Genomic DNA, 72,089 nt, shown 5'->3' with positions numbered 1-72,089 from the left:
GTAATCTAATGGACTTAAACATAGCAACCGGTGAAAAAGTTTCCTCATAGTCAACTCCTTGTCTTTGAGTATAATCTTTTGCAACCAGCCTTGCTTTGAAGGTCACTACCTTCCCATTCGCCCCAAGCTTTCTTTTGTAGATCCATTTGCACCCACCCTATAGGAACGATTCCCTCAGGTTGATCCACCAATGTCCAGACTTGGTTTGAATATATAAAGTCCATTTTTGACTGCATGGCTTCAAGCCATTTTGTTGAATCAGTATCAGATATTGCTTCCTTAAAGTTCATTGGATCATATCCAACACAAGACTCATCATGTTCTTGTTCATGAAGAAGCGTATATCTAGCAGGTGGTCTAATAACACTATCAGACCTTCTAGGATCTTGTACTTTAACTACTGGTTGTTGGAGATTAGATTCAACTACTATAGTTGAGGGAATATATTGAATTTCTTCAAGTTCTATCATATTGCCTTTTCTATCTAATAGAAATTCCTTTTCCAAAAAGTGATATTTCTTGAAACAAACACTTTTGCTTCATTGGTACGATAGAAATAATACCTAACAGAATTCTTTGGATATCCTACAAAGTAGCACAAAGTGGATCTACTATCCAATTTGTTTCCCACTGTCTGCTTCACATAAGCAAGACATCTCCATATTCTCTCGTAAGAATATTTGGGAGTTTTTCTCATCCATATCTCATATGGTGTTTTATCCACTGCTTTAGTATAAATATTATTCAACAACATTACCGCAGTTTCAAGCGCAAAGCCCCAAAACGATGTAGGTAATTCAGTGAATCTCATCATTGATCGAACCATGTCCAACAAGGTTCGCTTACAATATTCAGAAACACCATTCAATTGTGGTGTTGCTGGTGGAGTCCACTGTGAGAGAATCACATTCTCTTATAGATAACCCAAAAATTCAGCACTTAAATATTCTCTACCTCGATCAGATCGAAGTGTCTTATTACTTCTTTCTAGCTGATTTTCTATTTCAGATCTGAATTCTTTGAACATTTCAAATACTTCAGATTTGTGTTTCATCAAATAAACACACCCATACCTCAAATGGTCATCAGTAAAGGTAACGAAGTAGGTATTGCCCATATTTTGTGCTAACACTTAGCGGGCCACAAATGTCTGTGTAGATCAAATCCAGTAGACCATGCGCATGTTCCACGTTTCCATCGAATGGAGTCTTGGTCATTTTTTCTTTTAGACAGAACTCACAAGTAAGTAAAGAATTTATGTTTGACAAGTCAAACATGCCTTCTCCCACTAGTTTGTGCATCCTTCTTTGGGAAATGTGACATAGTCTAGCATGCCATATTTGTGTGGGATTTGGATCATCTAACTTTCTTTTGTTTGTTGTTGAAATAATGTTTGCTTTGACATTCCCTTATCATTTTCAGAACATTTCTGGCGCATATAATTTCTTATGTCCGGACTTCTTGCAGTGAAATAAATATGTTCTAACTTATCGGGCTTTGTAGGCCTTTTAAGTGTCTTTCAGAGTTTGCTTCTTATTGGGATTGTTTTTCTTGTGAGGGGCAGAACATTTCTTTCCCTTACCTTGTGGGCTATTTTCGTCTGACGAGAGGGCCATAAAAAAACAATTCCATGTTTTATGGTGATCTCATAAATTATAAGCGTATTGAATAGCTCTTCAAGGCTATCATCTATCTTATTCAATTCACCATAACCCCGTCAAATGAGGAAGAGAAAGACAACAAATTGATGTCATCTAGTAACTCGTTAGGAATCACATATTCCAGGCCCACTACATCCTCAATAAGCCCAGATGGAGAAAAGCCTCATCTTGCATTCGTGTAGTCATGAGCTTTTAAAAGTGGTGTGCATCACTGTACGAGTTTCATGTACCATGCAACTGCATGTGTATTCGAATGTCAGCACCATTCAACATTTCCTCAAATTGTCTCTACAGTTCATTTGACAAAGAAGCGAGCATGTTACACTTTAGCATGTATACTATGCTCCTACCATCTTGCATGCTTTGTCAGTTCAGCAGTACTGACATTAGTGTGTATGCCATTTACTCCGAATTCAGAACAATTTTCCTAACCAGTCTAGAAAATTAGATTCGATTAGCTTGTTAATAACAAAATTGGATTATGTGACGAAATCGAAAATATACTGATATGGAAACAGAATAATGGTTGCTGATTATTTTAAAATAATTTTAAGATATAAAATATGGATTTTATTTTATAAATCTCCCTCCCACTATTTTGACATTTCCACCACCCTCTGATGAAAAAGGGAAATCGTATTTCCTTAGTGGGCACGTAGAGTCCAATTAGTCAATTATAATCCCGAATAATATCAGCCAATTATAATTTTTAAAAGGTAGAATCCAATTGCATCCCTATGCAAACTCCGCGTGTTTTGCCTCACGTTTAATAAAGACCCAATAATATGACGTCATTTATTTTCGCGTGTCAAACCAACCCATCAATATTGAATTGTAGTGGACGGTCGCCATGAGTTCTCCCAATAATATGAGCCGAATTCATGGGAGTTCCACTCAATTCACATCATATGTCCAGTGGAAGTCACAGCTTTCCGGCGTAAAGGTCTCCCCAATAATATGAGCCAGACACTGTCCGCAGGTAGCGATCAACATGCAACCACGGTTGATGGAAGGCAAGGAAAAATTAAACTCCTTTAATTTTTACTTTTTCGGTTTGATATAAATTTTGAATCTTATTCAAAATGAGGGATTTTAATTTTAAAATTGTCTCATCATTTTAATTTAAAAATCGCGTGCCATGAGTTTGTATGTTTGCCGGATTCATGCAACTATATTATATAATAATATACATACATGCATACTACTATATATCATAATATGACATGCAACAATAAATAAGGATGATCGATTGCCAACACTATTAGATCCATGTGAGCCAAACATGGATCCAGGTCCAAAACCTAGGTGAATGCAGGGATGCAAATGCAACTTATTATAAAAGCTTCCAATATTTTACATGTCTTCATCTTGATCATCGGGCCCACCATCTTCAAGTCTTGATCTCCCACTATTTCTAATTATTACATTTAAATAGCCATAGCATATAAGGAGCCATAAACCAGGCCAACTTTAATAATATCAAATATTAAAAACGAATAAAACAGTAAAATATCCTAACATACACCTAACACATTGGTCAAGGCACTCGATCATCTTTCATGCATTTAATATCAAATATTAACATCAATTTAATTAAAAAATTTAATTAATTGATAAATCATATATATAATAATTTTATCACTAACCACCAAAATTATTAAAGGATTTAATAAATTAAATAAACTCTTTTATTTAATTTCCAATTAAATCAAAAATATTTGGTTTCTTGTAAAAACTCATTTTTACCATAAATAATTAAAATCATATTCTAATTATTTATTTCAAAAGAAAATTATTAATTTTCAAAAAATCAATTTTCCAAAATAAAAATTGAACCAATTTGAAAAATATCAATTTTACCCAAAAATTTGAAAAATCAGAAAATCGCACCCTAGGCCCAAACATTCAGCGTGCTTCCCGAGACACTCCCGGGCAGCCGCCCGCCCGCTGCCCGAACGTTTCGGGCAGCGGCAGCAGCCCTGTGCGCGCAGAACGCGCACAGGTGCGCCGACGCCGCGCGCAGGCGTCCGACGCCTGCGCTAGCGCTGTGCGCGTAGGCGCTGCGAGAGGTGCGCACAGGCGTCCGGCGCCTGCGCGCACGGACTGCCCGGAACAGTTCCGGGCTGATTTAATTTTTTTTATTTCGAAAATCTGGAAAAAATAAATTTTCGTGGTGCTAAATTTTCTGAAAAATTTTATTATGTGGTTAGAATAAATTATTCAATATCAAAACCATACGATTTAGAAAAACCTTGGCTCTGATACCACTGTTGGATCACGGTTTTCTACACGCCCAAACGCAGCGGAAGTTTAAAAATTTTTATTTTATTTTGACAATCAAAATAAGATTGCTTTTGGGCGCTCGTATGATTTTAGATAAAAAACATTCATAGGGCGTCAGAGTTTTACCTTTGGTGAATAAATCACATGGCTCCAACTACTCCGGTATTAGCGGACATAGTTCTTGTTATAAATCCTTATGAACGTTCTTCGATCTCCTAATCCGGTCCACGACTAGAATACTTGTTCCTCTTCTAACTTGCACTAGAAAGCATAGAAGATATTTGCGTTGAGATAGAACACAAAAAGAATCGACCCAATACCTATGAAATAGGGTGGCCGAAACGTTTCTTGCAAAACAAGGTGATTTTGAGAGCAGCTTTCTTTTTCCATTGGAAGAGCCGAAAAATACTTTTTCTTTTTCTTAAAGTTTTTCAGATGCCATCCAGTCAAATAAGAATCAAAATTCTTATTTATTATCTCTAATCATTGCAAATCTCGGTTGATGGAATTATGGAGACTTTCTCCATTTACTAAAGATTCGGTCCTTTTGTTGTTGATAACAATCCAATTTTCCATGATTGCATACCATATCTTAAGGATAGGAAAATCCTTATTTTAATACTAATAATTCATTTACTTAATTAATTGAATACCAAATCTTTTCTTTTCCAAATCACCGAAACATTTTTGAAAACTTGTGATCTCTTGGAGGCTAGGGTTTAGCTCATCTACTATCTTTTATAATCAAGTGATGACCTAAATAATACATGGGTCTTTTAATTAACATTAATAGGCTTGATTAATTAATTGGGCTAGTCCAACTAGTTTAATTAATTAATCAAAGTCCATTAAAAATTTTAATTATTTAGTATGTTAGACTTGTACTCCTACAAGCTCATTAAACATATTACCCACTATATTTAAATTTAACATTTAATAAACACAACTTTTGAGTTTAATAAATTAAATCCATAATAAATTCAACATTTGAATTTATTATAAATTCAACTCCTTGAATTTTATCACATCCATATTCAATATTCAATAAACTCAACTTTTGAGTTTAATAAATTAAATTCTCAAATTTCATAAATTCAACTCCTTGAATTTATTCTCTCAACGAGAACAAATAATCAAATACTTGTGTGACCCTCAATGGTTCAGGGATACAGCTAGCCGTGGGTTCACAACTCTTTGTGATTCAGGATTTAATCCTTTATTCGAACTTACCCTAGTTAGCCCCATTATTTTCATCAACACCTTTATCAAGAATGTCAGAACTCATTTCTGATTGCACCCATCGGATCATGGTAAGAGCTTCTAGTAGCATCGCCCCATGATCCCCTAGGTATCACTGATAGTTCCTGCAAGAACCAGTCGATTATGATTAGCGTACAGTACGGTCCCTTCATCTCATATATCTCGATCAAATCTGCAACCATTGGTTCATCAAGGGTTGCATAATAATTCGATAACTATGTGATAACTATAATTGTGGCATCGCGTGTACTATTTGGAGAACTCCTTCTCCAACGTACATCTCGTACTCTGACCAGAGATTCCATGCACTATTATTTCATTAGATCACATAGGATATCCACACCCGTAGGTGAGCGGTGAATCCCCGACTACAATGTACTGGCTCCTGTATGTGTCGCAACCGTACCCAACCTCGCCACCTGATGACTCTCCTGAAGACGGTAAACGAGTCAAAGCACAGCTCTAGCATATAGAGCCTCAGTGTTGTCCCGGGTCGTAAGGACTAATCGTGTACAATCATAACCACGAACTTATCCTCTAGATGAATGATAACCACTTGGAAAGTCCGAGGGAGGGTTGTTCGGTATAATCATCATATGACTACCCATCTGCATGTTTGGACATGTAAGGCCCGAGAAGTTATTAATGTAATCTGAGAGTAATTTGAAATGATTTATTTATTAATTAAGATAATTATAGACGGAACGGATCAGACCGGGAGAACCAAAAGAAGATTTGACATGAAGTACAAGAAGATTCCCCGCGCACATGCGCGACAGGTATCCGCGCACATGCGCGGAAATTACTGATGCATCGACGCACATGCGCGAGATAAGGGGCGCATATGCGTGACCCGTCCAGAACCTTGGGCGCATATGCGCGGTTGGAGGCGTGCATATGCGCGAGAAGATAAATGCGGAAGGTGCCGGGCAGAAAGCCAGGCGCATATGCGCGGCCTTGTGCGCGCATATGCGCGCGGCATGCATTTTGTCAAATTGCCACTTGGTTCAACGTACGCCGTGAGTGTATATATATATATACACATGCGATTCTTTCCTCAGAAAGAGGATAACCGAGGGTCTCCGAGGAATTAGCTTTTGGTGAGTCAAGTTACAATCGTTCAAAATCCATCCGTTAGATTTTGAATCCGACTTCGATACTGAGTTACTAGCGACAACAGCTACAACTGGACGTAAGTTTTGTTACGTTTAGACATGATTATAATTTATGATATTGTCAGAATTGAATACGAATCAGATATGATGTTTCTGCTACAGTAGACATTGTATAATTGAAAGCAGATTAAAGAACAGACTGTTTATGAAATTGTTATGAATTTCAGAGTTGATTTAGTTGAGATTCTATATCAGAGTTGTGTTATTACTCAGATTATGAATTGTACTGATACTGATTATGAAGTCTGATATTATATCTGTGATGTTGAGATTGACAGGGTTATCATGACTGTATTATTATGCCGTCGAAACATCAGTTGATTTAGAGTGATCAGATTCAATAATGATTTTGATTGTATTACGATATTGTGGATATAAATTAGATTGTACCTTGTTCAGATATGAATCAGATTATATACTGATTTGAGTATTGATTAGAACAGGTTTTGAATTGAGTTATATACTGATATTTTAATTATACGATTGTCATTGCCAGACTGGGTATGGACAGATCGGAATACAAGACTTCGTCTTCGTCAGACCGGGAAGACAAAGGTATAAATAAATGTTGATTCGGGATTGTACAACTCGAGTTAGGTTTGACTTGAGTTTCCCAAAATCACATACTTTATTTTATTGCATTGATATTTATATGTTTAGTCTATTGAATGATAGCAGAGCCAGAATTTGAGTCTAGGACAGATCAGCCTAGCTAGGGTAGAACCGCCGAGTCTTTTTCAGAACCGCTGAGACTCTAGACTTACGGTGTATCGATGAGCTTAGATGTAGATCGACGTCTATTGTAGACATTCGATACAGCATACCAAAGTCTAAATTAGATCGGGATCCCTAGATTAGAGAATAGATAAGATTAGATAACGAGTCATTGATTCATGTAGTCATTGAATCTGACTTCGATACTGAGTTACTAGCGACGACAGCTACAACTGGACGTAAGTTTTGTTACGTTTAGACATGATTATAATTTATGATATTGTCAGAATTGAATACGAATCAGATATGATGTTTCTGCTACAGTAGACATTGTATAATTGAAGGCAGATTAAAGAACAGACTGTTTATGAAATTGTTATGAATTTCAGAGTTGATTTAGTTGAGATTCTATATCAGAGTTGTGTTATTACTCAGATTATGAATTGTACTAATACTGATTATGAAGTCTGATATTATATCTGTGATGTTGAGATTGACAGGGTTATCATGACTGTATTATTATGCCGTCGAAACATCAGTTGATTTAGAGTGATCAGATTCAATAATGATTTTGATTGTGTTACGATATTGTGGATATAAATTAGATTGTACCTTGTTCAGATATGAATCAGATTATATACTGATTTGAGTATTGATTAGAACAGGTTTTGAATTGAGTTATATACTGATATTTTAATTATACGATTGTCATTTCCAGACTGGGTATGGACAGATCGGAATACAAGACTTCGTCTTCGTCAGACCGGGAAGACAAAGGTATAAATAAATGTTGATTCGGGATTGTACAACTCGAGTTAGGTTTGACTTGAGTTTCCCAAAATCACATACTTTATTTTATTGCATTGATATTTGCAGATTATCAGATTGATATGTTTAGTCTATTGAATGATAGCAGAGCCAGAATTTGAGTCTAGGACAGATCAGCCTAGCTAGGGCAGAACCGCCGAGACTTTGTCAGAACCGCTGAAACTCTAGACTTACGGTGTATCGATGAGCTTAGATGTAGATCGACGTCTATTGTAGACATTCGATACAGCATACCAAAGTCTAAATTAGATCGGGATCCCTAGATTAGAGATAAGATAAGATTAGATAACGAGTCATTGATTCATGTAGTCATTGAATCTGACTTCGATACTGAGTTACTAGCGACGACAGCTACAAATGGACATAAGTTTTGTTACGTTTAGACATGATTATAATTTATGATATTGTCAGAATTGAATACGAATAAGATATGATGTTTCTGCTACAGTAGACATTGTATAATTGAAGGCAGATTAAAGAACAGACTGTTTATGAAATTGTTATGAATTTCAGAGTTGATTTAGTTGAGATTCTATATCAGAGTTGTGTTATTACTCAGATTATGAATTGTACTGATACTGATTATGAAGTCTGATATTATATCTGTGATGTTGAGATTGACAGGGTTATCATGACTGTATTATTATGCCGTCGAAACATCAGTTGATTTAGAGTGATCAGATTCAATAATGATTTTGATTGTATTACGATATTGTGGATATAAATTAGATTGTACCTTGTTCAGATATGAATCAGATTATATACTGATTTGAGTATTGATTAGAACAGGTTTTGAATTGAGTTATATACTGATATTTTAATTATACGATTGTCATTTCCAGACTGGGTATGGACAGATCGGAATACAAGACTTCGTCTTCGTCAGACCGGGAAGACAAAGGTATAAATAAATGTTGATTCGGGATTGTACAAGTAGAGTTAGGTTTGACTTGAGTTTCCCAAAATCACATACTTTATTTTATTGCATTGATATTTGCAGATTATCAGATTGATATGTTTAGTCTATTGAATGATAGCAGAGCCAGAATTTGAGTCTAGGACAGATCAGCCTAGCTAGGGCAGAACCGCCGAGACTTTGTCAGAACCGCTGAGACTCTAGACTTACGGTGTATCGATGAGCTTAGATGTAGATCGACGTCTATTGTAGACATTCGATACAGCATACCAAAGTCTAAATTAGATCGGGATCCCTAGATTAGAGATAAGATAAAATTAGATAACGAGTCATTGATTCATGTATTCATTGAATCCGACTTCGATACTGAGTTACTAGCGACGACAGCTACAACTGGACGTAAGTTTTGTTACGTTTAGACATGATTATAATTTATGATATTGTCAGAATTGAATACGAATCAGATATGATGTTTCTGCTACAGTAGACATTGTATAATTGAAGGCAGATTAAAGAACAGACTGTTTATGAAATTGTTATGAATTTCAGAGTTGATTTAGTTGAGATTCTATATTAGAGTTGTGTTATTACTCAGATTATGAATTGTACTGATACTGATTATGAATTGTACTGATACTGATTATGAAGTCTGATATTATATCTGTGATGTTGAGATTGACAGGGTTATCATGACTGTATTATTATGCCGTCGAAACATCAGTTGATTTAGAGTGATCAGATTCAATAATGATTTTGATTGTGTTACGATATTGTGGATATAAATTAGATTGTACCTTGTTCAGATATGAATCAGTTTATATACTGATTTGAGTATTGATTAGAACAGGTTTTGAATTGAGTTATATACTGATATTTTAATTATACGATTGTCATTGCCAGACTGGGTATGGACAGATCGGAATACAAGACTACGTCTTTGTCAGACCGGGAAGACAAAGGTATAAATAAATGTTGATTTGAGATTGTACAACTCGAGTTAGGTTTGACTTGAGTTTCCCAAAATCACATACTTTATTTTATTGCATTGATATTTGCAGATTATCAGATTGATATGTTTAGTCTATTGAATGATAGTAGAGCCGGAATTTGAGTCTAGGACAGATCAGCCTAGCTAGGGCAGAACCGCCGAGTCTTTGTCAAAACCGCTGAGACTCTAGACTTACGGTGTATCGATGAGCTTAGATGTAGATCGACGTCTATTGTAGACATTCGATACAGCATACCAAAGTCTAAATTAGATCGGGATCCCTAGATTAGAGATAAGATAAGATTAGATAACGAGTCATTGATTCATGTAGTCAGATTAGATACATGTTTTGATGTTTGTTTATGTTTTTATATATGTTTTATATGATTGCATGTATACATTATTTATACTGAGATATTTATATCTCACCGGAGTATCCGGCTGTTGTCTTGTTTTGCATGTGTGCATGACAACAGGTGGGACAAGATCGGGGTCAAGAAGATGATGAGAGAAAACGAGTTTAGAGTGGTGATTCCGGACTTATTGTAGATTTGGTTTAATAATTGAAAATTAGTAATTGAACCTTAGACTAGTTTGAATAATTGTTGTACATTATTGTACTTGTATACTGAGATGTATAATAGCATGATTCTATTACCTTCCGCATTTTAAAAAAAATTTAGACCCTGTTTATTTTAATTGATAATTAAATCCCAAAGACGATTAAGAAGATGATTAGCATCCGGGTCCCCACAACAGGTGGTATCAGAGCGATATATCCTTTAGACTGAGATAGAAAAAGAATGAGCGGGGTAGATAGATTGAGTTTTCTTTCCTTGCATGTGATTGCTAGCATGAGATTTATTTTAATGTTGACTTACATTGAATATGCTAGCATGAGACTATGTTTTATTGCTTTGAAATACATGATTACGTGATTATCTTATTTGAATTGGTAATATGTATTATTGAGTATGAATCAGATTTGATTCTTGATCAGCAGTAAGATTATCAGAGAAAGATTTGAACAGATTTGTAGTATTTGGGTACTAATGTTTTGGTAATCAGATATACCTCCACGGGGAATTCTAGAAAGAGGTAGTACTTCGACTGAACAGATAGATGTATCAGAAACTCAGATGGCAATAAAGTCGAAAGAGTTTCAGTTATTTCAGCCGTCGATTCTGAGTGGTATTGAGACGTCTGAAGATTGTTAGAACTGGTTTGATGACATAGAAATACTGTTCGATTTACTTGGTTGTACAGATGAACAGAGAATTAAAATGGTGCCTAACCAATTACGAGAAGCTGCCAGGACTTGGTGGATTACAAGTAAAAAAATGTTAGAACACAGAGGTACAATGATTTCGTGGGAAATATTCAGAAATGAATTTTATCGAAGATTTTTCTCAGTTTCGTACCGAGAGGACAAGAAATCAGAGTTTGAGAATTTGAGACAAGGTCAACTGAATACTGAAGAATATGTTGCTAAATTCTCTACTCTACTGCGTTTTGCTCCTCATGTAATTGGGAATGATGAAGCTGTAGCGGATCAGTTCATCAGAGGATTGAATTCGGAGATAGTTGCATTAATGAATATACAGCGACCTTACCATTTTGCTGATGCCTTGAGTAAATCGAAGAGAGCAGAAGCGAGTCTGATTAGACAACTAAAAAGGGTGTGTGCGATGCAACCCCAGACACAGCAATCCTCTCTCCGATTTGATCGCGGCAGCACGAGTGGAAAGCAAGATTGGCTGAAAGCTCGAAAGAAGCCATTCAAGAAGTTAGGGAGTGGTTCATCTAGCTCCAGTGGTTCTAGCCCGAGTTATACTGGAGTGTATTGCAGAACTTGTGGAGGAAGACATTCCACGGAGCAATGCCAGGGAGTTACTGGTAGTTGTCGTATCTGCCGACAACCGGGGCATTTTGCTAGAGTTTGTCCCCAGAGAGGTTCCCGAAGATTTCAGGGAGCAGAATCATCTGGTGGCAGTGACCGAGGAACAGACCCAAGAGGTACTTGATGATATAGTGGCAGGTACTGTCTTTTTATGATTATGTTGCATATGTATTGATATATACTAATGCATTTCCTATGATTATCTTTGACTGAGTTGCATTGATATATATTGTATCTGTTGGGTCTGTTTGTACTGTAGTATTGATTTCCTTACCTTCTAGGGGAAATGTTGATATTAGATATTTCTGTGAAATATTGTATACTACAGTAAGATAAGAATGAGACCGAGTTATATTATGAGATACTTGTTGTTGCGTGTTTTCACTACCGCAAGTGTACGGTGTCAAGTTTTAGTACTGGTTAGAGTACAGATATCGATCCCACGAGGAGTGTGTGTAAAATTGTATATCAATTCTTTTAATTAAAATAGTCCAAACTTTATCTAGAAAATTCGTACGAGAATTGGTTTGTTAAAAACAATTAAATTGCGAATGAATAATAAATCGAATTACCGAATGGAGAAATATCAGTGATAGAAAATATCTAGAGGAATGATTTCACTAAGTTTCTACGATTATTCTTCCTGGTAGCATTTAAATTCTTGAATTCCTATTATTTAATGGCCGAGAACACTTACGTATTTTATTCCCTCTTTCCCAAGTGACGAATAACTGTATCATTCAAACTTCGATTCAGTTATTCCTAATACAAATCTAAGTTTAATTGATAGATGCAATCAATGTTCTTACCTAAGCCTCGCAAAAGTTATACGCCTTCCGAACGATATAAACATCCCACGATGTGCCTCTAGTGATCTATAATCCTAGTTCCTCTCTCGAGTTGCAGAATTAATCACGACATACAATTTATGGCCAGTAAATTGCAATGAAATAAGAGTAGATAACACAATTAATTAAAACGGAATGCAATCATAAAAATATCCACGTCAAATCATCGTATAGACAAAGCTACGTCAACCTCTAGAATGGGAATTTAGTTCATCACGAAATCCAAGAGAAAACAAGACATGTTTGTGATTCTAGACATCGCCACGCAATAAAATAAAGAGACAAAGGGAAAGATAACAAATCTGAAGCGCCGTCTCTGTCCCCAAATCCGTCGTTCTTCGTAGTTTTGGCTGTTCTTCACACTCTGAATCTTCGTCCTGTGTATGCGCTCCGTCTCTCGCTTCTTTTTCTTCCCAAGATGGTGTATTTTCGTGTGATTTCTCCTCATGGCTGCTAACCCTTGTTCTGACCTAGCGGCGCGCATTATATAGTGCCTTCTGGAACGCTGTGGCGCGGGTGCGCGTGTTCTGGTGCTGCTTCGCGGCTGCTTCTGTGCGCTGGCCCATGCGTGTGTGCGCGCGGGTGCGCAAGATGAAGCGCGGCCGCGCGTTCCTCTCGAGTTTCCTGCTGCTTCTGTGCGCGCGGGTGCGCGACATCTCGCGCGGCCGGGCGCAAGCTTCTGTCGATCCTCTTGCTTCCATGCACGCGCCGTAGCGCGAGAAGTCGTGCGCGCCTCTCTGGTCATGCTCCACTGTCCGTGGGTGTGCTCTCGGTTGCTCGGTCCGTCGTTTTCTTAGTCCACTTGGTTTCGTGTCACTAGTTTCTCCATTCCTGGAATGACAACAAAAACAAACCAAAAACGCATAATTCTGTTCGAAACAAGCATAATTCAAAATGGTTTCCAATATAAATTAAGTGCAAATCTTGCACTTATCAAACCCCCCAAACTTGAACTTTTGCTAGTCCCGAGCAAAATAAAATAAAAACAGGAAGTCAATTAACAAGTAAAGAAACTCTTAACAGTCATGGATTCGCAAAAAGTGATATTGGCCTCAGACTTATCTATTTTAATGTAATTCATGATTTCCCAAGAATCACGTGTGTCTGTGATATGTCAATGTTCGTTTACCCCATCGAGTGCTCAAATACAGTCGTAATGCCCATTCGCCTTACAGAATCAAGAAATCTTCAGTTTAGTTCAACTCACACTTTATCAAAATACAAAATACAAATTCACATTCATAGATCACAAAGGACTTTATTGGTGATTAATTGGTTCAATGAATATTCAACGAAGTCATACCAAAGATGTAATCACACAACGAGATGCTTGCAAGCAAGTGATTAAAGTCTATACTTGATGACAATGTTTTTCAGGTATCCATAGGCTTGACTTGAACAACTTTTCTCCAGTATTATATTGGATAAATGTGACAAAGTTAATAGGTCTTGTAGGCTTGTAACGTTAGGCCATGGCTCACGGCTACAATAAAAGGCATGGAATTCAAAATTTGAGAGAAATAATCAAATCTTCATCAATTTCACTCCTTTTCATTCTATTTTCATTCACCATCCACTTATTGTTTTCTTTTCATTCATATCCTTCATCTCCCATATATTTTATTTTTCACCATTTTTGATTCATCCTTTTCTTTGATTGAACTTCTTCTCCTTTTTTTTTGTTGTCTGTTTTTGACTCCTCTTTGCACACTTCAATTTTTCTTTTTCTTTTCAAGGAGCATTTGAATCATTACGATACCAATGAATTTATTGCTCTCAAAATCAGGTAGGAGAATAAGTGTATAAGCTTCATTAGGTAGTTGTTGTGGGATGTAGAATAGATACAAGTGGGGGCTAATTTTATGTCATTGACACACACCACTTGATTTTTAATAGGCTCAAAATGGGACACTAGGGATACTTCATGTTCAATTGGTAGGCTCGAAGGCTCAAAACGGCTCCAAAGATCGCCTAAATCATTCCTATGTCACATATTATCCGTATTTCGCCTCGAAAAGTGTTCAACCAAGTTCTAGACTTCCGTCCATCCATTAGTCAACTCATACAACCTAGTCACATGCACTTTTCAATAAAATGGTAGATGAAATAGGTGCACGAAGAAAATTTAAGCATCTCAATTAACTTGAAGCTCAAAGGGCTACAATTGATAATAAACAAAGAACACTGGCCCAAAGATATTGTGAAAAACTGCCTAGATCATTTCTATGTTTGTGAAAGTGTCAATCAATGTTATGCAAGAATTACCAAGAATCAGATATCTGTCGTCTATTTAGCATCACGAGCATACAACTTGTGTCTAAGCAACAATAGTATCAATAAACACGACAGTGCAAAATATTTGTGACTCCTAGGTTCTCATGAACACATATAAACCTCATGACCACAATTCAATTTTCATCATCGACCGCACGTTTTACTTATCCATGACTTTTCCTAACAAATATAGAATGCAAAAAAGTAAATAGAAACTAAATTAACTACTGAGCAATAATTAAAAAAAATAAATTCAGGAAAATCTAAAAAGCAATTTTTACCCCCCCAAACTTAAAGCATGCATTGTCCTCAATGTAAAGAAATGAAGAACATGACAACACATACCTCCCTCCCAAGTGTCAGAACTCGGGGCTCGAGTCATCGTACGAAGCCTCTTCATCATCATCATCCATGGGCTGCGGTGGTGATAAGACTGGTGGTGGGTACTGTGGTGGCCAGACTGGATGTGGTGGATAGGGAACATCGTCGGGTCCAGTCGGTGGGAAACGCTGGGCGAGCACTGATGTGAAGTCCATCATAAAAGACATGAAGGTACTAGTAGTGTGTCGGTGTTCAGCTTGCTCTTGGCGTTCGACCCACATATCCTGTTCCAGTCGGAACATGCGATCTCCCAAACTTGATCGAGGGATCGAAGGTGGTTGTGGCGGCTGGCGTGCTCTGGCCCTCCTATTATAAGCTGCCCTGGCCTCTTGTCGTTCTATCTCGTCGCTAAAGCGCGAACGGTCTACTTCAAATACTGTGATTGGGCCCTTGGCTTTCAAGACCTGTTCATCGGCGCCCCATTTCACACCGGCATGAAGACATAGGGCAGTGATAATATATGCACAAGGAAGGCTGACGGTCATGAGTCCCGTGCCAGCACGCATGAGATAGCTGTGAATGAGCTTCCCAAGATCGACGGTTATCCCAATCATGATGGCGTAAATCAACGCCACTTTGTCTTTTGTAATTTCATTCTGATGGGAGGAGGGCATGATCCGTGAGAGAATAAAAGATGCCCGCGGCGTGGGTCACGACGTAGATCAGATTTCTTCAGCGTAACCGGGGAGCCCTGATTCAATCGCCACTCTGCACCCTCGATGCACAAGTTCCTGATAATCTGATCGTAGTTTACATCCCCAGTGATCAACTCCGTGTACCCGTCATTTTCAAACGCCGGCAGATTGTAGATTGCATTAATGGTGGCCGAATCAAAATAGACGAGTTTTCCTCGCACCAAAACTCCGTATTCCTCATGCTTGATTCTCAAATTCGCATAAAATTCTCGGACTATAGATATAACGGCGTCTGGCGAAGATTGTGCTATATCCACCCATCTTCGTCGCACAACTTCCTCAATTATATTACAATCAAGGTGGCTCATATCTAGCCCTCTTTCAGGAATGATAGATCGAGACATGGTGCTCTCATATACTCGAAAGGCTTCCTCGTTCCAAAATTTGTTAGCATCGTAGGAACGAGACGAGGAAGCCCCATCCTTTGATCTTTTTCTCGGCGGCATAATGTTCAATTTGTGTTCACACCAATAATTAACAAAAATAGAGCACAAACCCACCAACAATTGCTTGAAATCTGAAAATTATCCAAAACAATAATAATGTAGAAGAAACGGTACCCTTGAAGACAATAGCTTGAGATGACAACCGGCGGCGAGGGGCGGCGGCGGCGGCTGCTTTTGGTTTGGGAGAGATGAGTTATGTGTTTGTGAGAGAAGAAGGTGGATTGAAGGATTTTTGGGAGAAATTTTGGCATGGTTAAGTGTTGGATTTGTGGAAAAGAAGAAATTGGGGAAGATTTGTGTAGGAGATGAAGTTTTTGGAGAGGAGAATTTAGGGAGGCGGCTGTGGTGGTGTAAGGGGTGAGTTGTGTGAGTGAAAAAAATCGGTAGATAGGGTTTTAAAAAAAATCTGGTACGCTGCGCGCGGTCGCGCGAGAAGTGGCGCGGCCGCGCGCAGGCTTCTGTCTTCTGGAAATAATTGAGCTCGCGTGGTCGTGCGAGATGTGGCATGACAGCGCGCGCTCCTCGGGTTTCCTTCAATAATGAGGTGCGCGCGTTCGCGCGAGAACTCGCGCTGGGGCGCGAGGCCTTCTGTTTGTTGATGGTTGATGGAGTGCGCGCGATAGCACGAGAAATGGCGCGATGGCGCGCGAGCTGCTGCGACTGTACTTGGTTCTGGGCGCGCGACTGCGCGGGATGTCACGCATGGGCGCGCTTGCATCTGTATTTTCACTCTTTTTTTTTTAACCTGCAAAAATAAAACGCTTCAAATTAATACGCGAATGAAACTCATTAAAAGCGAGAAATAAAAGATAAAATAAAATAAATATTAATAAATAAAATAGACAAAATAAATGCGAGAATTAATCGTGGGTTGCCTCCCACACAGTGCTTGGTTTAATGTCATCAGCCCGACTACCAGTTTTGCTCAATTGGTTTCACCCAGACTGAAATTGTCAATATTCCTCACTTCAGTTTTATAGTATGCCTTAACTCGCTGTCCATTGACCTTGAAAGTTCGTCCATCATTGCACTTCAACTCGATGGCCCCATGAGGATATACTGTTCCACTACAAATGGGCCTGACCAACGTGATTTCAGCTTACCAGGAAACAACTTCAGACGAGAGTTAAACAGTAGTACTTGTTGTCCTAGCTTGAGTTCCCTTCGGACAATGATTTTGTCAATCCACTTCTTTGTTTGCTCTTTGTAGATTTTGGCATTTTCATAAGCGTCATTTCGGAATTCATCCATCTCACTTAACTGTAGTTTTCTGACATCGCCAGAAGCTTTCAGGTCGAAGTTCAGCTTTTTAACTGCCCAAAATGCTCGGTGCTCCAGTTCGAGTGGCAAGTGGCATGCTTTCCCAAATACTAGCCTATAGGGAGACATCCCAACAGGCGTCTTGAATGTGGTCCGATAAGCCCATATCATATCATCCAGCTTCATAGCCCAATCCCTCCGGTTGGTGTTGACAGTCTTTTCCAGTATTTGCTTGATTTCCCGGTTGGATACTTCAGCTTGTCCATTCGATTGAGGATGGTATGCTAGTGCCACCTTGTGCTTCACATTGTATTTAGCCAAAAGTGAGTTGAAAATTCTATTGCAAAAATGCGTACCTTCGTCACTTATGATGGCTCTCGGCGTCCCAAACCTGGTGAAGATGTTTTTATGCACAAATTTCACTACAACATGAGAGTCATTAGTGTTGGTGGCGATTGCTTCCAACCATTTCGACACATAATCTACAGCTAGAAGAATGTAAGAATTACCAAAAGAAGGGGGAAAAGGTCCCATGAAATCTATACCCCAAACGTCAAAAAGTTTCACTTCCAAAACATTTGTCAGTGGTAATTCGTGACGCCTAGAGGTTCTTCCTAACCTCTGGCATCTATCACATGATTTTACTAAGGTATAACTATCTTTAAACAAACTAGGCCAATAGAAACCAGATTGCAATACCTTAGCTGCTGTTCGTGACGCTACAAAGTGTCCACCATATGGTGAAGCATGACACTTTTCCAAAATTTGCTGGGCTTCGAGACCCTCCACGCACCTCCTAATCACTTGGTCAGCACATCTCTTGTACACAAATAGGTCATCCCAATAATAAAACTTGATATCATGGACAAACTTCTTCTGATGATGATAGCTCAGATCTGGAGGAAGGGTACTACAGGACAAAAAATTTGCAATATCAGCAAACCAAGGAATTACAGTGTTTACCTCAAAGAGTTGCTCATCTGGAAAAGTTTCCTGTATAGCTCCCTCTTCTTTCTTCTCCTCCAACTCAAGCCTCGACAAATGGTCAGCCACCTGATTCTCACTACCTTTTTTATCCTTGACCTCAAAGTCAAATTCTTGTAATAGCAAAATCCACCTTATCAAGCGTGGTTTTGCATCTTTCTTGGCGAAAAGGTAGCGAATGGCTGCATGGTCAGTGAAAACGATTACCTTTGTGCCAATCAAATAAGGCCTGAATTTGTCGAAGGCAAATACTACTGCAAGCATCTCTTTCTCGGTCGTAGTGTAATTCTGCTGAGCAGCATCCATCGTATGGCTTGCGTAGTAAATCGCCCTAAACATCTTTTCCCTTCTTTGGCCTAAGACAGCGCCCACTGCATAATCACTTGCATCACACATTAGCTCAAAGGGCTCCTTCTAATCCGGCACTATCATGATCGGTGCGGTCACCAATGCCATTTTGATCTTCTCAAATGCCTGCAAACAATCATCATCAAATATAAAAGTCGATTCTTTTTCAAGTAAATTACATAGGGGTTTAGTGATCTTAGAAAAATCTTTAATAAATCTACGATAAAACCCCGCATGTCCGAGGAAGCTCCTTATTCCTTTGATGTTCTTTGGTGGGGGAAGTTTTTCGATTGCAACGACTTTAGGTCGGTCCACCTCTAATCCCTTGGACGACACTTTATGCCCAAGACCAATACCCTCTTGGACCATAAAGTGACACTTCTCCCAATTAAGAACTAAGTTCTTATCCTGGCATCTCTGTAAAACAAGGGATAGGTTATGTAAACAATGATCAAACGACGAACCAAATACCGAAAAGTCTTCCATGAAGACTTCCATAATTTCCTCCACCATATCTGCGAAAATGGCCATCATGCACCTCTGGAAAATGGCAGGTGCATTGCATAGCCCAAACGGCATTCTCCGAAAAGCAAACGTGCCATAGGGACACGTGAAAGTAGTCTTCTCCTGATCTTCTGGCGCTATAGCAATTTGGTTATAACCTGAATAACCATCTAAAAAACAATAATGACAATAGCCAGCAAGTCTATCAAGCATTTGATCAATAAAAGGCAATGGAAAATGATCTTTACGTGTGGCATTGTTTAACTTTCGATAATCAATACAAACTCGCCAGCCAGTTACTGTACGAGTAGATATCAGTTCGTCATTTTCGTTTTTCACCACAGTTATTCCACCCTTTTTTGGTACAACTTGTACAGGAGACACCCAATTACTATCAGAAATGGCATAAATCACACCAGCATTTAGTAATTTCAGTACCTCGTTTTTCACAACATCTTTCATTGCTGGGTTCAGCCTCCTCTGGTGATCCACATAAGGAGTATACGACTCCTCCATCAAAATTTTATGCATGCATATAGTGGGGCTAATTCCCCTAATATCAGAAATCGACCATCCTAAAGTAGGTTTAAATTTCCTCAATACTCTCAATAATTTATCTTTTTCAGTACAAGTAAGAGAGGAAGAGATGATTACCGGATATGTCGATTTTTCACCTAAAAATGCATAACAAAGGTGGCTTGGCAGTTCCTTTAAGTCAGGAGAAGGTGCTTTTACCTCAGTTTTCTCATTTACATTCAACTCTTCAGGCAGTGCATCTTTTCTCCTTTTTTTCTTTGATCCATCAAGAGCCACGAGTTGCTCTTTCACTTCCCAGTCGTCTTCATCAGCAGTTCCTGCAGCACCTATCAAACAGCTCTCCAGGGGATCCTTAGTTCCTGCACAATCAATGGACATACATGAGTCTAAAACATCAATGCTTTTACAGGTTCGTACCTCATTTGACTCCTTCATGGCGTAGTAGATATTGAAAATGACAGCTTCTCCGCCAACTCTCAGGTGAGTTCACCCTTATGCACATCTATCAATGCCCTTCCGGTTGCCAGAAACGGTCTCCCGAAAATTAATGGGGCATCATGATCCTCTTCCATATCTAAAATCACGAAGTCAGCAAGAAAAATAAATTTATCCACTTTTACCATTACGTCCTCGACGATCCAACGTGGATACGTGAGACTTCTGTCCGCAAGCTGCAAGGTGATCGTGGTTGGTTTAACCTCTCCAAGCTCCAATTCCCTGTAAATAGAAAATGGCATCAAATTAATACTCGCTCCTAAATCACATAAAGCTTTACTACATTTAGAACCATCAATAAAGCAAGGAATAGTAAAACTCCCTGGATCTTTTAATTTCTGTGGTAGCTTCTTCTGCAGGATGGCACTACACTCTTCGGTAAGGTTCACAGTCTCAAACTCTTGCAGCTTCCTCTTGTTAGACATCACATCTTTGATAAACTTTTCATAATTCGGCATTTGCTCCAAAGCATCAGCAAATGGTATGTTGATGTGTATCTTCTTAAAAATCTCCAAAAATTTTGCGAACTGATCATCCAATTTCTTCTTTTTGAATCTCTGAGGGTATGGAAGGGTCGGTTTATAAACTGGAGGTTGTTCAACTTCCACTTCTGTCTTGGATTCCTCATTTTTGCTTTCTTCAACTGTCTTCTCACTTTCCACTCTCTCTTTAGGAATTTGTACCTCCAATTCCTTTCCACTTCTCAGGGAGACAGCCTTGCACTGCTCCTTCGGTTTAACCTCAGTGTTACTAGGAAATTGACCCCTATTCTGATCTCTCAATGCGGTAGCCAACTGTCCAATTTGAGTTTCCAAAGAATTCATTGTGGCACCCATATTTCCCATGTGAGTCTCCATATTGTCAAGGCGAGACTCAGTCCGTGCCATCCTTTTGCCGGACTCAGCAACAAACGTTCCTACCAAATCCTCAAACGAAGGCTTTCCCTCTCCCTTTGATGTATTGAACCCCGGTGGAGGATTCAACACATTCTTATTATTTGCATAAGAAAAAATTTCATGATTTCTTAATCCTGGATGATAAGTATTAGGGGGAGGGTTACCTCGATATCCTCCAAATACTCCAAAATTTCTGTTGTTGACGTACTGAGCTTCTTCAGGAATAGATTGTTCTTCAGCAATAGTTGATGGAATCTCAGTTTCTGATATGCTCACTTTGTTCATAGCTGCGAGTTGTGTGGTCAGTGCTGATACATGTGCAGTGAGTGACGTAATGGGATCCACAGCATAAACTCCAGCTGTCCTTTTTACTCCTGCCCTTTCAGACGGCCACTGGTAGCTATTTATTGTCATCTGTTCAAGCAAGTCATAAGCTTGCTCGGGAGATTTGGCAAAGATCGTGCCACCAGCTGCAGCATCCACTGTTCCTCTAGTTTGACCATTTAGACCGTTGTAGAATAGCTCAATCTGCACCCAGTCTTCGAAGCCATGGTTTGGGCACTTTCTCAACAGCTCTTTGTATCTTTCCCATGCCTCATACAATTGCTCAAAATCAGTCTGCCTGAACGTGCTAATCTCAATCTTCAACTGTGCAGACTTTGCAGGGGGAAAGTATTTTGCCAGAAATTTTGTCGCCAGCTCCTGCCATGTCGTGATACTTCCCAAGGGAAGCGATTGGAGCCATCCTCGAGCTTGATCCCTAAGAGAAAACGGAAACAAACGCAGTCTAATAATATCATCAGGAACATTATTAATCTTTACCGTATCCGTTATCTCCAAGAAGGTTCTTAGGTGGACGTGAGGATCAGAGGTGGCTGTCCCAGCAAACTGGTTTTGCTGAACCATATTGATTAAAGTTGGCTTCAATTCAAAATTATTGGCGTTGATTGTCCCTCTTGCAATACCAGAGTAATGATTGTTGATCACTGGTCGGAAGTGATCTCTTATAGGAATCGCCTCTGGTTGGGCGTGTCAGTCATTCTCTCTGTTCTTAGCCATTGCTTGGATCTCTTCTCTTCTTGCTTTTCTTAATCTTCTTGCAGTTCTTTCGATCTCCGGATAAAAAATAAGCAAGTCAGGGCTTTGCGATCTTAGCATACACTGTCAAGCAGAAAAAATGAAAAACTCAATCAATATAAAATAAAATAAAAATAACGGCTCTAAATTAAAATCTAGACTAATTGGTAACAATACTGATATAAATTCAAATTTGACACTCCCCGGCAACGGCGCCAAAAACTTGTTGCGTGTTTTCACTACTGCAAGTGTACGGTGTCAAGTTTTAGTACTGGTTAGAGTACAGATATCGATCCCACGAGGAGTGTGTGTAAAATTGTATGTCAATTCTTGTAATTAAAATAGTCCAAACTTTATCTAGAAAATTCGTACGAGAATTGGTTTGTTAAAAACAATTAAATTGCGAATAAATAATAAATCGAATTACCGAATGGAGAAATATCAGTGATAGAAAATATCTAGAGGAATGATTTCACTAAGTTTCTACGATTATTCTTCCTGGTAGCATTTAAATTCCTGAATTCCTATTATTTAATGGCCAAGAACACTTACTTATTTTATTCCCCCTTTCCCAAGTGACGAATAACTGTATCATTCAAACTTCGATTCAATTATTCCTAATACAAATCTAAGTTTAATTGATAGATGCAATCAATGTTCTTACCTAGGCCTCGCAAAAGTTATACGCCTTCCGAACGATATAAACATCCCACGATGTGCCTCTAGTGATCTATAATCCTAGTTCCTCTCCCGAGTTGCAGAATTAATCACGACATACAATTTATGGCCAGTAAATTGCAATGAAATAAGAGTAGAGAACACAATTAAATAAAACGGAATCCAATCATAAAAATATCCACGTCAAATCATCGTATAGACAAAGCTACGTCAACCTCTAGAATGGGAATTTAGTTCATCACGAAATCCAAGAGAAAACAAGACACGTTTGTGATTCTAGACATCGCCACGCAATAAAATAAAGAGACAAAGGGAAAGATAACAAATCCGAAGCGTCGTCTCTGTCCCCAGATCCGTCGTTCTTCGTAGTTGTGGCTGTTCTTCACACTCTGAATCTTCGTCTTGTGTATGCGCTCCGTCTCTCGCTTCTTTTTCTTCCCAAGATGGTGTATTTTCGTGTGATTTCTCCTCACGGCGGCTAACCCTTGTTCTGACCTAGCGGCGCGCATTATATAGTGCCTTCTGGAACGCCGTGCGCGCGGGTGCGCGTGTTCAGGTGCTGCTGCGCGACTGCTTCTGCGCGCTGGCCCATGCGTGTGTGTGCGCGGGTGCGCAAGATGTCACGCGGTCGCGCGTTCCTCTCGGGTTTCCTGCTGCTTCTGTGCGCGCGGGTGCGCGACATCTCGTGCGGCCGCGCGCAAGCTTCTATCGATCCTCTTGCTTCCATGCACACGCGGTAGCGCGAGAAGTCGTGCGGTCGCATGCGCCTCTCAGGTCATGCTCCAATGTTCTTGTGCACGCGGTAGCGCGAGAAATCGCGCGGTCGCGCGCACATCACTGTCCGTGGGTGTGCTCTCGGTTGCGCGGTCCGTCGTTTTCTTAGTCCACTTGGTTTTGTGTCCACTAGTTTCTCCATTCCTGGAATGACAACGAAAACAAACCAAAAACGCATAATTCTGTTCGAAACAAGCATAATTCAAAATGGATTCCAATATAAATTAAGTGCAAATCTTGCACTTATCACTTGTGTTTTCTGATTTGATCGTATTATTTATATTACTATGTTAAACAAGTACGGAACTATTATAGATTCCTTTCAGGAGAGTATAAGATTCAGACCAGATATGGCTGATGAGTAGAGATTTCATGGTAAGGATTCTAGATTTAGAATTCCTTTGATATTCGTATTATCTATGACTCGATTGTTACAGAAATGAGCAGATGGTATCCTTATGTATTCAGTAGATGTACTGAAATCGAGCCTAGCATTGGCAGATTTTCCAATGATGTACGAGTTGGCGGATGCTTGCCCAGATGGGATTTCAGATTTGTCTTGTATTAGAAAGATAAAAATTCAGAATTTAATTGATACCAGGTATTGCTTGTTGTTCTAGAATTCACTACCGAATGACATTGAATGTAAAGAATGATACAGAATGAATTGAAGTAATTGAAAGATTAGTAGAAGAGTACTGGCCAAGAGTTACATCTGATATAGTGTTTCTCTTGGAAATGTTCAGTTCTGTCTATAGATTGATAAATCATGTGTTCAGAGGTATTCTGATGATTTATGCTCATTATATCTATGATATGTTGATATATTTGCAGCGTCCGATCGATTGAATCAAACAATTGAAAATTGTATTGAATGTTCTGAGAACTGTGACTATTGTATACAGAAATTATTCAGATATGAATCCTGCTTGAAACAGATTGTGTTCAGAATATGCGATATCTGAAGTTAGTATACTGATTGATTTTGACACAGTTGAGATCATGATCAGTGACTGAGAATGATACCGATATCAGAAAGATCAGAAATATTAAAAATTTCAGAAATGTCAGAAATTTATTTTTTTGTCTGAGTTGGCAGATTATCCTATACGATTGTTGTTTTGTATCTGCTTGAGTATTGTTATTGTTCGAAAACAGTATTTTAGACAGCTTATATTGTTTGGGGGCATAGTATAATTGCAGATGATATATAGCAGTTGATCAGAACGACATGAAGACGTGATTGATTAGTCAGAATTGACAATATTGCCAGAAATTGCCGTTTTATGAGTTTACTGAACTCACTAGATCAGTATAGATTATTGATATTGTGAATCTGATTTGATAGTACCGTTATTCTGAGAGTCAGTGTTTGATACAGATTATTCAAACCGAATCAGAGCTGAATTTGAGAATTACAGCAGTTCAGAGATTTAACCAGAATGTTCAGAACTTAATTTCGATAATCAGAGCGGTGCATCGATAAGAGTTACAGATATGTGATTTTTACTGTATGAGAATGATTATCGTGATGTCAAATGTTTCAGAATTGTACAACAGAATTTGATATCAATAGTCAGAACCAAATCCCAGGTAGGTATTTTTCTTTAAATTATATTAATATCTGATTTGTTTATACCAAATAGTTCAAATTTGAAATGACAAATAGTGTCAGAAGCGCCCAGGAATGGATGCAGTATTCGTTCATGTAACAGAAAGTGTATAATAATTCGAACAGACGGTTTTGATATAGACAGATTAAATCAGTTATGATAGAATTGTACGGAAATGTTGGCAGAATTTGTACTGATATGTCTGCATTGTCAACAAATGAAGACAGAAAGATAGAAATCAGAAGATTTATTACAGAATTTGTATATCCTTGACTAGACATGGAAAGTATATTTCGATGAATTTCGTAATAAATCACTGCAATACTTTCCAGATTGTGATGTGATATGATTATGATTGACAGATTTTTCAATCCATATCTATTAGTTTGTACCAGATAACGTACAAACATGACCAAATGACACAGATTGATGTCAAAAAAGTGGTCAGAATAACTAGAATGCCGAAGTAGAGTATATCAGATTGTGATTTTGCTTGAGTTTGTATTTGTGGCAGAACATACCATGAACTCATTCCTATATTATCCACCGACTGACAGATAGCCAGAGGATACTATCCAGATATTAGAAGATATCCAGGGAGCTGCAGTGCTGGATGCTAGCACTGATTGATATGACATATTGTCGTTGTGTGAATTATTGTATTCAGATTACCAGATGAGTAATGAGATAGTTACAAACGAGACATTGTACAGTGAGTACTACAGATTTCTTGGTACAAGAATAATATCTCAGAGATACCTGAGATAGGATCTGATACTCTGAAATATGACCAAGAAAAAGTAGCTAATTCAGAAAAGAATGAAAACCAGCTTCGAATGAAAAGATTAAATATGCCAAAGTCGGACAATGACTGTTGGTATTGGAAGCCGAAGATTGAGTATGTCCTTTATCGGGATAGAATTAGTAACCGATGGTGATATTGAGTTGTTATAACTTGTTGATTGGTATATACGGATGTTGGGTAGCCAATATTTTTAGATTGATTCTGTCAGAGTTATGTTGAATAGTATTATGATATATACTTCTTGAAGTATTATTCCAGTTTGGAATCAGAGATAAATGAAGATTTTCTATTGTTGAACCATAGTAAGATTGTCAGTATGTCTACGAGATTATTTGAGAGACAGAATCTGATATAAGATTGAGATTTCAGAAGTGATTCATTGAGACGGGTTTCTAATTTACCTCTTGCATACATTTCTTCTGATATATCTGAATTGATTACTTGCGAGTTCGAGGACGAACTCAAATCTAAGAGGGGGAGAAATGTAAGGCCCGAGATGTTATTACTGTAATCTGAGATTAATTTGAAATGATTTATTTATTAATTAAGATGATTATAGACGGAACGGATCAGACCGGGAGAACCGAAAGAAGATTTGACATTAAGTACAAGAAGAGTCCCCGCGCACATGCGCGACAGATATCGGTGCACATGCGTGGAAATTACAGAAGCATCGGCGCACATGCACGAGATAAGGCGCGCATATGCGCGACCCATCCAGAACCTTGGGCGCATATGCGCGGCTGGAGGCGCGCATATGCGCAAGAAGATAAATGCGGAAGGTGCCGGGCAGAAAGCCAAGCGCAAGGCGCTTGTGCGCGCGGCATGCATTTTGTCAAATTGCCACTTGGTTCAACGTACGCCGTGAGTGTATATATATATACACATTCGATTCTTTCCACAGAAAGAGGATAACCGAGGGTCTCCGAGGAATTAGCTTTTGGTGAGTCAAGTTACAATCGTTCAAAATCCATCTGTTAGATTTTGAATCCGACTTCGGTACTGAGTTCCTAGCTACGACAGCTACAACTGGACGTAAGTTTTGTTACGTTTAGACATGATTTGAATTTATGATATTGTCAGAATTGAATACGAATCAGATATGATGTTTCTGCTACAGTAGACATTGTATAATTGAAGGCAGATTAAAGAACAGACTGTTTATGAAATTGTTATGAATTTCAGAGTTGATTTAGTTGAGATTCTATATCAGAGTTGGGTTATTACTCAGATTATGAAGTCTGATACTGATTATGAAGTCTGATATTATATCTGTGATGTTGAGATTGACGGGGTTATCAAGACTGTATTATTATGCCGTCGAAACATCAGTTGATTTAGAGTGATCGGATTCAATAATGATTTTGATTGTATTACGATATTGTGGATATGAATTAGATTGTACCTTGTTCAGATATGAATCAGATTATATACTGATTTGAGTATTGATCAGAACAGGTTTTGAATTGAGTTATATACTGATATTTTAATTATACGATTGTCATTGCCAGACTGGGTATGGACAGATCGGAATACAAGACTTCGTCTTCGTCAGACCGGGAAGACAAAGGTATAAATAAATGTTGATTCGGGATTGTACAACTCGAGTTAGGTTTGACTTGAGTTTCCCAAAATCACATACTTTATTTTATTGCATTGATATTTGCAGATTATCAGATTGATATTTTTAGTCTATTGAATGATAGCAGAGCCAGAATTTGAGTCTAGGACAGATCAGCCTAGCTAGGGCAGAACCGCCGAGTCTTTGTCAAAACCGCTGAGACTCTAGACTTACGGTGTATCGATGAGCTTAGATGTAGATCGACGTCTATTGTAGACATTCGATACAGCATACCAAAGTCTAAATTAGATCGGGATCCCTAGATTAGAGATAAGATAAGATTAGATAACGAGTCATTGATTCATGTAGTCAGATTAGATACATGTTTTGATGTTTGTTTATGTTTTTATATATGTTTTATATGATTGCATGTATACATTATTTATACTGAGATATTTATATCTCACCGGAGTATCCGGCTGTTGTGTTGTTTTGTATGTATGCATGACAACAGGTGGGACAAGATCGGGGTCAAGAACATGATGAGAGAAGACGAGTTTAGAGTGGTGATTCCGGACTTATTGTAGATTTGGTTTAATACTTGAAAATTAGTAATTGAACCTTAGACTAGTTTGAATAATTGTTGTATATTGTTGTACTTGTATACTGAGATGTATAATAGCATGATTCCATTACCTTCCGCGTTTTAAAAAAAAAAAATTAGACCCTGTTTATTTTAATTGATAATTAAATCCCAAAGACGATTAAAAAGATGATTAGCGTCCGGGTCCCCACAGGACATCTCTATGCCCTTACCAAGAAACGCAGTACACAACATCACAGTTGCTATTCTCGAGCTCAAGCGACCTTTATCTATGTTTTAGGCGGCTGAATCAACTAGGAACGAATTTAGAATATGCAGTGTTTACAAATGAGTTTCAATTTCGAATTACGATTCATTTGTATTAAAACATAATCAAGGACTTTATCTATGCTGTTTGCATGGGTATACAGATAAAGTACAAAAAGACCATAAAAAGTTAAATTATATTAAAATAAAGATTGTTTATTTCACTTGAGTCAATAAATTCTCTAGCCAACCGTTGGCTTGCAGGACAACTACTCTAACAGTGCATATAGTATTTTGGACGTTTTACTGATAATCTTATGTGGATATGATGGAAAAAAGGAGATGGGGTCTGCGCTCGTAAAGTTCTTAGTTCATCTCCAACCCATAAATCTATTTTGGTGCAGTTTCTCTACCAAAATAGTGCAGTTTCTGTACTAAATATAATATTCATCTCTATCTAATTTATTTCAAATCTTACCCTAAAAAATATATTCCTAGAATATTCTATTTGTTTACTATTTATTTATAAATTTAACAATATAATTATAATTAATGTTAATATTAGTTATTAAATGTATAATTTTTAAATTTAGTTATATAATTATAATTACATTTTATAATTATTGATGATTTTGTTTGTTTATCATTTATTATAATTACATATTCTCGGATTCGATTTTTCAAATTATTGATGATTTAGTTTGATTATTCTTTATTATATTTGCATTTAAATTATCTGAATTCGAATTTTTATTTTTATTTTAACTGTATACTTGAATATTTAAATATTATTCAATAAATTTGTGTGTTAGATGTTTAATTGTAAAATTATTTAAAAATATATTTATAAATTTATATAATTAAATATTTTAATTGTTATTATTAAATATCTAATTATTAAAATAATAATAAAAATATTATTTAAATATATCTAATTATTAAATAAATATAATAATAATATCATATTATTAGATAAATAATATTTATAATTCTTAAATATTTATAATTAAAAAAACAAAAAAAAAAGTAAAAAAAAAAAAAGAAACTTCCCTGCACCAAATTGGTGCAGTGGGAATGGGAGCTGCGTTATTTTGAAAATAGCGCACCTCCATTGGAGCTTCTCCCCTGTGCCAAACATTTTGACGCAAAGTTGGAGATGTCCTTACAATGCACATATCATCTTCAAGAGAGGTTTTAATGAGGACTGAAGTTTTATATTATTATTTTTATTATATTACATAAGTGTTCTTTATGGCAATAGTGGACATCTGTAATTGATCAGAATAAAATGGCCATAAAACTTTTCTCGGCGTCGCGGTAACTTTTACGCGTGTTCACTCTGCTTTGACAGGTGTTTGTGCAAGTTCCCAGAATTCAACATACATTTCAATATCATTTGGTATTTATTCTAATATGACCAAAGGTATTTTACATAATATTGTTGCATGAAAATTACTCACGATCTCGACGAGTTTGCAAAGATTTGTATTAAAAATCGAATATGTTCAAACTCGATATCACGCTTCGATACCCAACGTGAATATTTGATGATGTTCAACCATCGCATTATTGATAAATAATAAGTTTGTAGTACGGTGTATATATCTAAACCAATTTATTTCATAAATATTATAAAATAAATTAACATTTACACTATAGGTTTTTAAAACGATAAAAATATGTTGAAGCGTTTACAACTTGAATTTAAAACTTAAATAAGAGAAACTGAAATAAACTTTTTGATTTATTTTATTATTAACCTCAAAATTGGTCTTGCTCATCTTCCTCGATTTCTTCTTGTAACTTATCTGAGCAGACTAGAATAAGGGGTGAGCGATATGGCAATCACTCAGTAAATGAAGATCGTTCGACATCATGAATAACAAATGTGCATGATTTTTGAAAATAGCATATCATGCATAACATAGTTCATATAACTTATATCATGAGCAAAAACATAACATAAAATTGTCCTAGACACTAAGATTATTTTATTTTCCATCACCGTGTAAGGGTCATAAACTTATCGTATATTGAGATTTTCACTCATATACAGCTGAATACTCACAGTGCCAAAACATAGAGTATCATATAACAAGAAGATGAAGAAAAATAAAAATGATCGACCGAAACATTCAAAACGAACTGAAATAATTCATTTACAAATTATTTTAAAACATAAGCTTGCTTACCTTAGACTTGATAAAAAAAATGTGTAGATGGATGTCTTGGTTCGAAATCCTTGAAGAACCATTATAGGTATTCGAACAGTGTTTGTGCAACACTTTGATACTTGGCAGAACTTTGACTCGAAAATTTGACAGCACTTGGGAGAGAGAATTTAATAAATACAGAGTGAAATTTATGTATTATTTTTGAAAATTTGAGCTTGGGTATTTGTAGAGGTGATTTGAAAATCTTATCATAACTCGGTTGATTTTCTGTCATAATTTTGTGATAATTCTTCAAAAATTTCGAGACGTTCCTTCCATACGTTTTACCTTGCCAATTTCAAAAACTCGGTCTTCAAGTTTATATAGTTTTCGAAATTTATATTAGGTTGGGTAATTGAATGCATTCTGTTTTCTTGGACTTCCATTTATTATTTTCTTCCGAATTTGATTGATATTCTAGCCCTAAATTCCGAAATCCTTGAAAATGATTTTTGAATTTAATATATTTATTGACTTGAAATTTCTGAATATCATGTATTATTTAATATTATCGAATTTATTATTATTTACGATAAAGTCAAAATTTTAAAAATATAATTTTATACATGTCTATAATTAAATAAATAATTAAATACCAACAAATAACGATTCTCAAAATCGAGAGTGTATTCAGCATGTTCGTATCCCTTAGTGTTTATATGTTCTGCTCAAACACCTACAATTTAACTGCATCCAAGCTTAACGATGGCTTTTTTTTTGTAATGTTTATATTTTTAAACGTAATTTATACCTAATTTCTTATAAACATCATTATTTAAACAACATAATGCATTAAAATTTTTCGAAATATAAATATTTAAGTACAAGAGAAAATAGTATGTATATATAAAACATGCTCATTACTAAAAATTAAAAAATAGTAACTATCTCCAACATGTATAAAAATATTTTGTGCTTTTTATTTTTATCCAATGACCAGACAAGAAGATCACGTGTACCTTAACCATAGCTTCACGGTAACAAAATTAAATCGAGTATCGTTTCCAAACCAAGCAGAAGACACTCGAAATAATCCTTCGTAGAAACCGATTAAACATTTTGTAAAACATTTAAAATATATGAAAGTTGAAAGAGTAAAAATATTTTAGTTGAAGCATTTTATCAAACATTTTGTATGCAATATTTTGGTATTTGAAGAAAATGCTTCAACAATGCATCTTTAAAACTATGGAAATGATAATTAAATGCAATAAACAAATAGACACGAATTTGTTTATGGATGTTCGGAGACTTCAAATGCTCCTACGCCATCTCTTCTTCCCATTGGGAATGATTCACTAGAAGACTTTGATTTTTACAACTCTTTGTACAAACCCACTCAGCTTAGGACTTACACTACTGCCAAACTGAACTCCTAGCACTCAAGATTGTAGGCAGCACCTCACAATCAGCATATTACTTAATGTGTCATATGCAAAGACTACAAACACATTGTTTTACGTCTTTGTATAAAGACTCACTCAACTAATCTTTGAAGTCCAACTCTCTTGTATATATGTGAGTGATTGTGTGTGAGGAATTTATCATTTACAGTGTACATCTCAAATGTATCCTCACACAAGGACTTGTACTCTCAACTAGCTGATATCTTCATGCTAACTTCCAATGCTTTTAATCTCCTTTAAAAACTCTTGTTTGATCTTCTAGATGTTGTGTTTATTGGCCCCCAACAATGATATATACGTTATACACAAGGATATGACTGTTTGGAAAGTTTTTGTACTGTTTTTGAAATTGCAACAGTAAAATTCGTTTTGTTGGGCATTTTCTCGAGTAGTCAACTCTAGTCAACTAGTCAACTTTGGTCAACTCAGCTGGTCGTTCAGTTCAACTGGTTTGGTTCAGTTCAGCTGATTCAGTTCAACTGGTCTGGTTCAACTGGTCTTCAGCTGGTCTGGTTCAGTTTCAGTTGGTTCAGTTGGTCAGCTGAAATCAGCCTAGCTGATTTCAGTTTGTACACAATCAGTAGCTTCATTGTCATTTATCAGCATATTAAGTTTCGAGTCAGACTTTGCCTTCTGAAGATGATTTGTAGATCATCGTCTTATCTTACCAACGCATACTGAATCGCTTCATTCCAATAACCGAGCTGAGAGATATGACCAAAATACCGCAACTGCTTATACCCAACTGATTGCTGTTTTCGTGCAATGAGTTCGGTAATTCAGTGATCAGTTATACTGTAATGACCAGAAATTTAATCCTAGTAATCTGTAATTATTAAATTATAATTTGATATGATTATGAAAGGATTAAACGGGACACGGAATAAGATTACATATAAAGGGTGCAAGTGTTGGACAGAACTAGTGGCGCCCGAGCGGTAAGAAATGACCGCCCGAGCGCCAAAGTTCAATAGAACATGTCTTGGACAGAAGATGTGGCGCCCGGGCGGTAGTTTTTGACCGCCCGAGCGCCAACGACGATTGTGGAGGACAGAACCTCCCGCGCCCAGGCGGTAAGTTTTAACCGCCCGAGCGCCGAGCAAGCGCCCGAGCGGTAAATTACCACCGCCCGAGCGCGACCGAAATTCTTGAAAAAGTGACGCGTATCACTAACCGAGCATCTGAGTATATATATACGTATATCCTTCATTTTTTGAAGAATCAGAAGGGAAAAACCGAAAAAAGGGTCAGGGGAAAGTTGTTGAAAATCCTTACGCCTTTTGTGTGAAATCCGTCCATCCGAATTGTAATCTGACTTAGTACTGCAATCCTATCGACGTAGGCTACAACTGGATGTAAGTTTTACTACGTTTTGACATGTCTGGAAATTATGATATTGTCAGAATTGAATGGAATTCATATATGATGTTCTTGACATGTTAGACATCGTAGAATCGAATTTGATTGAGGACTGCTGTTTGTCTGGATTAGTATTTGAGACAGATAAAAGACCAATGAGATTATATACTATTCAAGCGGAACCAGAGCTGATTGTGAGAATTAAAGCGGCTCAGAAAGGTGATCAGAATATACAGAAGTCGATTGCTATGGTTAGAGCTGGACATCGATCGGAATATCAAGTTCAAAATGGTATTTTGTATGTGAATAATCGTCTTGTTGTGCCGAATGTTTCGGATTTAAGACAGCAGATACTGACAGAAGCGCACAACAGTCGATTTAGCATTCATCCTGGTGGCAGGAAAATGTATAATGATTTAAAGACACAGTACTGGTGGAAACAAATGAAAGCGGACATTGCTACATTTGTATCAAAGTGTCTGAATTGCCAACAGGTTAAGGCTGAACGAAAGAAACCAGGAGGATTGTTACAGAGTTTGTCTATTCCTGAATGGAAATGGGATCACATTTCCATGGACTTTGTGACACAGTTGCCACGTTCCTCCCGAGGTTACGATGCGATTTGGGTCGTGATTGATAGATTGACCAAATCAGCATGCTTTATTCCATACAAGATGACATATAGATATGATCAGATGGCCGATATCTATGTTAAGGAAGTGGTTAGACTGCACGGAGTGCCGAAGTCCATTGTTTCAGGCCGTGATCCTCGGTTTACATCGCACTTTTGGCAAAGTTTGCAGCAAGCTCTAGGTACGAAATTGCATCTTAGTACCGCATATCATCCACAGACTGACGGACAGTCAGAACGGACGATTCAGACATTGAAAGATATGCTGAGAGCAGTAGTGCTTGATTTTAGCATTAATTGGCAAGATGCATTACCTCTTTGTGAATTTTCGTACAACAATAGCTATCAAACGAGTATTGAAATGGCACCATTTGAAGCGTTGTATAGAAAGAAGTGTCGATCGCCTCTTTATTGGGATGATATCTCTGAAGTTCCTGACACTGGACCTGATATGATCAGAGATATGACTGGAAAAGTGAAAGTGATTCAGAAGAAAATAAAGGCAGCCCAGGACAGACAAGCCAAATATGCCAACCTTCGACGTAGACCGTTGGTATTTGAGGCAGGAGACCGAGTGTTCCTGAAAATTTCACCTTTCAGGGGTGTTGTCCGATTTGGAAAGAAAGGGAAGTTGTCTCCCCGATACGTCGGTCCTTATGAGATTCTCGAAAAGATAGGAGATTGTGCCTATCGACTAGCATTGCTGCCTTCTTTATCTGGAATACATGATGTCTTTCATGTATCAATGCTGCGGAAATATCTCCCTGATGATTCTCATGTTATTCAACCAGACGAGACCGAGCTGGACGAGACATTGAGTTATGTCGAGAAACCGATTCGGATTATCGATCGTAAAGAAAAGAGAACAAAGACGATTCCTCTTGTGAAAGTTCAATGGACTCGTCATGGTATCGAGAAGCTACTTGGGAGACTGAGTCTGATATGAGACAAGAATTCCCAGCATTATTTCACTGATGTAAATTTTCTTATACAGTTCTTGTATATATACTCCTTGTTAATACGAATAAAATGCCTGTGATTTCGAGGACGAAATCGTATCTTGGGGGGGGGGGGGGGGGGGAGAAATGTAATGCCCAGAAATTTAATCCTAGTATTCTGTAATTATTAAATTATAATTTGATATGATTATGAAAGGAATAAACGGGACACGGAATAAGATTACATATAAAGGGTGCAAGTGTTGGACAGAACTAGTGGCGCCCGAGCGGTAAGAAATGACCGCCCGAGCGCCAAAGTTCAATAGAACATGTCTTGGACAGAAGATGTGGCGTCCGGGCGGTAGTTTTTGACCGCCCGAGCGCCAACGACGATTGTGGAGAACAGAACCTCCCGCGCCCGGGCGGTAAGTTTTAACCGCCCGAGCGCCGAGCAAGCGCCCGAGCGGTAAATTACCACCGTCCGAGCGCGACCGAAATTCTTGAAAAAGTGACGCGTATCACTAACCGAGCATCTGAGTATATATATATATACGTATATCCTTCATTTTTTGAAGAATCAGAAGGGAAAAACCGAAAAAAGGGTCAGGGGAAAGTTGTTGAAAATCCTTACGCCTTTTGTGTGAAATCCGTCCGTCCGAATTGTAATCTGACTTAGTACTGCAATCCTATCGACGTAGGCTACAACTGGATGTAAGTTTTACTACGTTTTGACATGTCTGGAAATTATTCTGGAAATTATGATATTGTCAGAATTGAATGGAATTCATATATGATGTTCTTGACATGTTAGACATCGTAGAATCGAAGTCAGATTGAGAAATGGACTGATTATGGAATTGTTATGAATTGTTAGGGTATATTGATTTATACCAGACAGATTTGAATTGTGATTGAATTACAGATTGTAATGGACATGAGTTATGATTTATAATTGATGTCTGTTGTTTTGGTATTGACGAGGATACTGAGATTGTACCGTTGTGCCGTTGATTTTGAATTAGATCCAGATTGATCAGATTGTTATTTATTTGAAAGGTATATTGATATGAGATTATTGGTATTGCCATTGTCAGATTGAGGGATTGACAGAGTTTGGATTCCAGACCGAAACTGCAACGAAAGGTATAAGTCAATGTGTATTGGGACATCGACTCAAGTAAGATATACTTGAGTTTCCCTAAATCACATACTTATTTTTTGTTTATCATTGTATTTAATGATTTGATTTAAATGCTTGTTCTATGAATTTATAGGAGCATGCATTAGACGAGTAATCTTGTGACAGAAGTACCTGATAGTGGCAGGTAACCACGGGTACATTGCACGATGTCACAAGATATGGTGATAGACCATAGTCTATGACGGATGTGTCTGGACACTGGATGTTTGGTTATATCGACTTGGATAGAACTGGAGTCTTTTCTATTATTGTTTGTCGATATAGGAATGCCACATCTGGACACCGGGATCCCTAGGTTAGGATTGAGTCTAGTCTGAATCGTGGAGTCACGAGTATTGTCGACAGATTGATATTGTTTACATTTCTGATTTTGATATGTATTACTGTTATCTGTTTCATGCTTTGTATTGAACATATGACTACATGTTCTTTGATTTATACTGGGATTTATTCTCACCGGAGTTATCCGGCTTTTGTCTTGTTTGTATGTGTACATGACAACAGGTGGGACAGGTTCATGGTCCAGGAGATGAGGAGATGAGGAGAGATCGTGATTAGAGTGGAGGCTCCAGACTTGGATTAGATATAGGGTCAAACAATTGATATTAGATGTTTAAACCTTAGTTAAATAAATGTTTGTGGTACAGGACTTGTACTTTTATTTTATACTGAGTTGTATATTAGTTTGTAGTCACTACGTTCCGCATTTAAAAAAAAAATTTAGACCCTGTTTTATAATTGATTAATTAGTCCCAATGACGATTATGAGTATGATTAGCGTCCGGGACCCCACATATACCTTGATAACATCCGAATTTGCCCAATTAACGTGAAATACGACTTGTTTCAAATTGAGTTTTTTGAACATTCAAGATGGCAGATTGTCATTTAAATCATCCTGTTGAGAGATATCATCAAAATACCGAAGCTCGCCAGAAATTTAGTTTGTGCAGAATTAAGTTTTAGTTTGCTTCTTGTTTTAATAACTTCAATTTGAGTAAATATGTTAGAAACACAATAATAAGTTTTGTTAACATCAAAATCAAGAATGCGAAATGAAATGTTCCAACAAAAATTGATCGAACTTGTAGAATAGATAAGCTAGAATATATCTTCCCTTGATCAAAGCAACTTCAGGATTTTGATTACTGGCACATATAATTAGCGAAATGCAAGAACCATGTTAACATAATAACTGCCAATGGTGACATTTCTCCTAAAAAAAAGTAAAGGAAAAAAAAAAAAATTATTATCCTACATGTTTAGTTAATTCTTGCTTATTGCTTTTACTTAGATTCATTCAAACTTGTTAGCTTCTTTATTTTTCAAATAAGTTCAATAAATCTTTTTCACGTTACAACATGCACACCCAACTCTAACCAAATTAAGGATTATAAGTTTAAAAATTTTCATATTTATATATTTCTACATCTAACATGTCAGTTTATACCCAAGCATGTCACATATGCACAAATTCATTCATTATAGCTTTTAGTATCTATAATACTATCATTTTTTCTCCCCATATTTAACATTAACACAAGTTATTTTCATTTGTTTTTAGGTTTTTTCTACACAAATAGATCAAACTTGATTAATCCTTTAAAAAAAACGATGTATATATTGTTTCCTATATTAATTTATTACAAAGAAATCTACATTTTCTTTACTTTAGTTTATATTTATTTATTGTCATACATTAACAAAAAAAATATAAAATTAGACATATATATAAACACATATTTTTCATCTTTAAAGTATAAACAAAATCGATCATATATTGCACAACAAACTTGGGTAAACACCTCAAAAATTGAGGTGACCATAACCAGGTTTAAAGTATAACATATGAGCATTTATGTTTTTTTCAGAGTAACTAATAATGTGTTTATATTTGTGTAGGTCTTTTCTAATAATGTAAATTTAAAAGCTATAATTGTCATGAACACAGTATTTTTTTATGTTCTTCTATATCCATAGTCAAACGGTTAGTATTTTAAGTTGACATTGTGTTTAACAAAGTGAAAAATATGAAGAAAAAAAAAGGAATTTATAAAAGTGAAAATAATTAAGATAAAGATTTAATTGATGTTCAATTAGGGGAAGTTTAATAACATGTTGCAAATTGAATATATTGTATTGCTTTATCTTAAAATATAATGAGGGATCTACTCCATTAATAAGTTATTATAAATCCGTAAATAGACTACCCGTATTTTGGTATAGGTTGTAAGGCTGTTACATTTAATGATGTTTTTGACGCTAATGAATTTATGAATGTGGTAACTTTAACTTAAATATAAGTTGTAATATGAGCTATTAAAAATTCGATAAGAGCACAAAAAATTTTAGGGTATTCAAAGAAATTTGAAAAAATGTTAATGTAGACAGGATGTCAATATGTTTATGGTTGTTTTGATGGAGTTCGTTGGTATTTAAGATGGACTCAATGCCTGTTGCATAGTTTAGTAGGAGCAATAGTTTTGATTCCATGTTAGGCATTCTTCGTAACATGATGTCCCATATTAGACTGGAGTAAACTCTTCCTATTAGTTCACCCACACTTTTCTGAAGTAGATAGTTATATTGATATTGTTCACATCCAATACATGTATAGTAAAGATTTTTTTCCATTGAATTTGGTTCATATACTGAATTTGTAGTTAGCAGAAGATGGATATTGAAAATTTATAACATAGCAAGTATGTTAAGCGTTAGGTAATTAAGCATATAAGTATGTATGTGGTAAGAGAAATTACAAACAAAATCCATTGTGAAGATTACATACAATAAGGTTGTACATGCTTGCGTGCAATAGATGTAAAGGCTAAAAGTTTTGATTCATATTTAAAGTACCATTATTATATCTTTAATTTGCTGAGCATCTTTAATTTTTCCCTAAAGGACAACAAAATGTAGGTATCACACCATATTTTGTAAACTAACATAACCACATCATAATTCACATATTACATCTTGTTTTCCAAAAGTGGAAACCCAAAAATACAAAATGTGATGTTCTGTACTCATCATTATAAGTATAGTTGAACCCTTGTGGCTAACTGTTGATTCGAACCTTAGAAAAAAGCCAAATACCATAAAAAACAAGCTGACGTGTAGTATATGATAAGTCGTCAAATATAGGAGTTTCAACAATTGTAAAGAGAATCAATGAGAATATCCAATAATATTACCTCAATTCATTGCAAGGCAAACAGCTAACACAAAGAAAACTATTCAGAACATTTGCCTCTTTTATTCTAATCAGTAAGCAGAAATTACTGCTTGTAGATGAATATATGAATGTCAATACTTTTGGATCCAATACACAATCTACTAAATATTATTGACCACATTTGAAAAGAAAATGTTGGTTGTTTTTGCAGCCCAATAATTCTGCGAAAAAATAGCGAAAAACATCTTATGTTGGTAGATCAACATCCGTAATCTAAAATGGGACAAACTATAGCACTGGGTTTAATTTATTCGTCTGACTCCCAAATATAGGTGAGGGAGACATTAAAAACGCATGGAGTTTGAATGAGATGAAGTAAATGATTCGTAGCACTAAATGAATTCTAACATGAGAACTTCTGATTTGTTTAACTATTTTAAATCAACTTTGTCTAACCTACAAGAGAAAGGATCAGGCAGCTAGCAAACAATGTTTTGGTTACATTTTTTTTTCCTGCAATGAAATAGACACCATCGTACAACTTCTTGTAGATCAATATTAGTACAAATTATACATTTCGTCACAGACACATCTATATAAAATAAAATATTCCAATTTTTTAAATATTGTATTACTATAACGTAACCCACAACATTAAAAAAATTTACTAATTCCATCCTAGTTCATTTACTTTTCCTAAATTATCCATAAAATGTTTAAGAATCTATTCAAGCAACCAGTGGGTTATGAATTTTTTTTAGTTTATCAACAACTGATCCAGCATACCTTGTGTTATTCTGGATAACCTAGCTTAAATATCCATAATATCTCCAGGTAGTATAATCAAACAAAAATTGAACTTATGAAGCCTTACGCCAGTTAAATAAAAAAAAGACGATTCAGTCATCTAACATCAAGAGAGGATATGTTAGTTACACCACTATATTCTGTGACGTTTTGTTTGTCATAAGGTAAGTAGCATATACATTTATATATAAAAACCCTTTTTTTAATTCATTCTAGTGTATATGTTTCAGAGGAGCCTGGACATGTAAATCTTTTGGATAATAACATATTTAATAAATTACCAACAAAGCAATTTTAAAAGTATACACAATATAAGTACCTTAGTCATTTTTAGCTTGCTTTGGGCTTTTCTGTGTTATATTTCTTTCGAATTCGAAGCTTTTTTTGGTGGCTGAATTAATTTGATGCTCGATCAGAGTTTTTGGAATATGCGCTTTCTGTGTGGGAGATTCAAGCATGGGTATACTGGTCAGCAATTCTTTTTGAACATGTGAAGGTAAGTTCTTTTCTTCAGAGCTGCGTGACGCTGAAGATGATTCATCTGATGGAAGTGTTAGAGTAGATGCCCTGCAAGCCAACGGTTGGCTAGGGAATTTATTGACTCAAGTGAAATAAACAATCTTTATTTTAATATAATTTAACTTTTAATGGTTTCGTAATACTTTATCTGAATACCCATGCAAGCAGCATAGATAAAGTCCTTGATTATGCTTTAATACAAATGAATCGTAATTCGATGTTGAAACTCATTTGTAAACACTGCATATTCTAAATTCGTTCCTAGTCGATTCAGCCGCCTAAAACATGGATAAAGGTCGCTTGAGCTCGAGACTAGCATCTGTGATGTTGTGTATTGCGTTTCTTGGTAAGGGCATAGAGATGTCCAAACATACAGATGGGTAGTCATATGATGATTATACCGAACAACCCTCCCTCGGACTTTCCAAGTGGTTATCACTCATCGAGAGGATAAGTCCGTGGTTATGATTGTACACCATTAGTCCTTACGACCCGGGACAACACTGAGGCTCTATATGCTAGGGCTGTGCTTTGACTCGTTTACCTGCTCCAGGAGAGTCATCAGGTGGCGAGGTTGGGTACAGTTGCGACACATATAGGAGCCAGTGCATTGTAGTCGGGGATTCACCGCTCACCTACGGGTGTGGATATCCTATGTGATCTAATGAAATAATAGTGCATGGAATCTCTTGCCAGAGTACGAGATGTACATTGGAGAAGGAGTTCTCCAAATAGTACACGCGATGCCACTATTATAGTTATCACATAGTTATCGAATTAATATGCAACTCTCGATGAACCAATAGTTGCAGATTCGATCGGGATATATGAGATGAAGGGACCGTACTGTACGTTAATCATAATCGACTGGTTCTTGCAGGCACTATCAGTGATACCTAGGGGATCATGGGGCGATGCTACTAGACACTCTTACCATGATCCGATGGGTGCAATCAGAAATGAGTTCTGACATTCTTGATCAAGGTGTTGATGAAAAGAATGGGGCTACCTAGGGTAAGCCCGAATAAAGGATTCTATCCTGAATCACAAAGAGTTGTGAACCCACGGCTAGCTGTATCCCTGAACCATTGAGGGTCACACAAGTACTGGATCGTTTGTTCCCGTTGAGAGAATAAATTCAAGGAGTTGAATTTATATTATGGTATAGTAAATTCAAAGAGTTGAATTTATGATAATTAAATTTTGAGAAAAAATAAATTCAAGGAGTTGAATTTATGAGATACTAAATTCAAGAAGTTGAATTTATGAAATATGGAGAGAATAAATTCAAAGGGTTGAATTTATGAAATTTGATAATTTAATTTATTAACTCAAAAGTTGAGTTTATTAAATATTAAATTTTAGATGTGATAAATTCAAGGAGTTGAATTTATAATTTAAATATTAAATTCAAATGTTGAATTTATAATGGATATATACATCGAGATTTGGTCTAATATATGCATGCAATTAGAATCCATAGTTAACTTAATTAATATAATTAATTAAGTTAAAGGATGGGTTAGAAAAATATAATAATGATTTTTATTATTATTATATAATGCATGAAATTTCGGTGGAAACAATCTAGTGGGCAAAAGGTTGGCAGGATTTTAGAATCTTTAATTATCTTAATTAATTAGATTAATTAAGTAAATTAAAGATTAAAAATAAAAATAAGAATTTTTTATTCTTATAAAACTAGATTGCATCCGAAAAACCTAGAAGAGAAAAATATTGCTTTTCGGCTATTCCAAAAATTTGGCCGTCCCTTTTTGCTCTCAAAAGGGCTCTCGAAAATCTCTTCTCAATTGCAAGAAAAATTCGGTTTTTGGTGTTGAGTCGATTTCTTCTTCGTGTTCTATCTCATCGCAAAATCTTCTATACTTTCTAGTGCGAGTTAGAAGAGGAACAAGCAATCCGGTCGTGGACCTAATTCGAAGTAGATCGAAGAACGTTCGTAGGGATTCACGAAGAGCTATCTCCGCTAAACCCGGAATAGTTGGAGCCACGTGATTTATTCACCAAAGGTATAACATTCTTTACACCCTATGAATGTTTATGATAAAATCATACGAGCGTCCAAACACATCTTGAATGTCAAGATCTAAAATTTTTAAAACTTCCGCTGCGTTTGGGCGTGTAGAAAACCGAGATCCAACAGGAAGACACGCTATGACTGTATTTCGCTCAAATATTCTCCCTCTTGCTTCATTCCTTGATGTCCTAACTTGGAAAAAGAATTTAGAATCTTTGAACTTTTCATTAATGGAGTTGGGACTAAAATCTCTTCCTTCTTGGGCTGCTTCAACGAGCTCTTCTCCTGTCATACCTAATAACATTTGTGCTTCCTGGTGTTCCACATATGCAGTCAAGTTTCCAGTTCCGTCAGATAATTCCATATGGAAGCGTAATCTGTACAGATATAATAAGTCACAACGTAAGTAACTGATAAGTTGTAGTAAAAGTAAAAGGTATAAAGTACGTCGATGGTTTAGGTTTTCAGGGTACAGGGGTAACATACAGTGGTTTTGGGCCTGGGAAAGTATTGTTACAGTAAAAGCAAGTGAATTCGTATCCGTAAGCAGCTCCACAAGATTTGGCACAACTTGGACACGCTAAAAAGTACAAACAGTGCTGTGAATCTATCATTTTAAGCCCAGCTTTTACCCAAAAAGATTTAAGTTGTGAATGAAATGTGTTTGTATTAGCACTTAATCTTGGAATTTAAAGAAATTTAAAAGAATATACGAATAAAAGCGCAATTATTGTTTCGGCTAAGCTAAGGATTTGGCTGATCTTGCGAATCTGGAAATTAAACGGCTGATCAACGCTTTGGTATGTTTTCTCGTACAATTTTTGAGAAATAACAGTGCCTGCATATTGTCTGTTAGCTTTTGCCCTAAAAATGGTTGTATGTGAGTGACAAACAGTCCACAATATGAAGATTATGCGAAGCTACATTAATAAAGAGTAGGAATTATATGAAAATCTAGCCACACTCAACTCGAACAAAGATACCTTTTGTTGTACAAAAAGGATTTTTTTCTCTCGTATCCCACAAAATGCTGAATAAGTAGAAAAATATTTAATTTAAAAAAAAGTGAACTAAAATTTCAGCTACCTGGTTTGATGCTATTCTAAGTAGAGTAAGAGTAGGCTGAGCAAATATAAGTTGCGACAATGCTAAGATTGTGGGAGAAACGAATATAAAACTACGGAAATGTTGTTTTCAAAATTTTAGTAAACCAATACCTGCAATTTGGAAATTATATTATGGTAAATTATGTTGTGCGTAAATTTAGTTGCAGACAATAATAAATCAGAAAGTTTCATCGTAGTTAGTATAGCTAAAAACTAGTATTGTCATAGATAACTATAGTATATTTAGGAACAGTAGCAGAATTTTGCGTAAATGAGTGCCGAAGATGTAAGGAAAGTTGGAGCTAATAAAATGGGTGAACATCAATGAGCTAAAAGACAACTGGAATTAACAGATTTCTTGTAGGAAAGAAGGATTAGTTTAGAAAATTTAGAATGAATGAATAAAAATTTTGGTTTTCAAGTACCACAACCACAAGTCTTCAGTCTGTGAGATTGGAGGATCAAACAGAACAGTACTACTTGGTATCTTTATGATGGATAACCCTACAACATCATATTTTTGTAAATAAAAGCGTTTGTAATTAGATACAATGCACTATAATATAGCATCTACTTATTTTACAAAACATAAGCATAAAATAATGATTTTACCATAGAAAGTGTTTACAGAGAGACGCATCCCTAAAACTATAGGCATGTTGTGAACGCTCTTTGTCAAATAGGGTGCCCCAGTTTGCAAAAATTCTTCCCATAATGTAAGGATCAAAGCTCTTCGCCTGTATGCGTAATGAAAGTGTGTTTTTACATCTAATATAAGTGGAGGAAATATTAAATTACAGAAAAGGAAAGTCTGGGATCAGAAGTAAATAATTTACTCTTCGTTGATGATCACAAAATCTTTTAAATTTATTTTAGTTCTTTTAACATACCGTGGTGAGAATACAAGTATAACACTGAAGAGCAAATCCGGGAAAAAGTTGTCACTAAAGCAAGAAAAAGTATATCATATATTAGGTACACATAGTAAAATAGGTTGTCGAAATACTCAACTAATTTGCCTAGTTGGCACATCTGCAGTTCAGGATGCTCTGCAAAAGGAGTAAGCTGGTAAATGTAGTCAATTCGTATGCGTTCATGTTCCTCTGTACGTCTGATGTAAGTGCTTTGGCTAAGGATCATTTGATGTTTTGAAGTTCCTAGAATTGGGGTGTTTCCCATTATTTCCCTAATCTTTGCATTCCCCACATAATAAGTTTTGTACAGCTCGAGTAACTTGTCTAACTGGTCAACATCTTGCTCGTAAATGATGCTTTGCATTCTTTCATTCTGCGCAAACTAATAATGTAAGGAAAACAAGGTGAAATGGTAATAATAACGTTAAAAAAAGTGAACAAATTTACCTCTTTGTCACAAAAACAAGTCTTTGTTGCCTTCCCATCTCAAGAACCAAATTGGCGTTTTTTCTGCAACTAAGACCTTCTTGACAAACCAGCTTTGGGCCTCCAGTTCCAGCTTTCCAAGTGTAGTACACTTCTCTTCCATAGATCTGAACAGTGAGAGAAGAGGGTAAAAAAATTGATCAATACTGATAAGCTGACAGTTAACTTTGGGAAAGAAGCAAATATTTATAAGTAATTATTGTTGATAATCTGCAACAAATTGTTGGGAATGCATAGCTAATTATAATGTATTTTGTGTTTTAATTGAGTGAAAGATTGAAATAAAAGCATGGCTCTGTAATGTGAGTAAAAAAAAAGACTATTTTGAATGCAAACTCCAATAATATAAATATTAAGCTGGAAGAGAAAAATAAAAAATCAGAATAGAAATATGGCAATGACGTGGACACAAATCTATTATATATGCAAAAAATGAATGTATATTAAATAGAGAAATAATTTGCCTAGAATTTACCTATATTAAATAATCTTTGTAGCTGTAGAACATCTTGATGTACAACGTTCTTTGTATAGTCAGTGCTTTGGAACAATGGTAGGGGTGGCCTGATAAGTACTTTAATCGATCTATACTTTTTGCTCTAGATAGTGCAACATAAAGCTAGCCGTGTGAAAAAATAGGTTCTTTCAAATAGACACCAACGAAATCTAAAGTTTGGCCTTGTGCTTTGTTAATGGTCATTGCATACATAGCCGTACTAGAAATTGTTTCCTCTTAAATGGAATAGTTGAAAAATCATCGCATGGAGCTTCTAATGTTACACGAGGAATAAACACAGGTTTGCCTGCATGGATTCCGACTGAGATTTCAGCATAAATAACATTTGTTTTAAAACATTTGCAAAGAAGCCGCATACCATTACAAAGTTTTTCACTTGGGTTTATGTTTCTTAGCAAAATGATTGGTGCATTTATTTTCAAAGTTAGTTTATGAGAAGGAAGTCCTTGAGGATTCCAGGAGTGAAACAACTCTTCTTGGTTTGGTACAACACAATTACTTGTGTTATCATCACAACTAAAATATGTAGTTTCTTCTCCATGAAACTTATTAATTAGGACATCGTTGACCTCGTGAACAAATTCATTTCTTGTAGTAAGTATGGCGTGTTTAACAAATAAAGAGAAGTCTAAATTGCAGTCATCGATCTTTGGGAATACCATTTCTATTAATTCATTTAAAGATGTAAAATCATCTGTAAACGAGATGTTTGCCATAGGAGGTATTTGGATTTCAGCTTTGTTGTTAGTTTCCTTAATTCCATAACCAATTCTCATTAAGTAAGAAGAAAAGTCAGGATTGAGTAATTCTCGCATATTTTGTTTAAGCTTTAATTTATCAAATTGGCTCCATAAAGGTGACATAAAATTGAAGCGTCAAAAACATCAGCTTTAGTACCTTTAGGAATTATTGGCAGTGTTTGGCGAAATTCTCCACCAAATACAATAATTTTACCGCCAAAAATTGAGACTGAATCCATTATGTCTCTTAAGATTGCGTCAAATTTTTCAATAATACTTCGTTTAGCCATTGTAGTTTCATACCAAATAATTAATTTTGCTAACTTTATTAAATTAGCAAGTGTACTTTGTTTACCGATGTTACAAAGTTTCCGGCCATTTTCATCTAGCGGAATTTTAAACCTCGAGTGTGAAGCGTTCCCACCTGGAAGTAAAGATGCTGCAACCCCTGAAGTGGCTGTAGCAAGTGCTATGTGGCCGGATGATCGGGTCATAGCGAGGAGTGCTTTATATAAAAAAGTATTTCCGATACCTCCAGGGCCATCGACAAAGAATACGTTTGGAAAATTGTTGATGACTATTTTTAAAATATTTAGTAAGATATGAAGTTTGAACTTTTACTTCCTAAATATTTGCTCCCACTGTTTTGACATCTTTCACTACCCTCTAGTGAAACATGGTACATGATTCGATTGTAAGCGAATTTTTGTTCATCGTCACTACAACAAAAACGCCAAACGACAACGGATAAAATCCGTTGTCTATATCTTAATTCATCCTTAACCCATCATGCTAGTAAATAAACAAAAACATGTAGCAAAAATAAGAAAATGAATCGGTCAATCTAAGGGAGTAAGAAGCAATTCAAAACTCATTTAACTTCTTGACTTGTAACCCCCAACTTAATGTATATTATGACACCTTTAACAATCCTTTTAACACTCACCTTCATTGTCTAGCAAACCCACACTCTCACCTTTGAAAAAATATCAGTAAGGGACTACTGAAGACGTGAATATCAGCAAGAATAAGGGAACAAGAATCGGGCAGCAAGAGAGTCAAATAAATTTCAAATGCCATTCAAAGCTTTCACTTGTAACCTCCCACTTCAATACATTTTATAGCATCTTTAACACCTCCTATAATACTCATCTTCATTGCCTAGCAAACATACACCATTACCTTCGAAATACATCAGAAAACAGTAGCTTATAGGCGTGAGGATTCAGCAGAAAACAAGAAGAGAAAACAACTTCGTTCCGTCGCGTCGTATTGTCGTTTTGATTTGTTTTTCTTCAAAACAAATTCCAGGCATGTATATATTGTTTCTTTGCTCTTCAATCAAGTCATATTAGATATTTTTAAGCAGTATATGTTCATGAACCAAGCAACATCACGAAAATTACAGCAACATCCAAGCAAAAATCTGCACAGAATTTCTTGGCTCTCTTGTTTTCCACTTCACGGTTTGGTGTGTTTTTGGTTGCTCACAGGGAGTTGCTCGGTTCCAGGCACACATGGCTGCTACTAGGCATGAATTAGAGTGTGTTAGAGTGTTAGTGGTTCAGTGGTTTACATCCATACACGCACAAACAAAGTAATGACAGCAACTTTTCCTTAAGTGCAGAATTTGAGTCCAAGGTTTTATCATTTGGTGGTTTAAGGTGAGAGTTCGAATCATGGTTGTCCTAGGGACTGTAGCCACGGTTAGAACCCTTCCATACCACGTCTAGGACGTGACCAAGGTGTCCTTTCAAGGTATGGTTCATGGTTCCCTCAAAGTTTTTAAAACAACAACACAAGTGCATAGTTCGAATTTTCCATTTCCTGTATTAGTGTGTCTTCGGTTTTGGGGTGTGGTTTGGATTGTGGTTGGCTTCTAGCCCTTAGCCATGGTTCAAGCCATGCCTTAGAAAGTTGGTAAGAGTCCTTGGGTGGTGATTCAAGCCATTGGTCAATAAATTTCAGAGTTTACACCCCAAACACACAAGTTGCCACTGCTGGATTTTTTTTGACAGCAACTTACATCTTAGGTTTTGAGGTTGGTTTGAGTTCTTGGTTGGCTTTTAGCCCATGGCCTTGGACTGGAAAATACCTTAATGAGTTAGGAAAGTCATGTTTTTGGCCGTTCATGATTCGGTCGAGTTTAGAGGTCGTACGAGAATTTACGGTGAAAGGTGTCAAAATGACTCTCGAAAGAGTGTTTTATGTTTTTGGATTCCTTTCACCTATTTTCGTATGTTACAGTTATTATGCATATTTTTCAGTATGTTTGGGGTATTTTAATCATGGTTAAACGTCGGTTTAATGTTGGTTCGGGTTGGTACGAAGCCATGGTCAAAAATCAAGTTGTTGGTCCGAATCGTCTCGTTTTTGGTCCTATTGTTAAGTTTTTGTCAAGTTAAGATTTATTGCATGTGTCACATATTAGAATTAAGTCGCAGCAAGCCTGGGAACGATCCAACTCATTCGGTAAAAATAAGTTATAATTATATTACGTGCATAAAAATATAAAATGTTTATTTTTGAGATATATGCTATATGTCTTGTGGCCACCTTATGCTTATGGGTTTGGAAGTCGGTAGGCGCAACCGAGGACCTCTCCGCCCGGTGACTTACGACCGGTTATGATTATGTATGGTACGGACATCCAGTCCAAGGGCTGTGATTGATCTCTACCGCCCAGTATACTGTGGTTTAGTCTGATCAGGCGCTTATGCTATGTTATGGGCCACTTGCTTAGAAACATTATCTCTACCAGAAAATTATGATATGTTATGATATGTTATGACAGAGCTCTGTTGAGCAAAGCTTTTACGTATGGTTTTCAGATATGCACGTAGTTATAATTATTCATGATACGATTTTCACCGTACGCCTTACGATACTTTATTTTTAAGTTGCATGCGATTTTATGATATATTTATTTGTTATTCACGATATATACATGTTGAGTCTTTAGACTCACTAGAGTTGATTGTTGTAGGTATTGATGAGGTCGAGACCGCGGGCGGAGACCAGTGAGCGATCTTGGGGCAGCAGTAGTAAACCCGAGGACCTCATGATTTAATTTATGCACCTTTTATCATTCAAACTCGATTTTAACATGTTGGATTATTTTTAAATGGTTGTTTGAAATGCATTGTTGACTTCCGCTGTTATTTTAAAGTTAAAAATTATTTACATGTTTATTTTATAAATTGGGCAAGTTATTTATTTATTTAGAAAAATTTTAATAATTCCGCAAAATTATGAATACGAAATACGGGCCTTTACAGTTGGTATCATAGCCTATGATCTTGTAAAGGGTTGTACTACTACTGCTCTCGAGAAGCTCATGAAGTCACGTCTTCGGTTGGTAAGTTTTAAATTAACTCATTTTATTTAAAGCATGAAATATTTTAACAGCAGGTTTCATGAAATCTTTTACGTTCAGATTTTGTTTATGAAGTATTTATTTAAATTTAAAGAAATAATGTAATTATGCATGTTGGTTACGTTGGAATTGGAAATGTCTAAGAATTCGAATATTGGGCTTTAGGAGAGGTTGAAAATGATTTGACTATATTAAATTTTTGGTCAATACTGTTGATGTCCTCCTTATGGGTTATAAGTTAATCTTGAAAATTATGAATGCTTTTGAGACTTGTAGAATTTCTAAGAAATTATTAATGGTTCTTGGTTGCTAGTCGAGTAAATTTTTGAGGATTACATATAAACAATACCGATTCGAAGACTACGACAATCTTTAGGATGATAAATGTACAATTTGAGGATTTTAAGTAACCATGGAAATGTAAGATCAATTATGAGAATTTATTTAGGATACATGCTCTACCTAGTTAGATTTAAGGATGTAATTGCATGAATTGAGAATTTTATGGACCTAATTGTAATAACTAATAATTTGAGGACCTAAGTGCAAAAAAAATAAAAATTCTAAGGGACTATTTTCGAATTTACCAAATTTTGGGATTAAATTTCGAGTTCGAGAATCTAAAAGTTTAATGAGGTAAAGATGGAAAATTTTATGGGGACAATGATACAAATTTCGAATAGTTTTAGGGCCAAAATGTAAATTGGGAGAACTATAAGGGTCAGGTTGCAATTTTCAAAATTTTAAGGATTAAATGCGAACTTTTGAGGAAAACTTGGGATTTTAAGTATTTGTAGAAATATAAGACGTGTTATGGGAATTAATTTTGGGTTTAATAGACTTACGACTATTGAACCTTATGATACGGGAAATCTATAAAATGAAATTGGGAATACTGAGAACTCATGGGTAATTGTGGAATTTTCGGGATTTAAAAAAAAATTCTTGAGATGAGAATTGAAAGGTTTAAATGATAAGAATTTTCGGTAATTTAAGCTTGGAAAGATAGTTAGAACCTCGAAATAGCTGGATTATAATGTTATAAGGAATGACAATCAAGGACACTGTAGGATGAATAAATCTTGGGCTTGAAAATTTAAGCGTTGGTGGCAAATTTAGAATTTAAAGTGACGACAAGTTAAAGTAAAAATTTATCGGTTAGCTAAGTTATAAGAGTAAACATTGAGTTAGCGAAATTTTTTTGGGAATTTAAGTTTGAAGTTTCGTAAGTTTTAACCAGGATCTTAACAATTAGAATTATACCTTTGGGGGAATTTGATTTTTCTAGAAAGTTGAGTATGATGGATGGTTAGGTTACTCGATAGACGCATGTAAGAATTGAATTAGACACCTTATCTTGAGGAATTTTGAAAGTTATTAAGTGTAATGACCCGAAAATCAGACTACGTATAAGCCATGCATAATTGCTACTATTTAAATTAAAAATGATTTTTTTATTAAATATATGAAGTGTTTAAGTCATTTTAAATAATTTTAAATCATGATTATTTATTTTAAAAGTAGATGTTTAGTTTTGTCTTTTCAGGATAAATACGCGATGCCGGACCGGAGTTTGGAGATTAAAGATAAAAATTAATAATAAGAAAGATATTCTTAAATTTAATTTAAGTCAAGGAGTAATTTAAAGAAAAGATTGTTTTAGGATTTATTAAATTAATTAGAGCTAAGTTATTAAATAAGTTCTTTACGTTAATATTTAATTAAAGCTTAAATTAAAATATGTAAACATATGGGGATGAACTCATCTAGGTATAAAATATTCAAGAAATTAATCATAGCATTTGAATATTTAAATTGGAGGTCATGAATGCCATGCAATAATCTATCCTAAATTTAATGTGTAAATTCACTAAAATATATAATGAAGGTGCTAAACTTTAAGCAATTAAAATACAAGATTTAAACAATAAAATACATGCAAAGTAGTAGTAATAATAATAATGAGTCCAACATTTAAAATATTTCAAAGGTTTGGTAACTCTCCATTCAAACCATTCCTAATTGCACTTCATGGGGTATTCATTTCCCAAATTTTTATTCACTAATTAAAAAAAAAAAATATGACACCTCATTTTCCTCAACTAATTACCTAGCAAATTAACTAGAAGATGCAGCAAGGATTCGAAGCAATACCCAACGGCAACAAGAAAGCATTTCAAATTTCATTCAAAGCATTCACTTGTAACCTCCCAAATATTATGGTACCTTTAACACCTCCATTACATAACATTTATTCATCCCATATACTCGAAAATACCAGAAGAAAGGCTACTGAATTGTGAAGTAAAAGAATAAGAACAGATACAGCAAAGGAATGAGAACCAATGCAAACCCATTCAAATTCTTGACTTGTAACTCCCAAACTAAATGCATATTATAGCACCTTTAACATCTCCTATATCATTCACCTTCATTACCTACATTTCCTACATCCATATGCTCGAAAATTAGCAGAAGAATCAGCTGAGAAAATCGTAAGAACAGCAGCAGGAAAATTAAGAAAGAAAAGAATCCTCAACTCCGATCCCGTCGCGTCGTATTGTCGTTTTGATTTGTTTTTCTTCAAAACAAATTCCAGGCATGTATATGTTGTTTCTTTGCTCTTCAATCAAGTCATATTAGATATTTAAATAAGTATATTATCAAGATTCATGAGACAAACCGAAAATGACAGCAAGTAAATGGTTTTAAGGAAATTCTGTACAGGCCCCTCGGCCATATTGTTTTTGTTATTCATGGTTGCTGAGTTTTGCTGAATCCAGGTGGGTGCTTCGGTTCCAGGCTGTCATGGCTGCATATAGGCATGCTTCAGAGGGTGTTAGGGTGTTGATAGTCCATTTGTTTAAGTCCATACACCCAGTATAAAGAATTGACAGCAACAATCCCATTAAGTTGCAGATTTTGTGTCAAAATTGTGTTATGTGGTTGCTTGGGATGAGAGTTCGAATCATGGCTGTCCTAGGAACTGTAGCCATGGTTAGAACCCTCCCTTAGCATGTGTAGGATGTGGCTAAGGAGTCCTTTCCAAGTTTGGTTCATGGATCCATCATAATTTCATCAAAACAATACAGCTGCATTATGTTTCTTCAAAATTCTGCATGAGCACACTTTCGGTTTTGGGTGTTTTGTTTGGATTATGGTTGGCTTCTAGCCCATAGCCATGGTTTATACAACACTCCATCATGTCTAGGTCGAGCCATGGTTGATCAAATTGCCATTGGAACGACCCATGACAGTAAAACAAGTTAATACATCTCAAGACACAGCATGCTGTATTTCTCGGCTAGTATGATGCATTGTCCTAGGTGTTGGCTCGGTTTATGGTTGGCATTTAGCCCTTAACCATGGTCCAAGCCATGCCTTAGGATGTTGGTAAAAGTCTAGGGTTGATGGTTCAAGCCAAGTGTCAAAATATTTCAGAGTTTGAACCCAAGCAAGCAACATAGCTGCTGCTGTATTTTTCTCATTTTTGACAGCAACTTGGGTCACGGTTTTTGGTGTTGTTTGAGTCCTTGGTTGGCTTTTAGCCCATGGCCTTGGACTGGACAGTACCTCAATGAGTTAGGAAGGTCATGTTTTTGGCCGTTCGTGATTTGGTCGAGTTTAGAGGTCGTACGAGAATTTACGGCGAAAGGTGCCAAAATGACTCTCGAAAGAGCGTTTTATGTTTTTGGATTCCTTTCACCTATTTTCGTGTGTTACAATTATTATGCATATTTTTCAGTATTTTTGGGGTATTTTTAATCATGGTTGAACGTCGGTTTAATGTTGGTTCGGGTTGGTACGAAGCCATGGTTAAAAATCAAGTTGTTGGTCAAAATCGTCTCGTTTTTGGGTTCTATTGCTAAAATTTTGTCAAATTAAGATTTATTGCATGTGTCACATATTAGTAGTAAGTCGCAGCAAGCCTGGGAACGATCCAACTCATCCGGTAAAAATAAGGTTATAATTATATTACGTGCATAAAAATATAAAATGTTTATTTTTGAGATATATGCTATATGTCTTGTGGCCACCTTACGTTTATGGGTTTGGAAGTCGGTAGGCGCAACCGAGGACCTCTCCGCCCGGTGACTTACGACCGGTTATGATTATGTATCGGTACGGAAATCCAGTCCAAGGGCTGTGATTGATCTCTACCACCCAGTATACTATGGTTTAGTCTGATCAGGCGCTTACGCTATGTTATGGGCCACTAGCTTAGAAACATTATCTCTACAAGAAATTATGATATGTTATGACAGAGCTCCATGGAGCAAAGCTTTTACGTATAATTTTCAGATATGCACGTAATTATAATTATTCATGATACGATTTTCACCGTACGCCTTACGATACTTTATTTTTAAGTTGCATGCGATTTTATGATATATTTACTTGTTATTCACGATATATACATGTTGAGTCTTTAGACTCACTAGACTTGATTGTTGTAGGTATTGTTGAGGCCGAGACGGAGGGCGGAGACCAGTGAGCGATCTTGGGACAGCAGTAGTAAACCCGAGGACCTCACGATTTAATTAATGCACCTTTTATTATTTAAACTCAGTTTTAATATGTTGGATTATTTTTAAGTTGATACGTTGGATTATTTTAAATGATGTTTTCGTTGGATTAATTTTAAATTGTTGGTTGAAAACAATATTTGCTTCCGCTGTTATTTCAAAGTTAAAATTATTTACATGTTTATTTTAACTAAATAAGATAAGATAATTATTTATTTAGAAAAATTTTAATAATTCCTCAAAATTATGAATACGAAATACGGGCCTTTACAGTTGGTATCAGAGCCTATGATCTTGTAAAGGGTTGTACTACTACTGCTCTCGAGAAGCTCATGAAGTCACGTCTTCGGTCTGTAAGTTTTAAATTTACGCATTTTATTTAAAGCATGAAATATTTTAACAGCAGGTTTTCATGAAATCTTTTACTTTCAGATTTTGTTTATGCAGTATTTATTTAAATTTAAAGAAATAATGTAATTATGCATGTTGGTTACGTTGGAATTGGAAATGTCTAAGAATTCGAATATTGGGCTTTAGGAGAAGTTGAAAATGATTTGACTAAATTAATTTTTATGTCAGTAGTACTGATGTCCTCCTCATGGGTCACAAGTTAATCTTTGAAAATTATGAATACTTTTGGGACTTGTAGAATTTCTAAGAAATTATTGATGGTTCTTGGTTGCGAGTCGAGTAAATTTTGAGGATTTCATATAAGCAATAACGATTCGAAGACTACGACAATCTTTAGGATTATAAATATACAATTTGAGGATTTTAAGTATCTATGAAAATGTAAGATTAATTATGAGAATTTAATTAGGATGCATGCTCTACATAGTTGGATTTAAGGATTGAATTGCAGGAATTGAGAATTTCAAGGACCTAATTGTAATAACCAATGATTTGAGGACCTAAGTTCAAAAATAAAATTCTAAGGACTATTTTCGAATTTACAAAATTTTGGGATTAAATTTTGAGTTCGAGAATTTAAAAGTTTAATGAGGTAAATATGGAAAATTGTATGAGGACAATAATGAAAATTTCGATGAGTTGCAGGGCTAAAGATGTAAATTTGGAGAACTGTAAGGGCCAGATGGCAATTTTCAAAATTTTAAGGGTTAAATGCGAACTTTTGAGAAACACCTGGGATTTTAAGTATTTATAGAAATGTAAGACGTGTTATGGAAATCAATTTTGGGTTTAATAAACTTAAGGCTATTGAACATTATGATACGGGAAATCTATAAAATGAAATTAGGAATACTGATGACTCATGGGTAATTGTAGAATTTTCGGGAAAGAAAAAAAAAATTTTGGATGATATTCGAGGAAAGAAAGAATTAATTTTACAATTTTAAGAAATTTGAGAACTTATCTAGTAGTAAGTGAGAATTGAACGGTTTAAATGATAGGAATTTTCGGTTATTTAGGCTCGAAGGAAATGTAGAATATTTAGATATTTGGGTTATAATGTTATAATGAATGGTAACCAAGGACATGGTAGGATGAATCAATCTTAGGCGTAAAAATTTAAGCGTTAGTGAAATAATGTTGTGGAAAATTAAGAATTTAAAGTGATGACGATTTAAGGTAAATTTGATCGGTTAGTTATGTTATAAGAATAAACATTGAGTTAATAAATTTTAGGGAACATAAGTTTGATGTGTCACTAGTTTTAGTCATGATCTTAACAGTTAAGATTATACCTTGTGAGAATTTAATTTTTTTTTGTAGAGAGTTGGGTACGATGATGGTTAGTTTAATTGATAGATGCACGTAAGAGGTGAGGTAGTGTGGGGACCCGGACGCTAATCAAGTTCTTAATCATCATTGGGACTAATTAATCAATTATAAAACAGGGTCTAAAAAATTTTCTTTTTAAATTGCGGAATGTAGTGAAATAAAACATATATACATCTCAGTATATAAAATACAAATCCTGTATTACAAAGCATTTATTCAAACTAGAGTTTAACATCTAATATCAAGTATTCAAACCCTATCTCAGATCAAAGTCCGAAGTCTCCACTCTAACTCGATCTCTCCTCATCTCCTCGACCCTGAACCTGTCCCACCTATTGTCAAGTACACATACAGACAAGACAACAGCCGGATAAACCGGTGAGAATAACTCCCAGTATAAATCAATGAAACATGCAATCATATAAACAAATATAAAGCATGTAATCAGGTATCAAAAATATGTAACAAATCTGAAACATAATCAATAGCACACTGTCAACAATACTCGTAGCTACATAATTCAGACTAGACTCAATCCTAGTCTAGGGATCCCGATTCCAGAAGTTAGCCTGCATATATCGACTAACAGTAATAGAAAAGACTCCAGTTCTATCCACGCCGATATAGTATCGATTAACAGTAATAGAAAAGACTCCAGTTCTATCCACACCGATACAGTATCGATTAACAGTAATAGACGAAGCCCTGATTCTATTCACATTGATATATTATCGATTACCAGTAATAGAGCAAGCCTGATTCTATTCACATTGATATGATATCGATTACCAGTAATAGAACAAAGTCCGATTCTATCCACATCGATATACCATCGATTAACAGTAATAGAAGGAACGATGAATCTATCCACATCGATATAATATCAATCAACAGTAATAGAATAAGCTATACATCTATCCACATCGATATAATATCAACCAACAGTAATAGAAGAAGCTATCAATCTATCCACATCGATAACCAACATCCAGTGACCGTCTTTGGCACATCCGCCAATACACCATCTTATGACATCGTGCAATGTGCCCGTGGTAATCCTCCCACTAACGGCACTTCTGTCATAAGATTACTCTTCTAATACCTGTAATCTATAACTCAAGAAAACAAGTATATCAATCAATCAATGCAAATATCAATGTAATAAAGTAAAGTATGTGATTTAGGGAAACCCAAGTCTAAACCGACTCAAGTCCATCTCCCAATACCACATTGACTTATACCTTTGTCTTCATGATCTGACGAAGACGAAGACTCCATTTCACGTCTGTCCATGTCAATCTGAATTCACAATATCGAATAGACTGTGTCAATCTACAGCTCAATTCAAAGCCTGTTCTGAGCAATATCAATTCACTGATGTTTCGACGGTATAATAATACAATATCAGTAACCCCGTCAATCCCAACATCACATATATAATACAGAAACTCATAATCAATATCAATACCAATTTCTATATCAATTCTGTACAATCCCGCAATCCCGGCAATACCATATCAGTACAAACAAATCAACAATTCATCTAATCCCAATCTGGTTAATATCAATATATCCAGTGATACAGTACAAATCAGATATCAATCCCAGTATCACAAAATCAATAATACCATGATTCTGATATCAATTCAGTATCTTACAATCGAATAACCTCTGAAAATTCATAACAATTCCATACATAGTCCGTTCTTCAATCTGACTTCAGATATACGATGTCTACTGTGTCAAGAACATCATATCTAACTCCTATTCAATTTAGACAATATCATAAATTCAAAACATGTCTAAACGTAGCAAAACTTACGTCCAGTTGTAGTCTACGTTAATAGGAACTCGATACTGAAGTCGAATTTAAAATCTGACGGACTGATCGCTCGTAAATCACGATAGAAATTTTCAAAGAAAACTTTGAGCTCCTTCCTCGGTTCTTTTTTTTTCTTTTCTGATAACGTTTGTATGTATATATATATATATATATATATATATATATATATATATATATATATATACACCACTCGGCACACAAGAACAAGTGGCAGTCCTTACGTTTGCATGACTGGCGCATATGCGCGCACAATTCCGCGCATATGCGCCAGAAGCACTGTCCCGGCTACTGGACTACTCGCGCATATGCGCGCTTCATCTCGCGCATATGCGCGAGACCTACTGTCTCGGAAATCAACATTCGCGCATATGCGCGCATCCATTCGGCGCATATGCGCCCAACCTTCTGGAGCTCGCGCGCATGTGCGCGCTGTGAAGTCGCGCATGGCGCGCAGGCTTCTGCCCTGCTCGCGCATGTGCGCTCCATTCCATCGCGTATGTGCGCCAATTCATTTCTTTGCGCACACAATTTACACCTTTCTCATGTGTTCTAGTCCGATCCGTTCCGTCTATATTTACCGTAATTAATTAATAAATCATTTCAGATTAATTCCAGATTACGGTAATAATACCCAAATCATTTCAGATTACGGTAATAAAATTCTAGGGCATTACATTTCTCCCCCTCTTAGATTAGAGTTCGTCCTCGAACTCTCACTAAATTACTTACATCTATCAGAAGAAATGTATAACAGAGTTTAACATCCAAACTCATTTCCTTAACATCATTCTGAGGTATTTTCCTTTCCCGGATCTTGACTCCAAACGGAAAATACTCATTCAAGAAGTATAATGTCATAATACTACTTGAAATGATTCGTGACATAATCAATCGTAAAATATTGGCTATACAGCATCCGTATATGCCAATCAATAGTTCTATAACAAATCAGTATCATCATTTATCAATCCTAGTCAAGGATATATTCAATTTCCAGCTCCAATTACCAATCGTCATCATCCGACATTGGCCTATGTCAAAGTAAATTCCGAGCTGTTTTCATTTTTCTTCTGAATCATACTCCTGATTCTATCAAATCAAATCTCAGAGATCCTTCATACAACGGAAATTAACAGTTCTCATCTGTACCAAAATCTCTAAGAATGCTATCTCAATACGCATTTGATAGCTATCGTCGTATGAAAATTCATAAATAACACTCAGTTATTTCAACTAGTGCTAAAATCACGCACTACAACTACTGAATATCCTCCAGTATTAGGATAGTTCGCTCCGATGATCCTTCAATTATGCACAATAAAGAAAAGAGTTAATTGTATATACTGCCAAAAGTGTAAAAGCAACCAAACTCCTGGTATGATATATTCTACTTTGGCATTCAATACAATCTGACCTCTTTTCTAGCACAATTTCAGTCGTCTAATAGTATCTGTACATCATCCTGTACAACATAATAGAGGCAGATTCGAACGATCTGTCATTTATAATCACATCACAGTACGATAAAAACAAGAATTCAGTAGTGTTATCACACAATTCTTAGAAATGTACTCCCATTTCTATTTAAAAATCGTCAATCAAGATAATCAATTTCTTGGTTTCCCTCTTTCTGTCTTCAATTGTTGGCAATTCACATATTTCAATACATATTCTGCTACAACTGATCGCATTTGTTTATATCAAAACCATACTTTCAAATTTCATACCTGTTCTATTACGGAAAAGAATACTGAATCGATCACTGTGCACTTCTGACCCTGTCTGTCATTCCAGATTCGGAATATTCAGCACAAACAAGATATGTATATATAACAGTAATACCTACCTGATGTTCTGATTGATGCTCAGATTCGGTTGCACTATATATAATCACAATAATATATCACAATCGGTATCATATACGGATTCCGAATAATATCAATATCGACTCCGATTCGAGTATAAATCAATATCTGATAATGCTGACTAACTGATCACATCTTCAAATCGTTTAGATCAACTGCTATATCTTCTTCAAATGTAATGTTCCCCAAACAATATCAGTCTGTCTCAATACTGTTCAGAACAATAACAATTCGCAAGCAATTTCAAAACGACAATCAGATATAATAACCTACCAAACTCCAGCAAATATAACTATCTGATATTGCTGTTGTTTCAGTCAGTAATCACTGTCCTCAACTATCTTTATATCCAAACCATTTTGTATTCAATAATCTGAACTCCCAGATTATTCCATATAAGATATTCAATTCAATCAATCTTATATCACGAGTATATCAACGCATCATAGATACACGATATAAAATCATCAGAATACCTCTGAATACAGGATTCATCAACCCATAACAGAACTGAGATATCTCATAGAGAAATACATATTCAGATATAACTCTAACTCTCAAGCCATAAATCATCAAACTGCTATCTCAATTCTTTTAATTCATTCAGTATTATTCTATACAGAATTCTAAAATAACACCAGTACCTGGTATAGAATCAAGGCTGTAATCCATCTTCCCTGATACAAAGCAAATCTAAAATCTAAATCTGCGAGACTATAGCAAATCTCCTGCTATCGACAAATCAGCTCCTGATATGCTCAATTTCAGTAATCAACTGAATATATAAGGAATTACTCCATTCCTTTCGATAATCATCAAGTCATATAGTACGGATATCAAGGAATTCAAAATCGAGAATTCTCACCGTACATTATTTATTCCTTGGCCATTTCAGGTCAAAATCTTACCATCTCCTGGCAAGAATCTATACTCACTCTGTACTTGTTATTATATATCAATAATATAGTTAAAATCAAACAACACAAGTACAACATCATCTAATTCCATCTCATTCTCATTTTACTGCAGTATATGATATTTATAGAGTTCACTGATAACAATCTTTTCCTCCAAAAGATTAAAACAAAACTCAATACTACAGTATACACAGACCCAACAGGTACAATGTATATCAATGCAACTCAGTCAAAGATAATCGTAAAGAATGCATTAGTATATATCAATACATATGCAATCTAATCATAAAAGATCAGTACCTGTCACTGTATCATTCAGTATGTCCTGGGTCTGTTTCTCGATCACCACCCCCAGATGATCCTGCTCCCTGAAATCTTCGGGCACCTTTCTGTGGACAGACTCTAGCAAAGTGTCCTTGCTGTTTACAGAAGTTGCACCGACCAGTCACTCCGTGGCATAGCTCCGGGGAATGTATTCCACCGCAATTCCTGCAATAAACTCCAGTATAATTCGGACTAGAGCCACTGGAGCTAGATGAACCGCTCCCAAACTTCTTGAATTGCTTCTTTTGAACTTTCAACATCTCTTTCTTTCCTCCACTACCGCTGCCCATCTCGATTCTGGAAGGCAGTTGTTGTGGTATCGGTGTTGGAAGAACATATGAAGCTTCTTTTTGTCTCATTAGAACGGTTTCTACTCTTCTGGCTCGATTCAGAGTATCAACAAAATTACTCGGTTGTTTCACAGTCACCAAGGTGCGTATTTCCGGATTCAAGCCCTTGATAAACTGATCAGCTACAGCTGTATCATTTCTAGCCACTTGCGGACCGAACTGTAACAAGGTGAAGAAATGGGCCAAATATTCATCGATCTTCAATGAACCCTGCCTCAAATTTGCAAATTCTGCACTTTTGTCCTCTCGATATGATAAAGGTACAAACCTTTGATAAAATTCAACTTTGAAAAGTTTCCACGTAATCGTGAAACCACGCTGTACTATGGCTTCCCGGTTTACCAGCCACCAACTCCTAGCGACTTCCCGTAGTTGATTCCCAACCAGTCTAATTCTGCACTCGTCTGTGAATCCCAGAAATTCAAACAGCATTTCGATCTCCTCCAGCCAAGTCTCACAATCAGCTGGTGTCTCGACACCCCTCAAAATCGGTGGTTGAAACGACTGAAATCTTATCATCTGTGTTTCCATCAGAGTTTCAGACACATCCATCTGATCATACGATGTACTACCCCGTTCTGGAATTCGTCTAGGAGGAATATCTGATAATCACAGGTATTAGTAATAACAGGAGACAAATCCGTCTCAATCCCAATCCTGATCAGCTTACCTCTGATCAAGTATTGGTTCTGATCCCGTTTCATATAATACATATTACCAAATCATCTCCGATATCCAGGTAACATGTAGTTTAATACACAGTAACAACATACTGAAATCTTAGCAGATACAATGTTATTTCAACATTATATGCATTTCTATGCCATATAAATCCAGGCAATAAAACATAATATCATGCTAGCATACATATAAATCATCAGTATATGAAATCACATGCTAGCAATCACATGCAGGGAAAGAAAACTCAATCTACCCCGCTCACTAACTTTTATCTCAGTGCTAAGGAACCTACAATTCAAGGACCTACAGCTCTGATACCACCTGTTGTGGGGACCCGGACGCTAATCAAGTTCTTAATCATCATTGGGACTAATTAATCAATTATAAAACAGGGTCTAAAAAATTTTCTTTTTAAATTGCGGAACGTAGTGAAATAAAACATATATACATCTCAGTATATAAAATACAAATCCTGTATTACAAAACATTTATTCAAACTAGAGTTTAACATCTAATATCAAGTATTCAAACCCTATCTCAGATCAAAGTCCGAAGTCTCCACTCTAACTCGATCTCTCCTCATCTCCTCGACCCTGAACCTGTCCCACCTGTTGTCAAGTACATATACAGACAAGACAACAGCCGGATAAACCGGTGAGAATAACTCCCAGTATAAATCAATGAAACATGCAATCATATAAACAAATATAAAGCATGTAATCAGGTATCAACAATATGTAACAATCTGAAACATAATCAATAGCACACTGTCAACAATACTCGTAGCTACATAATTCAGACTAGACTCAATCCTAGTCTAGGGATCCCGATTCCAGAAGTTAGCCTGCATATATCGACTAACAGTAATAGAAAAGACTCCAGTTCTATCCACGCCGATATAGTATCGATTAACAGTAATAGAAAAGACTCCAGTTCTATCCACACCGATACAGTATCGATTAACAGTAATAGACGAAGCCCTGATTCTATTCACATTGATATATTATCGATTACCAGTAATAGAGCAAGCCTTGATTCTATCCACATTGATATGATATCGATTACCAGTAATAGAACAAAGTCCGATTCTATCCACATCGATATACCATCGATTAACAGTAATAGAAGGAACGATGAATCTATCCACATCGATATAATATCAATCAACAGTAATAGAATAAGCTATACATCTATCCACATCGATATAATATCAACCAACAGTAATAGAAGAAGCTATCAATCTATCCACATCGATAACCAACATCCAGTGACCGTCTTTGGCACATCCGCCAATACACCATCTTATGACATCGTGCAATGTGCCCGTGGTAATCCTCCCACTAACGGCACTTCTGTCATAAGATTACTCTTCTAATACCTGTAATCTATAACTCAAGAAAACAAGTATATCAATCAATCAATGCAAATATCAATGCAATAAAGTAAAGTATGTGATTTAGGGAAACCCGAGTCTAAACCGACTCAAGTCCATCTCCCAATACCACATTGACTTATACCTTTGTCTTCATGATCTGACGAAGACGAAGACTCCATTTCACGTCTGTCCATGTCAATCTGAATTCACAATATCGAATAGACTGTGTCAATCTACAGCTCAATTCAAAGCCTGTTCTGATCAATATCAATTCACTGATGTTTCGACGGTATAATAATACAATCTCAGTAACCCCGTCAATCCCAACATCACAGATATAATACAGAAACTCATAATCAATATCAATACCAATTTCTATATCAATTCTGTACAATCCCGCAATCCCGGAAATACCATATCAGTACAAACAAATCAACAATTCATCTAATCCCAATCTGGTTAATATCAATATATCCAGTGATACAGTACAAATCAGATATCAATCCTAGTATCACAAAATCAATAATACCATGATTCTGATATCAATTCAGTATCTTACAATCGAATAACCTCTGAAAATTCATAACAATTCCATACATAGTCCGTTCTTCAATCTGACTTCAGATATACGATGTCTACTGTGTCAAGAACATCATATCTAACTCGTATTCAATTTAGACAATATCATAAATTCAAAACATGTCTAAACGTAGCAAAACTTACGTCCAGTTGTAGTCTACGTTAATAGGAACTCGATACTGAAGTCGAATTTAAAATCTGACGGACTGATCGCTCGTAAATCACGATAGAAATTTTCAAAGAAAACTTTGAGCTCCTTCCTCAGTTCTTTTTTTTTCTTTTCTGATAACGTTTGTATGTATATATATATATATATACACCTCGCACACAAGAAACAAGTGGCGTCCTTACGTTCTGCATGACTGGCGCATATGCGCGCACAATTCCGCGCATATGCGCCAGAAGCACTGTCCGGCTACTGGACTACTCGCGCATATGCGCGCTTCATCTCGCGCATATGCGCGAGACCTACTGTCTCGGAAATCAACATTCGCGCATATGCGCGCATCCAATCGGCGCATATGCGCCCAACCTTCTGGAGCTCGCGCGCATGTGCGCGCTGTGAAGTCGCGCATGTGCGCGCAGGCTTCTGCCCTGCTCGCGCATGTGCGCTCCATTCCATCGCGTATGTGCGCCAATTCATTTCTTTGCGCACACAATTTACACCTTTCTCATGTGTTCTAGTCCGATCCGTTCCGTCTATATTTACCGTAATTAATTAATAAATCATTTCAGATTAATTCCAGATTACGGTAATCATACCCAAATCATTTCAGATTACGGTAATTAAATTCTAGGGCATTACAGGTAGACACCTTGTCTTGAGAAATTTTAGAAGTCATTAAGAAACTTGGAACTAAGCGAATATGTGTATTGGAATTATTTTATCCGAAGCTATTTGGATTAGGTAAGTTTGAATTTTAAATTATGGGATATTTGTTCATATGGAAATTTTGGGTGAAATAAAAACAAAAGAGAATTAGTGGTGTTCAGTATAGATTACCAATTAACGAATAGTAAGATATTTTTTTTTCCGAGTAAGAAATCTAAATCTTGATGTGGAAATTCTAGAATTCTATGGGTTATAAGTAAAATTGGTTTATTAGAGTTAGTCCAACTTTAACCTGGGATAACTTAGTAAGTTTTATATGCTAGAATTAAGTAAGCATTAAGGATACATAAGAATGCGACACTTGCTTCAATGAGGAAGTCCAGAGTCCTAGGCCTCAACTATATTGTAATTGAAAAGAAAATAGTTTAAGCATATAATTGGGACTTGTAGGGTTTTAAAATATTGGTAGAAGGTCGATGTTGTATAATTGGGTTTTATGGATTAACATTATTTGAGGTTTAAGATTTGCAACAATTTTATATTTGGGGTATACTCGTAAATAGTTAAGTTATATAAGTTTGGGCTGTAAGATAAAGATTCGATTCAAGGATCTTACACTAATTTTGTTATGGAGCTGAGATAAGATTTAACTTTTAAGTGTATCACCGAGGATAGAAGTTGATCAGTAACCTTTGGTGCTAAGAGTCTTTAAGTTGAACTGCGTAATGCTAATGTAATAGGTCGTTGAACATTACGGGTATAGTATAAGGAAGGTAAGACATGATAAGTTTGAACCACCAATTCTTATATTGGGAACGATGAAAAAAAGTCAGAATTCGAGGTCATAGTAAAGTAAAGCTAAGTTACTATAAGTCGTTTTAAGTTGCGATTCACAAATGAGATTTTTTGGTAGGAAATCTAATTAGGATTGAAGAAACGTAAGGACAGCCTATGACTTAATTTTTATCAGAGTAGCGCAGCGGTAGCGTGGATTTTTGGGATAATAGAATTAAGAATCTAAACTTTTGGGTTATCGAGGATTAGCGAATTTCGGGGACGAAATTCAATTTTAGGGGGGGAGATTGTAATGACCCGAAAATCAGACTACGTATAAGCCATGCATAATTGCTACTATTTAAATTAAAAATGATTTTTTATTAAATATATGAAGTTTTTAAGTCATTTTAAATAATTTTAAATCATGATTATTTATTTTAAAAGTAGATATTTAGTTTTGTCTTTTCAGGATAAATACGCGATGCCGGACCGGAGTTTGGAGATTAAAGATAAAAATTAATAATAGGAAAGATATTCTTAAATTTAATTTAAGTCAAGGAGTAATTTAAAGAAAAGATTGTTTTAGGATTTATTAAATTAATTAGAGCTAAGTTATTAAATAAGTTCTTTACGTTAATATTTAATTAAAGCTTAAATTAAAATATGTAAACATATGGGGATGAACTAATCTAGGTATAAAATATTCAAGAAATTAGTCATAGCATTTGAATATTTAAATTGGAGGTCATGAATGCCATGCAATAATCTATCCTAAATTTAATGTGTAAATTCACTAAAATATATAATGAAGGTGCTAAACTTTAAGCAATTAAAATACAAGATTTAAACAATAAAATACATGCAAAGTAGTAGTAATAATAATAATGAGTCCAACATTTAAAATATTTCAAAGGTTTGGTAACTCTCCATTCAAACCATTCCTAATTGCACTTCATGGGGTATTCATTTCCCAAATTTTTATTCACTAATTAAAAAAAAAAATATGACACCTCATTTTCCTCAACTAATTACCTAGCAAATTAACTAGAAGAGGCAGCAAGGATTCGAAGCAATACCCAACGGCAACAAGAAAGCATTTCAAATTTCATTCAAAGCTTTCACTTGTAACCTCCCAAATATTATGGTACCTTTAACACCTCCATTACATAACATTTATTCATCCCATATACTCGAAAATACCAGAAGAAAGGCTACTGAATTGTGAAGTAAAAGAATAAGAACAGATACAGCAAAGGAATGAGAACCAATGCAAACCCATTCAAATTCTTGACTTGTAACTCCCAAACTAAATGCATATTATAGCACCTTTAACATCTCCTATATCATTCACCTTCATTACCTACATTTCCTACATCCATATGCTCGAAAATTAGCAGAAGAATCAGCTGAGAAAATCGTAAGAACAGCAGCAGGAAAATTAAGAAAGAAAAGAATCCTCAACTCCGATCCCGTCGCGTCGTATTGTCGTTTTGATTTGTTTTTCTTCAAAACAAATTCCAGGCATGTATATGTTGTTTCTTTGCTCTTCAATCAAGTCATATTAGATATTTAAATAAGTATATTATCAAGATTCATGAGACAAACCGAAAATGACAGCAAGTAAATGGTTTTAAGGAAATTCTGTACAGGCCCCTCGGCCATATTGTTTTTGTTATTCATGGTTGCTGAGTTTTGCTGAATCCAGGTGGGTGCTTCGGTTCCAGGCTGTCATGGCTGCATATAGGCATGCTTCAGAGGGTGTTAGGGTGTTGATAGTCCATTTGTTTAAGTCCATACACCCAGTATAAAGAATTGACAGCAACAATCCCATTAAGTTGCAGATTTTGTGTCAAAATTGTGTTATGTGGTTGCTTGGGATGAGAGTTCGAATCATGGCTGTCCTAGGAACTGTAGCCATGGTTAGAACCCTCCCTTAGCATGTGTAGGATGTGGCTAAGGAGTCCTTTCCAAGTTTGGTTCATGGATCCATCATAATTTCATCAAAACAATACAGCTGCATTATGTTTCTTCAAAATTCTGCATGAGCACACTTTCGGTTTTGGGTGTTTTGTTTGGATTATGGTTGGCTTCTAGCCCATAGCCATGGTTTATACAACACTCCATCATGTCTAGGTCGAGCCATGGTTGATCAAATTGCCATTGGAACGACCCATGACAGTAAAACAAGTTAATACATCTCAAGACACAGCATGCTGTATTTCTCGGCTAGTATGATGCATTGTCCTAGGTGTTGGCTCGGTTTATGTTTGGCATTTAGCCCTTAACCATGGTCCAAGCCATGCCTTAGGATGTTGGTAAAAGTCTAGGGTTGATGGTTCAAGCCAAGTGTCAAAATATTTCAGAGTTTGAACCCAAGCAAGCAACATAGCCGCTGCTGTATTTTTCTCATTTTTGACAGCAACTTGGGTCACGGTTTTTGGTGTTGTTTGAGTCCTTGGTTGGCTTTTAGCCCATGGCCTTGGACTGGACAGTACCTCAATGAGTTAGGAAGGTCATGTTTTTGGCCGTTCGTGATTTGGTCGAGTTTAGAGGTCGTACGAGAATTTACGGCGAAAGGTGCCAAAATGACTCTCGAAAGAGCGTTTTATGTTTTTGGATTCCTTTCACCTATTTTCGTGTGTTACAATTATTATGTATACTTTTCAGTATGTTTGGGGTATTTTAATCATGGTTGAACGTCGGTTTAATGTTGGTTCGGGTTGGTACGAAGCCATGGTTAAAAATCAAGTTGTTGGTCAAAATCGTCTCGTTTTTTGGTTCTATTTGCTAAAATTTTGTCAAATTAAGATTTATTGCATGTGTCACATATTAGTAGTAAGTCCCAGCAAGCCTGGGAACGATCCAACTCATCCGGTAAAAATAAGGTTATAATTATATTACGTGCATAAAAATATAAAATGTTTATTTTTGAGATATATGCTATATGTCTTGTGGCCACCTTACGTTTATGGGTTTGGAAGTTGGTAGGCGCAACCGAGGACCTCTCCGCCCGGTGACTTACGACCGGTTATGATTATGTATGGGTACGGAAATCCAGTCCAAGGGCTGTGATTGATCTCTACCACCCAGTATACTGTGGTTTAGTCTGATCAGGCGCTTACGCTATGTTATGGGCCACTAGCTTAGAAACATTATCTCTACAAGAAATTATGATATGTTATGACAGAGCTCCATGGAGCAAAGCTTTTACGTATAATTTTCAGATATGCACGTAATTATAATTATTCATGATACGATTTTCACCGTACGCCTTACGATACTTTATTTTTAAGTTGCATGCGATTTTATGATATATTTACTTGTTATTCACGATATATACATGTTGAGTCTTTAGACTCACTAGACTTGATTGTTGTAGGTATTGTTGAGGCCGAGACGGAGGGCGGAGACCAGTGAGCGATCTTGGGACAGCAGTATTAAACCCGAGGACCTCACGATTTAATTTATGCACCTTTTATCATTCAAACTCGATTTTAACATGTTGGATTATTTTTAAATGGTTGTTTGAAATGCATTGTTGACTTCCGCTATTATTTTAAAGTTAAAAATTATTTACATGTTTATTTTATAAATTGGGCAAGTTATTTATTTATTTAGAAAAATTTTAATAATTCCGCAAAATTATGAATACGAAATACGGGCCTTTACATAGGCCATTTTCGACTGTTGAAAGTGAGGGTGTTGTTGAAAGTGTCTTCAACGACAACGGTTTTAAACCGTTGTCTTTTCTACCAACGACAACGGTTTTGCAACGGTGTTAAACCGTTGTATATTCTACCAACGACAACGATTTTGCAAGGGTTTAAAACCGATGTCTTTTATACCAACTACATCGGTAGTATAAAAATTCTATTAAAATTTGTGACGGCATTGAAAATCGTCGCAAATGAAAACCGTTGTCGTAGCTGCATTTTGCGACGGTCAAAAACTGTCGCTAATATTTTCGACGTTTATACAAAACTGTCGCAAATTACTGTGGCGACGGAATTACTCAGAAACCCGTCGCTACATGTAGCGACAGTATTCATGTGGAAATACCGTCGCTATTTTGCGACGGTTTACAGGTCCGTCGCTAATATTTTAGGTAAATAAAAAAAATTTAAGAATTTTATAAATCTGTGTTGTGAATTGGTACAATCTTGTAAGAGATAAAAACTTTAAGTGTCGTGAAGTGATAAAATCGTGTAAAAGATAAAATTTTAATTGTTTTGAAATGGTAAAAAAATTGTGTAAGAGATAAAAATTTTAAGTGTTGTGAAGTGATAAAATTGTGTAAGAGATAAAAATTTTAAGTGTTATGAAGTTGTAAAATCGTGTAAATAAGAAAAATTTTAAGTTTGGTGAAGTGAAGTGGAAGAAAATGGAGTGAATTTGTATGTATTTATAGAGAGTGGTGGAAGAAAATGGAGGGAGAATAAGGTGGGATCGAATTTTTGAAATTTGCGACGGGTGTTCGCTAAACCGTCGCTAATTTTAGCGATAGGAGTTTGCGTATCGTCGCTATATTCAATATAGCGACGGTTTTAAATGATACTGTCGCAAATAGGAGCAACGATTCTTATTTAAACCGTTGCCAATATGAATGTAGTGACGGTATATATCAAACCGTCGCTAAAAATGGAGGGAGAATCAGGCGGGATCAAATTTTTGAATTTTGCGACGGGTTTGGGCTAAACCGTCGCGAATAGGAATTAAGCGACGGCCAATATAAAACCGTCGCTAATATTAGCGACGGTTTTATTAACCGTCGCTAATTTACGTTGTGTTTTGTCCTAAAACCGTCGCTAATTAACGTTATGTTTTCTAAAACCGTTGTCGATTGTCCAAAAATACACGCTAATAGACAACAGTTCATGAAACTGTTGTCGTAAACGTTGTCGTAGAACTACAAATTATTTAAAAAAAATTCTACGACAACGGTTTTTAAAAACCGTTGTCGTAGCTCGAAAAAAACCGCTAATAGACAACTGTTTTTAAAAACCGTTGTCGTTGCCCAAAAAAACACAATAATAGACAACGATTTTTAAAACCGTTGTCGTAGGCCAACAAAAAAAACAAGCTAATAGACAACGGTTTTTAAAAACCGTTGTCGTAGGCTAAAAAAGACACGCTAATAGACAACGGTTTGTAACCGTTGTCGTAGCTCGGAAAAAACCACTAATAGACAACGGTTTTTAAAAACCGTTGTCGTAGCCCAAAAAACACAACTAATAGACAACGGTTATTAAAAACCGTTGCCGTAGCCCAAAAAAACACGCTAATAGACAACGGTTATTAAAAACCGTTGTCGTATACCAAAAAAACACGCTAATAGACAACGGTTATTAAAAATCGTTGTCGTAGACATATCAATGACAACAGTTTTTAAGAAACTGTTGTCTATGAGCTGGTTTTTTGAGCCTACGACAACGTTTTTTCTTGAATTCGTTGTTAAAAGACAAAACACAACGCTTTTTATAAAAAACCGTTGTCGTTGATGTGTTGTTGAATGAAGATTTTCTTGTAGTGCGTTTAATTGTGCAACAGACAAAATATCTTCTTTAGGTGTAATTATGTCTTGTTGAGTTCTTAATTCTTTGTCCAGGCTGTCGCTGAAACCTAGAGTGACATCGTCATTCGTAGAGAAGAAATCATCTAGTCCCTTTCCCATCGAATAGAGATAATAAGAAAGAATGTCTATAACTTTATGTCTAACTGGAGATGGAGCAAAATCTTGTTTATGTTCAAAATCTTGTGATAGGAAACCTTCAAACTTTGACCACAACTGCCTTGGATTTGCAGGGTTACAATAAATAAGGACGGTTGCAGATAACTGTCGTAAAGCAGCAGGCATTAAGTAAGCAGTAGCCTCTTCGATACACATATCAACAGAGTGATCACTCTCCATTAACCCCCAACATTTGTACAGCCTCTCTGAATGTAGGAAAATTGAGGTGATAAACTCCCATTAGATTCAGCTGCTGAAGAAGTAATGGCCTGAGACGAGTGCGAAGAAACAACATCATCAGTATTATATGACGCAACCTCAGCTTCTTCTTCATATTCTTCCCTCATTAATGTAGAAACACATTCAAAATGA

This window comes from Primulina eburnea, chromosome 7, assembly GCF_022965805.1.
Source record: "Primulina eburnea isolate SZY01 chromosome 7, ASM2296580v1, whole genome shotgun sequence".
In the NCBI taxonomy this organism is placed as follows: Eukaryota; Viridiplantae; Streptophyta; class Magnoliopsida; order Lamiales; family Gesneriaceae; genus Primulina; species Primulina eburnea.
Note: the sequence above shows the minus strand (reverse complement) of the source record.